General features: G+C 37.6%; 2 pseudogenes; both read left to right on the top strand.

Moving 5' to 3' along the window:
* Window positions 1-43,783: 43,783 nt before the first annotated feature.
* On the top strand, window positions 43,784-45,131 carry LOC127122477 (receptor-like protein kinase HERK 1; annotated as a pseudogene).
* Window positions 45,132-54,390: 9,259 nt separating this feature from the next.
* Window positions 54,391-65,765, top strand: LOC127122476 (probable receptor-like protein kinase At5g59700; annotated as a pseudogene).
* The last annotated feature ends 6,324 nt before the right edge of the window (window positions 65,766-72,089 follow it).

The raw sequence follows: 72,089 nt of genomic DNA, 5'->3' as shown, positions 1-72,089 counted from the left end.
TGTGGAGAATTTCATAATGTTCCACTCATAGGGACTAAGGATTGCATCAATTACAACCCGGTTCTTTCTCTTCGTCAGTTGGGATTTGTCATGAATGGAAGACCACTAGATGCTGAGATAACTGAGAGTGTGTACTTTGAGAAGCGGAGTGACCCAGTTAGATTGGAGCAAGTGGGAAAGGCTTGGGAGAATATTGGCATGAAGGATGGATCTGTTTTGGGGAAGAAGTTTGCCATTGCTATGCCTGCATACATTGAGTGGGTCAAGGAGAGAGTTGAGACTTTGTTGTTACCCTATGATAGGATGGAACCATTGCAAGAACAACCACCTTTAATCCTCTCTGAGAATGTGTCTGCTGAGTATTATAAACAAGCCTTGATGGAAAATCGATGTTTAAAAGAGAAGGAACAAGAGATCCAGATGGAGCTTTACAAAGCCAAAGCTGATAAATTGAGTTTGGCCCATAAACTCAAAGGAGCGCAAGGCGAAAGTGCTAGTAGATTGGGAAGCAAAAAGAGGTCCTATGAGGAAGTAGAAGCAATGTTGGATGGAGAACACCGTGAGCGCTTGAGGTTGCAAAGAGCGGAAGCCAATTACCAGAAGAAGATACGAGACTTGGAGAGACAGCTTAAAGACAAAGATGCTCAGTTGAAGAAGGAGGTAGACCTAAGGCATGCAGCAGAGAGCCAACTTGGAGAAGAAGTTGTGGAGCTTAGAGAGCGACTGAAGGAGAAGATCACCCCTTTACCCGAGTGTTCAGAATGTGACCGTTTGATTGATCAGTGCCAGTATCTGAAGACTCTCATTCCTGGAGGACGACTTTCTTAGTTTGTTTTTGTTGGTTATTTTGAGAATCACCTCCAGGATTGTTGGATGGGATTCCTTGTTCTATTCTGATGATTTGAATTTGTGATTGAAGTATGTTTTGTATGATCTTTTTGCTCATAGTTATAGATGAGATTGTTAATGTTTTACTTGTGCTCCGTGTCCTGTGTAGGTTGCTTCTTTGATGTTTATATTGCAGGTTGCCATTTTTCCAAAGTGAATAAGGCTCTTGAATGCTTGAGGAATGATAAAACATATCATATGCATCATACGCATCATGGGCATCATACACATATCATTCTTGCATCACAGGTATTCTTGAAGAAGACTTCTCATTCTGGTTCCTATTTCAGGCAGGATTGCTGATCGTCGTCCGTACCGCTATGCGACAAGACTGAATCAACAGAGAAGTATGGATCAAGTTCAAGCTGAGTTGGCATAGATGAGGGCTAACATGGCCCAGTTTATGAATATGATGCAAGGGGTTGCGCAAGGGCAAGAGGAACTTCGAGCCCTAGTTCAGAGACAGGAAGCTGCAATTCCACCCGTCAACCATACTTTGCCAGAGGGAGGCCCAATCAACGACACTGTTACTGCTGCTATTCCCATCAACAACTATGTCGTGGGTGATGAGTTGAAGGGTATCAGAATCAACGGACAACCTATTGCTCCAGAGACTGCTAATGCCAGAGTGACCCGTGCTCCAGTTCGCCAGCCTGCTCCGTTGGTTGACAGAAAGGAGGATATGTTCACTCTCCTGAGTGATGATGACGAAGTGGGAAGGACTGAAGAGAGGGATAGGAAGGTTGATGCCCTAGCTGAGAAGATCCGTGCCATGGAGTGTCAGAACTCTTTGGGGTTTGATGTAACCAACATGGGATTGGTTGATGGGCTGAGGATTCTTTACAAATTCAAGGCGCCATCCTTTGACAAATATAATGGCACTTCTTGTCCTCGCACCCATGTGCAGGCTTACTACATAAAAATCTCCGCATATACTGACGATGAGAAGATGTGGATGTACTTTTTCCAAGACAGCTTGTCTGGAGCTTCCTTAGACTGGTACATGGAGTTGAAGAGGGAATCTGTTAGAAGCTGGAGAGATTTGGGTGAAGCCTTCTTGAGACAGTACAAGCACAATATGGATATGGCTCCGAGTCGAACTCAGTTACAGAACTTGTGTCAGAAATCTGGTGAAAGTTTCAAAGAGTACGCCCAGAGATGGCATGAGTTAGCTGCAAGGGTGCAACCTCCTATGCTGGAGAGAGAGCTGACCGATATGTTTATCGGGACCCTACAAGGAGTGTTTATGGACCGTATGGGGAGTTGCCCGTTCGGTAGCTTTTCTGACGTTGTTATTTGTGGAGAGAGGACTGAAAGTCTCATCAAAGCAGGTAAGATTCAAGATTCTGGTTCTTCATCTTCAAGTTCAAAGAATCCATTTGCTGGGGCACCCAGAAGAAGGGAGGGTGAGACTAATGTTGTGCAACATAGAAGGAATACAAACAGAGGACATTATCGCCAGATTGCTGCTGTAACTATCCCAGCACCTCAACCACGACAACAACAATAACAAAGAGGACCACCACCACCACCACAACAACAACAACAGCAACGTCCATTTCAGCCGAGACAGAGAATGTCGGATCGTCGTTTCGACCCGTTGCCGATGACATATGCTGAGTTGCTTCCCGAATTGCTCAGGTTGGGGTTTGTTGAATTACGCACTATGGCTCCGTTGACGAAGATTCCCGCTGGGTATGATGCCAATGTCCATTTTGACTTTCATTCCGGCGCACCTGGGTACCATATTGAAAACTGTAGGGCTTTTCATCATAAGGTCCAGGATCTGATCGATGCCAAGACAATCAACTTTGCTCCGGTTCCGAATGTTGTGAATAATCCTATGCCTCAGCATGGTGGGCATAGGGTGAATAATGTGGAAGGTGAGGAGGCCTTAGATTTGATAGTCAGTGTTGATGAGGTTCAGACTTCGCTGTTGGTAGTAAAAGAACGTTTGTTGAAAGGGTTGTTTATTCTCGGCCAGGTTTGAAGGTTACACTTTCCCCAGCGGGTATGAGGATTGTTAGTTCCCCAGCGAGCCGGAAGATTGTTATTTCCCCAGCAAAAGTGTCTGTGGGTAGTTTGTTCCTCAGCAGCCAGGTCTGAAGTGTTGTAATCCCCAGCAGGGTTGAGTTTGCAGTTTCCCCATCAGGGTTGAGAGTGTTTTTCCCTAGTAAATATGAAGGTGGTGGTTTTCCCCAGCTGAGTTTTGCAATGTTCGTTTCCCCGGCGGAATCCCCAAGCAGATCGGGTTCAGTAGAGGTCATCCCCAGTGAGGATTATCTATCCCCTAGCAGCAGTGCTATTCCCCAGCAGGATTGAGAGGTTGGTGTTTGTCCAATGGATGACTCTCTAGTTGAGTTGGTTTCTCTGTCGTTCCCAGAATGTCAGATCAGCAAGTATTCGCAGCAGAATTGTTATGCTGTCCGCACAGAGTTGGGAGATCAAATCAGATTTGTTCGCTCGGAAGCGATTGTGTGCTTTCCCAGCAGGAGTTTTCCTCCCTTTGCACCTTGCATATAGTAATCATTATTTGCATTTGCATCCTCAAACCGCGTAGCATTTCCATTTGATATGGAGCATTACGCCATGAAAAAACTCAAACATATGCATACATGTGTTAAACCAGATCGGATCAAATCCCCAGCAGAGGCGGATCATATTTCAACATCCGTATGGCACATTTGGGCAGTTGCTCCTGACAGCATTCGGAATTGATAATCCCCAGAGAGGTTTATTTCCTCACCCGTCCGTGAAAGGAAAGTTTGATTCTCCCCAGTGAGGTCCTCGGCAAGTGTTTGGCCTTGCCTTGACATATGTTGATGTCATCCTTGTGATACCGGTAAGTGTCATGTCAACACCCGTGTGTGTTCTTTTTCTGATGTCGGTAAACATCATCTTTCGATGTCGGTAAACATCGAGTTTTTCCCAGTCATCGGTAAATGTCTGGTCATCTTTTTCCGATGTCGGTAAACATCATCTTTCGATGTCGGTAAACATCGAGTTTTTCCCAGTCATCGGTAAATGTCTGGTCATCCTTTTTGATGTCGGTAAACATCCTCTTTTGATGTCAGTAAACATCGAGTCTCACCCCAGTCATCGGTAAATGTCTGGTCATCTTTTTCTGATGTCAGTAAACACCATCTTTCGATGTCGGTAAACATCGAGTTTTTCCCAGTCATCGGTAAATGTCTGGTTGTGTATCTTTTTCCCAGTCATCGGTAAATGTCTGTTCATGTATCTATTCATCGATAAATATCAAACCCCCAGTAGAGTCGTCGGTAAACGTCTTGTCTGGTTCCAGTTGTAAATACCCTTTTCCTCCCCAGTTGGAGCTGCCATTGGTAAATGGCCCCGCTTTCCTTGATATCAGTGTATATCAAGTCGACTGTTTTGAAGCCGCCATCGGTAAATGGCCTCGCTTTCTTCGATATCGGTAAATATCGAATGCCCAGCTTAGTCGCCATCGATAAATGGCCTCGCTTTCTGTGACATTTGTTCCCCAGCAGCCATCGGTAAATGGTCTCGCTGACGTTGATATCGGTAAATATCAAAGGTTGTTTTGAAGCCGCCATCGGTGGTCTTGCTTCCTTTTAATATCAAATTCCCAGTTGAAGCCACCATCGGTAAATGGTCCCGCTTCCTTTGGATGTTGTCTCCCAGCCGCCATCGGTAAATGGCCTCGCTGACGTTGATATCGGTAAATATCAAATTTCCAGTAAAGCCGCCATCGGTAAATGGCCTTGTGTTTCTGTGATTCATCCCCCGCATCTGTGCAAATTTCTACGGTTCTTTGGTATTCAATCCCTATTTACCTTGAATGTCTGATAGTCGTTGCTCTCATCCGTTCAGGTTCCCAGTTGATTGAATAGGGGCAGCTGTAGCACCTCAAATTTGCACCCCCCATTCATGCATACATTTTCATTTTTAGGTCATTGACATCACATTACATTCACATGGCACATTGCATTGTATTCAGTCAACTGTAACTGGCATCAAGAGGATTCATCTATGCAAGAGACCAAGCATTTCATTAAGATGGAGACCACATGAGTATTCTAGAGAGCTTATATGATCCAAGGTTCATTTTGAAGCAATCTGATCAAGTGCTAAAGGCTCAAAGTCCACAGTTCAGTTTCAGGTTATCTGGGGGCCCAAAAAAGTCAACTGCAAGTCAACTGAGGGCTAGGAGGTGGAGAATTGGTTAGAGACACTCCATTTATGTTCAAAAGAGGTTTATTCATCATGTCAAACACTTATCTTGAAGGATTTGAAGCCAGATCAAAAGTTTCCAAAAATGGAAAATGACCTATAATTTCAAGTTTCCAAAAATGGCAAGTTTTTGGACCAACTTCAACTCAACTTTCCAACATCAAAAAAGCTTCAAATGAAACTTTGTCCAACCCGAAAGTTGAAGATCTTTCTCTCCCATTTCCAAAAAGTCCAAGATCATGAATTTATGATGAATGGTTAAGGAGTTATGATCAAATCATTGCAAAGTGTGCATGAAACTTCAAAAGGCCATATCTTTTGAACCAAGACTCCAATTTGAGTGCTCCTTTTTGCATAATTCTTCTCATGACATGAATTTTTCAAATCATTCATTACATGGCCTGAAATTCATTCAAACAACCAGTTGCTCATGCATGCTATTTTTGAAGGGAAATTGCCAAAATCAAAATTGGTTGATCACATGAATATAATTCCAATTCCAATGTGTGCATGGGCTGGTTTTGAATGAATTTGGGCCCTTATTGTGCACTGTTCACATAGGGTTTCCATGCATGAGGTGAAAATGGAAATTTGTGCATACACCTTATATCTTTCTAATCTCCATTAGCCTTGGCCTAATCATGTTTTCAGATTAATTAACAGATGGTATAAAGGCTTAATGATAACTGTATTGCTCATTACACAAAGTTTCAGATCTAGAAATCCCTCTTCACTCTCCATTTTCTCTTCATTGATTTTCCAAAATTATACACATAAACCTGGAATTTTCTTGCATAATCATGAACATGGAGTGCTACTGAGTGTGATTCAACGTGTGTTTGGTGAAATTCCTCTCAAATTTGTGCATACCTGTATACATGCGTTTTCGACGCCATGAGATTTGATATGAAGAATGGTTCTTTCGACAGATGACGACATGAGATAAACGGTTTGGTTGATAAATGTTGTTCGACATTTCGACAAAATGGAGGTTTCGACATTTCGACAAGATATCTGCAGCTGGGAAGACGTCTTTGACAGACATGGAGAACATTGCAGTACATCGACAGTTCGACAAAAACAAAAAAAAGTCTGAAGGAAGGCGTCATTTAAACTTAAAGTGTAAATTCGAATTTAAAAAGTTGTGACGTTTGGCAGAAGACGCGTGGAGGCATCTGGCGAAAGGAAGCAAGCCATGTGTCACAGTTTTAAGATTTAGTCGTTAATAACAGTTATGTTATTTGTGTATATATAGGGTAGTTATTATCTAAAAAGGTGTGGAAATTTACTTGTACAAAATTCCTGAAAGCACTCAAAGTACCCGTGTGAGAGAAAAGAGTCATATTTTGAACATGTATGTGTAAACAAACACCAATTCCTTCAAAGTTTATTTTACAAAGTTTAAAGTTCTTTACAGATTCTCTTTACGTTTTCCAGTCAATTATCTTTCTGCACTTTCCCTTTTTCGACACTTTACATTTCGCCCAGTTATTTTCCGCCATTCACTTTATCTTGTTAAATTTACATCTATTTAACGCTTTAATAAACATTTCTTCGACGTAAAACATTTAGAAAATCAAAATGAAAGATACAACAGTCGTTCTAAACATCTTCAAAGTCATCTAGATCTGCACATGTCCTAGGATTTGTGTGGTTGATCCTGCAAGTAACCCAATTCTACAAGTTTTGGTAAACCAGAGGTTGTTTGCCAAAATTCACAGCGAACAAATTGGCACGCCCAGTGGGACAGTGCAGAAATCTAGAAATTTAGATAATAACTAATCAAAGTTTGTTCTTCGTTGTATGAGACTGAGAAGCGGTAAATTAGCCGTATCCGAAGTAGAAATACCTAAAAGAACAAGAGTAAGGAAAATGGCGAACCAGCCAAATAATCCAAACGAATCCATCTCAGTATCCAACCCTGTCCCTTCGACAGAAGGCAATATAGGATCGGTCCCTGTGTCAGAGGCTGTACCTTCGTCAACAGGGTCAATGCCAGCGGTTTCGATATCGCAAAACGTGCCTAGTTCGTCCTTTAGGGCACCACAAATGCCCGTTGGGACACCCCCTCCGGTTGGAAACACTTCTAGGCCTTTTGTAACAAATTTCATCATGCCTCCGCCTGGTAGGGAACAACCCTTTGGAATGCCAACTTCGGTAATGGCAAATTTACACAATTCCCTGTTAATATATTCGGATTCGATGGCCAACGTGTCTTCACCCTTACAAGGGTCAGGATATGGTGGGAACGTGAGTAGACTAAATCAACAACCACTTTACGTGCCGCCGATAACAAATAATTCGGCGCAAGTAATTAGACAACAAATGGACGAGAGTAATCATGATATGGTCCAAATGTTGACACAACAAATGGGAGCGGTGTTTAACCCCCTAATACAAAACACCACCCAAACAAACCAAGTGTTGGCAGCGCAGATGGCGCGCATTGCTGATTTCTTTGGAGTCCCTCAAACTCGACACAGAGAACAAGTGATTCATAACCCAGTGGTAGCGGTCCAGGAAGAGCCTACGATAAACCAGATACCATTGGATAATCCTCAAACAAACGTCAGAAACCAAGAAGATGTAGTCGAACAGCCTCGCGTCGAAATCCCTATTCCACAAGAGCCTAGAAGGATAGTAATCTAGAGAGGCCAGGACGCGGATGCCGTATTGCAACAACGGATACGGTATAATAATCCGTCTGTCGAAAACAATTTGGCAGCCATGGTCGAAACGATAATGGCACAAAATGGGATGAACATGGGTTTACAAAGGCCTAGTTACGCATCCCCACTATCGGAATATATTCTGCAAGAAGAACTGCCACCAAGGTGGAAAGTCCCTAAGTTCACAAAGTTCTCAGGGGACACTAGTGAGTCCACTATAGAACATGTAGCACGTTATCTGATCGAGGCAGGGGAAATAGCCCGTAATGAAAATTTGAAAATAAAATATTTCCCTAGTTCCTTAACAAAAAAACGCGTTTACTTGGTTTACATCTTTGCCTGCAAACTCAGTATACACGTGGACCCAGTTAGAAAGGTTGTTCCATGAACAATTCTACATGGGACAAACGAAAATAAGTCTGAAAGAATTAGCCAGCGTTAAGAGGAAACAATCTGAACCAATAGATGATTATTTAAATAGGTTCAGATTGCTAAAGGCTAGATGTTTCACCCCAGTGCCAGAACATGAGTTGGTCGAAATGGCCGCAGGGGGACTAGATTATTCTATAAGAAAGAAACTAGATACCCAGTATTTGAGGGATATGGCACAATTAGCAGATAGGGTGAGACAGGTCGAAAGGTTAAGAGCCGAAAAATTCAGGGCAAATAAGAATAAAAAAGAGAGGGTAGCCTACGTAGGGGTTCGCCAAGATGATGAGTACGACGAAAACGAACCAAGTAACTTCGACGAACAAGAGATTGACCTAGCAGAACTCAAGCAAGGCCCACCTTATTCGTGCAAAGTACTAACTCCGTCGAACGGAAACCCAGTCGAAACCAACGACAAGTTCCCCAAAAGGACTTATACGTTCGACATCACCAAGTGTGACGAAATCTTCGATCTGTTGGTTAAAGATGGTCAATTAATAAAACCGCCAGGCGCTAAAGAACCGCCTATGGAACAACAGAAAAAGAGAGGTTTTTGTAAATACCATAATTTTCTGGGCCATAAGACGTCTCGTTGTTTCCTTTTCAGGGATCTCGTTCAAAATGCTATCCGTGACGGAAGGCTGAAGTTTGGTGACAAACCAAAACAACAGATGAAGATCGATTCGAATCCTATGCAGGCAATCGAAGCCCACTACGCTGAACCATCCGTCGTGAACATGGTGGAGGTCGAAGTTGCTCCTGATGGCAATTTGAAAGTGGTGGAAGCCCCTAGAAGTTTAGACGCAAATGTCAACATGGTCGAGATTGCTGATGATCTCGCAAGCCAGAAAAGTACAGAAACTACTGACGGTTTCGACAAGAAGGACGGTGACAATGCTGTCGAGAATGTGGAGTTTCGACAAGAGGAGAATTGGGACCGCTTGGGACAGCCAAGTGGGAAATATGATTATCTTGTGAAGTACAATGCGCCGGCAAGCTCTCAGATTGACATCAACACAATCCAACCAAGCGGTTGGGGAGATGTTTCTTCAGACAACAATGAAGAAACAGTCGACGAAATTGAGCATTCCCCAAATACGAAATAGAGGGTTACTGAAGACCTCGTGATTGAAAACAAGGCTGCTGAAGGCCTTGACTCTAACAAAACGAATAAGGGTGATATCGCCAACTGCATCAACACTATGGGGCCTTTCGGTAAAGAAGTCGCAAAAATCAAAGCGGAAGCCGCTAACGGTCCTTCGAAGCCCGTGATCAGGGGGATTCTGCGTAGGATAATAGAAGACCCCAGAAGAAATTGGAGCAAATGTTGTTGCGAACATGGTCCCAGGACCATATCTTGGTGCTGCTGCCCAGAGAAAGAGATCGACCAAACTCCAAAAGGCGTCGAAGGAGAGGAAGAGAGGCTCATTAGAAAGATGAACGAATTAAGCATCGCCGACGAACGAAATGTTGGGGTAAATATGGTGGAAATATCTCAGAAAGACCAGGTCGATAAGGGCGAAGATCGTCGTCGGAAAGAGTACCAAAGGCTGGCGTATCCTAGAGAGGAGGAAAACTTAATGGAATTCATCAAGAGGTGCCAAAGGATGAAAACCGAAGTGATGTTGTGCCCACGCTGCAGTGCAGTCTTCGACAGGAAGGCAGCAACCAACCTGGAAGCGGTGGATAAGACCAAGAGGAAAGAGAATTGGGGAACAGTGAGATATGACCCAAGGAGAAGTGATCACCACCAGTGGAGGCATGGAGAGAGACGGCCAAACACCTATAAACCATCTGACAAAGCAACGGATGACAAATGGGTTCAACCCATTAGAGACGCCCAGGGGAAGAAGAAATGGGGGAAGTTTGAGGTCCAGAGAGGCGCGTCGATGGAGGGCAAGAAGGAAATGGAAAAACACAAGCCAAGACCATACCCTTCAGAGAATTACAAAGGCAAGAACCCCATGTCCAGATCTCAATGGAGGAGGTTCCAAAGGCAGAAGAGGGCAGAAATAGAGATGGCAAAGAAGAACGTGAATGGAAAAGACGAAGCCAAATCTAGCAACAATCGTCAGATAAGGAGCAGAAAAGAGACTCCCCTCCAGATCAATCCTAGCAGAGCTGTCGAATTAGTGGCGTCGAAGGCGAAGATGCAGGAAGATGACGAAGTAACTGACAATTTCAACTCGGACTCAGAATCATCCTTCAACGTGATCTGCAACGTGGTCTCTGTTCTCCCTGGAGACTATGATAGAGTCATGGAGGTCGAGGATGAAGAAGACGAGATGGAAGAGGAAACAATGGCACATAAGCCCGTCTGTTACTACGTGATGAATAACGGGTGCGTCGAAGAGCAGAACGCTTTCTTCGAAAGACCAGACGACTCCATGAAAGCACATTTGAAACCTTTGTTTATAAAAGGGAAGGTGGAAAATGTCGGTGTGAATAAGATACTGGTGGATGGGGGAGCGGCAGTGAATTTGATGCCCCATTACATGCTGAAGAAGATTGGAAAAGACGATTCAGACGCGAAACCTCACAACATGGTGCTGTCGAATTATGAAGGGAAGATAGGAACAACCAAGTAAACTTAACTGTGGGAACCATAACAAGGCCTACAATGTTCATAGTCATCGCTTCAAAGGCCAACTACAACCTACTGCTTGGTAGGGAGTGGATTCACGGCGTAGAAGTTGTACCCTCTTCAATGCATCAGCGAATAGCCATATGGAGGCCAGATGGGATCGTCGAAAACATCGAGGCTGACCAAAGCTACTTCATGACGGAGGTGAACAATGTCAACAGCCAAAGCTTCGACAAAAACCTGGCTCACATACCTCCTTGCAGCCCAGCAGAATTCGATTTGAAGACGACAGACAATGCCTATTGCTCCATGTACCTGCATCCTACACATGGTTTCCAGTGGGATAAAGAAGTGATTGGCGAAACCTATATGTGGGGAACTACTCACATAGCGCCAACAGGATGGGGAAGCGAATTCGACGATGATAAGTGAACAATCAGCGCTCGAGAAGATTACGGCTTACATAGCCGAAAACAAACTCAAAGAGGCCCTCGAGGCTGAAGTGAAATATATGGCTGTCGAAGCCAACCAAGAAAACTCCAACAAACAATGTCCCCAAGAAGACGTTGCGAAAGATCACGATAACAACCAAATGGGCGGATGGCAACACCAAAAGCTTGACGCCATTTATGACGACGAACCTCTAGGATTCGAAAAAGATCCGGTGTCAACTAACGAGAAGATGGTGGCGCAGGATCCATTAGAAGAAATAAACTTAGGAGTGGGGGCAGAACATAGACCAACATACATAAGCGCAAAAATGGACCCCCAGTTCAAGGTCGAAATAGTCCAGTTGCTGAAAGAGTTCAAAGACTGCTTCGCATGGGATTATGACGAAATGCCTGGTCTTGACAGAGGTCTGGTCGAAATGCAGTTGCCAATAATGGAGGGAAAGAAGCCAGTAAAGCAGACTCCGAGACGCTTCGCACCAGAAATCCTGTCGAAAATAAAAGAAGAGGTCGAAAGACTTCTAAGGTGCAAGTTCATCCGCACAACCAGGTATGTCGAATGGATTGCAAATATTGTTCTAGTAATTAAGAAAAATGGCAAACTTAGGGTATGCATTGATTTTCGAGACTTAAACTCGGCTACCCCAAAGGATGAATATCCTATGCCAGTGGCAGAAATGCTCATAGATGCTGCAGCCGGCCATGAGTACTTGAGTATGTTAGACGGATACTCTGGCTATAACCAAATTTTTATCGCTGAAGAAGACGTTCCTAAAACGGCTTTCCGTTGTCCTGGAGCAATAGGAACGTACGAATGGGTAGTAATGCCTTTTGGTTTAAAGAACGCTGGAGCGACTTACCAGCGTGCCATGAACTCTATCTTTCATGACTTTATCGAAACTTTCATGCAAGTGTATATTGACGACATTGTGATTAAGTCTGTTTCAGGGAAGAGTCATATAGATCATCTTCGACAATCTTTTGAAAGGATGAGGAAGTTTGGTTTGAAAATGAACCCACTTAAATGTGCTTTTGGTGTGCAGGCGGGTGATTTCTTAGGCTTTGTGGTCCATAAGAAGGGGATCGAAATAAACGAAAATAAAGCCAAGGCCATAATGGAAGCGAAAGCGCCATCAACCAAGAAGGGGTTGCAGTCTCTGCTAGGGAAAATCAACTTTCTCAGAAGATTCATCTCCAACCTCAGTGGGAAGACACAAGCTTTCTCTCCTCTACTTCGACTCAAGAAGGAAGACTTCGCATGGGGGCAAGAACAGCAAGCGGCTTTCGACAAAATCAAGGAGTACCTGGCTAATCCCCCAATCCTGATGTCTCCTAGCAGAAAAAGAAATATGAGATTGTACATTTCGGTGTCAGACAAAACATTAGGAAGTATGTTGTGTCAAGAAGACGAGAATGGCGTCGAAAGAGCCGTTTATTATCTCAGTAGAGTCCTAAACGACGCCGAAACTAGATATAGCATTATAGAAAAGCTATGCCTGTGTGTATATTTCTCTTGTATCAAATTAAAGCATTATATAAAACCTGTTGATGTATATATTTCCTCCCATTTCGACGTAATAAAGTATATGTTATCTAAATCTATTTTACATAGTCGAATTGGAAAATGGGCTTTAGCTTTAACGGAATACTCTTTGAAATATCTGCCTTTAAAAGCTGTGAAAGGACAAGTGGTCGCAGATTTCATAGCCGGCCATTCTATAAACGAAGATGTAGAATACGTCGAACTAGAACCTTGGAAATTGTATTTCGACGGCTCCAGTCATAAAAAAGGTACGGGCGTGGGGGTGTTGATTATTTCTCCTGAAAAAATTCCAACAAAATTCAAGTACAAAGTTGAAAGTCTGTGTTCAAACAATGAAGCAGAATATGAAGCTTTGATCGCCGGACTTGAAATCTTGTTGAAATTGGGGGCAACAAGAGTCGAAATAATGGGTGATTCTGAACTAGTGATAAAGCAGTTGACGAAAGAGTATAAGTGCGTGAAGGAAAATTTAATCATGTACTTTGTAATAGCCAATAGACTTCTCAAGGAGTTCGACAATGTCGTCTTCAGACACATTCCCAGGTTGGAGAATCAAGAAGCGAACGAGCTTGCTCAGCTAGCATCCGGATACAAAGTGTCGAAGGAAAAGTTAGAAGAAGCCATCGAAGTCAGAGGGAGAGTCGTATCCACCAAGTTGTCCCCATCAGATCTGGAGTCAATAAGATTAGGATACGGTGACGAAGAAAACTTTGAGATATTCAACATAGATGATTCAGGAATTACAGATTGGAGAAAGCCTATCAAGAATTATCTACAAGACCCAAATCAGGAAGCAGAAAGAAGGATAAAATACAGAGCTTTGAGTTATGTACTTTTAGGAAATGAATTATTCAAAAAGACTGCAGAAGGAGTTTTGTTGAAATGCCTGAGTGAAGACGAAGCCTACATAGCCTTGTCGAATGTACACAGTGGAGCGTGTGGCGCACACCAAGCAGGTCACAAAATGAAGTGGCTATTATTCCGACAAGGAATGTATTGGCCAACAATGCTAAAGGACTGTGTCGAATTTGCAAAAGGATGTCAAGAGTGTCAAATACATGCAGGCATACCTCATGTTCCTGCAAGTGAGCTGCATTCAATTATAAAGCCTTGGCCATTTAGAGGATGGGCTTTAGACTTAATTGGGGAAATTCGACCAGCCTCCTCAAAAGGACAAAGGTACATTTTGGTCGGGATAGACTATTTCACAAAATGGACTGAAGCTATACCATTGGCGAATGTGGATCAAGAAGCAGTCATAGACTTTATCCAAAAATACATAATTTACAGATTTGGGATACCTGAGACAATAACAACAGATCAAGGATATGTGTTCACTGGTAAAAACATGCAGAAATTTGCACAAGAAACAGGTTTCAAGCTCCTTACTTCGACACCTTACTACGCTCAAGCCAATGGGCAAGTTGAAGCAGCCAACAAGGTAGTGATAAACTTGATTAAGAAGCATGTGGGGAAAAAACCTAGAAATTGGCATAAGACTTTGGATCAAGCCTTGTGGGCTTGTCGAACGTCCCCCAAAGAGGCAACGAATTCGACTCCATTCAAGTTGACCTACGGACATGATGCAGTTTTGCCAGTCGAAATATATTTGCAGTCGGTTAGAGTGCAAAGGCATCATGAAATCCCATCGGATACATATTGGAGTATGATGATGGACGAACTAGTTGATTTAGACGAGGAAAGGCTGCGCGCACTAGACCTAATAAGAAGACAAAAGGAGAGAGTCGAAAGATTCTACAATAAGAAAGTAAGATTCAAGTCCTTCTTAATAGGTGACCTTGTGTGGAAAGTAATCCTTCCTATGGATCGAAGGGATAAACTAATGGGAAAGTGGTCTCCTAAATGGGAAGGACCTTTCCAGGTTTTGAAAACGTTTTCAAACGGCGCGTACGAAATAGAAGAAACAGAGAAGGATAAGAGAATCCTAAGAATAAATGGCAAGTATTTGAAAAAGTATAAGCCTATATTGCAGGAAGTAAAAGTAGTAACAGAATAAGTGCAAACATAATTGTGATAAGATGGGCCAAATAAAAATGGCATTCAAAAGTTATTACAAAGAAAGCCTCAAAGGGCTGAGAGTTGCTAAATAAATTCGACTACAAATTAAAATTGGCAAAAGTATCCTTCAAAGTGGCGAATTTCTGCTTCTGAAACTGGAGTCGATGATCACAAAGACTCTTGTGAGTAGAGAGAGTCTCAATCTCCTGATTAAGTTGCTGGGCTTTTTCTGCATGTCGAATACCCACCCTCAATTCTTCGTCAATCTCGCTCTGTTTAGGTTGTTGAATGGATGCCTTACGTTTTTTCTCTTGAGAGATCTTTTCTTGAAGTGCTGCTATCTGTTTCTCCTATTTTTGGATGTTGTCGTCGCAAGCAGCAACTTCATTGACATAAGTTTTAGAAAGCTTTTGCAACCTTGAGACTTTGTCAGTCGAAGTCGAAACAGCATTCCATTCAGCGGTTTGTGCTTCAGACTTTGAGGAGATTTGATTGGTAAGGTCTGTCTGACGAAGAAGATCTGCAGTGGCCAGGTCAATAAGGGTCATCATCTCCATCACAAAACTTCCAACCTCAGCAGAAGCTTCCAAGACATTTACTTGTTTCAAAAGTTTTTTAAGGTCAAGGTGAGCAAGGGAGTTCTCTTCCAAAATCTTGAACAAATCAACATCAAGGATTTTTGTTTTAATTTTGTTCAAGATGTGGCCAAGTGATGGTGCTTCAGAAGTGGCCCCAGAAGTGGTCGAACTACTCTGAGAAGAATCTTGGAAGTTAAAACGGGCGCTAAGCATAGCCTTCAGATACTCTAAGGGCCTTTGCACTTTGAGATTTTCAAGCTCCTCGCGAGAGAAGCTAGTCGAACCAGTTGATTTGCCACTTCCTTGGGTCTGGCCAGGAGCAGGTGGAATGTTTCGCTCTAAGGTTTGCTCAACCTCGGTACGTTTCGACTGGTCGTCCCCATCTTTGGCAGCTTCGTCTTCAAGATCATCTTCGACCTTAGCCCCCATGTCAGCATCATTATCATGAGTGGCAGCATCTAATCCTGGATGAGGAGGAGAATCATCCTCAGAAGTTTCACCCACTGTAGCGTCGAAGTCTGCTACAGTTTGCCTAATTGGATCACTTGCGGGGTTATCTTCTTCGGGGATTGTGTCTTCCAGAGTTCTTTCAGGTGTTTTTTCGACATCCACTTGTTCCTGAAAATAATTCTAAGATTTAGAAGAAAAGATGCAGGGAAGGTGAATATATACTGTCAAAAACAGGAAACTAACCTCAGGAATCTCAGTATTAAAGCTGGATGTCCCACTTTCCGGGTCTTTCGACTGAAGTTTAGTAGGGGGAGTACTTGCGGAATCTTTCCTGGTTGATTTAACTATAGATCTTTGGGAAGAAACCTTGGTAAGTTTCTTTTTCTTCTGAGGAGGGGGGTTTAGTTCTGGAGATTCGTCACCCGATTCTTCATTAGGAACATTACCTTTCTCTTTCTCCTTTTCATTCTTCCTCTTTTGGACTATTGCGGGTTTTCGACTTACCTAGTCATGCAGACCAAAGCCAGTTAGTATTAGAAAGGAGAAAATAAATAAGAAGTATTAAAGTGTGTACCTTTGTCGAATGTTTCTTGGCAACACTGGGTGATGCTTCGACAGAAGCTTTCTTAGCAGGGATCTTCACGGCTAAGGAAAGAAAGAAAATTCAGAAACAAATATAAGAGATACATGATAAGACAGTTAGAATAACAGAAGGAAAAATCATGTTTTTCTGTGAACACCTTCAAGAATGGGATCTTCCACGCGAACGTGTTCTATTCCAATATGAAGGTGTCCTGGATATTCGCCCAGATGATACTTAGTCGGAACCACACGCTCAGCAGGCTTTTGATACTTTTGACGAAGAATTTTCATAAAATCCCCACAAAGGAACCAGTCTGGAAGTGGAAAACCAAACGCCACCCCAAAGTCAGCAGTTGGCAAAGGAGGAAACTTCGGTGGATGACAACTGAAAGCCAGGTCATAGCGCGCCTCTGGCGAAAGATTGGAAGGCAATGACAGTTTTTCAAACTTCTCCGTCAATTTACGTTTTAATTCGGCCGCTGCTTCGCATATGGTTCGACTAAGATCATCAGGTCTATACGCAGTTTCAAAATATTTTTGAAATTTCTGTATTTCCTTAATGTGTCGTTGAATACCTTTTTTGGTCCGATCCTGCACAAAAGCGAAAGCATTTGTCAAATGTGTAGCAAAAGCAGCTACGTTGAAAAATTTGTTGGAATAATAAGCCTTCCACCATTCATCAAACTCAGGAGTGCATAGGAATGATGGTCGAAAAGTAACTGGTCGAATGTCGAGAGAATCATCAATCAGTTTCTTCGACAGTTCTTTGCCCTCATCTTCAGTATGGAGTAAATGATAAAAGATGATGGACCCTTTCTTGGGGAATATAGGTCGAGGTTTGATTTGGATTAGACCAAACCGTCTAGAAACAAGGTTGGGTTGATAAACTATCAAAGCAACTTGAGTTTTAGTGGTGTTACGGTAAGAAAAAAGGAGCCTAGGGGTTAAGAATGATTCCCAAACATTCAGAAATGTATTTTCATCTTTCTGCATTTCCAAAGGCAGTTGTTGGGTAAACCACTTAGGTCCAATTTTCCTATCAGCAAAAGGCGCCATGGTCGAAGTGAACTGATATCTCTTGGCGAACATCATGACATAGCTTTTGAAAGCTTGTCGAAGGCTGATTCCTTCATCAGTTGGTGTTAGTTGCACCAACCTTGGCCATTCGACAGTCCTGCTATTTACTTCCTCTTCGTCTATCTCTGGCTCTATAGGGAGGGAAGCCTCAAAAGTGGCATTAAGCCATAGTTGCAAGAGCCAGAAAGGTCCTGACAAGTTAATTTTACCCTGGGTTTTGGCGTTTTTCAAAAAATGTACACTCTCACTCAGAGATTCGTAAAGGTTCGCCAGGATCATTTCGCTCAAACATAGTTTCGTGCCTGCATGAAGCTGATTGGCTATGGTGATAAATCTCTTGGCAACTTGAAGAGAGCGAGAGCAGAACACATATTTGGATAACCATAAGGTCAGAAAAGTTATGTGTTCGACGTCTGAAACTTCGTTGGTGCTCTTGTCATGAAAATGAGACGTAAATAAGGAGTAGGGAGCAAGGCTAGTTTCGAAAGCAATGGTATCCCCACTGAGGACAGTAGGGTCGAAATCTACACCATTGGGATGAAGGCCGACAATGGCTGCTGCGTCGAAAAGGGTCGGCGTAACCATCCCACAAGGGAGGTGAAAAGTGTTGTAGGTACTATCCCAAAAGTAGAGAGAAGCCAAGAGCATATTTGGGCAGATATTGGGTCCTACTCTCGACAATTGAATAAGGTCGAAAATGCCTACTTCTTTCCAAAAAAACCCCTTTAACCTTTTCGACTTTATCTAACCAAGATACGTAGTCAGAGGGGTCTTTTGACCATGGACAGGTTCTGAATGTCCTATTGTAATTTAAATAAGCTAAGTCCAACTCTCCAGTGTCCGATGGGTCATTTTGTTCTGTAACATCCTCTCTAGGTTGAGTTTTTCTTCCAGCGCCTATAGGTTTTGTGTGGAAGTAAGATGGAAAAAATTCTCTTAAACGCTCTGGTTTAGTCTCTGGATTTGGAAGGGGACCTAACATAGCATGACAATTTCCAGAAATAAGAACAGGGATTAGTACCTGAGATTTATAGATGCATTCTTTTTCTTTCTCATTTGGAGGTTCCGGAACATACTGTTGATTTCCAATGGTCATTGGCCCTTTTAAATCATGCACAGGAGGAAAAGCTGAGTCTTGTTTCTTCTTGGAATGTTTACTGCTTGAGGGTTTTTGAGGTGCCATTATTGGAAAGAACTTAGGAAGATTTCTCAGAAAAAATGTGAAAAGCTTGAGAAATGGGTATGAAGAAAGAAAATCTGAAGCGGAAAAGGGTTTAAAGAAAAGGTTTATGGGTATTTATAGGAAGAAAATGATGAAACGTTTTAAGATGGTAATGATGTTAGTGGGACACGTGGCCGATCCTGATAGGAATGATAAAGAGGTGGAAGTTGAAAAAGGATCATGACGTGAGGAAATGATGGAAGGAGGCTGTGAACGTGGGCTAGACGTGACATTGTGAAGAAAGTGTAATGATGAATCTGCATTGGAAATTGAGATTATCAGACTTGGATTTAATAAAGATTAAATGACATGGCATCAAAACACTGGTTGGCAACAAATGACTGTTTCTCCAGAAAACACAGTCGAAACGTCTTTGCTGGGGGGCAATTTGTATACATGCGTTTTCGACGCCATGAGATTTGATATGAAGAATGGTTCTTTCGACAGATGACGACATGAGATAAACGGTTTGGTTGATAAATGTTGTTCGACACTTCGACAAAATGGAGGTTTCGACATTTCGACAAGATATCTGCAGTTGGGAAGACGTCTTTGACAGACATGGAGAACATTGCAGTACATCGACAGTTCGACAAAAACAAAAAAAAGTCTGAAGGAAGGCGTCATTTCAACTTAAAGTGTAAATTCGAATTTAAAAAGTTGTGACGTTTGGCAGAAGACGCGTGGAGGCATCTGGCGAAAGGAAGCAAGCCATGTGTCACAGTTTTAAGATTTAGTCGTTAATAACAGTTATGTTATTTGTGTATATATAGGGTAGTTATTATCTAAAAAGGTGTGGAAATTTACTTGTACAAAATTCCTGAAAGCACTCAAAGTACCCGTGTGAGAGAAAAGAGTCATATTTGGAACATGTATGTGTAAACAAACACCAATTCCTTCAAAGTTTATTTTACAAAGTTTAAAGTTCTTTACAGATTCTCTTTACGTTTTCCAGTCAATTATCTTTCTGCACTTTCCCTTTTTCGACACTTTACATTTCGCCTAGTTATTTTCCGCCATTCACTTTATCTTGTTAAATATACATCTATTTAACGCTTTAATAAACATTTCTTCGACGTAAAACATTTAGAAAATCAAAATGAAAGATACAACAGTCGTTCTAAACATCTTCAAAGTCATCTAGATCTGCACATGTCCTAGGATTTGTGTGGTTGATCCTGCAAGTAACCCAATTCTACAAGTTTTGGTAAACCAGAGGTTGTTCGCCAAAATTCACAGCGAACAATACCACAAGCTTGAGTGCATTAATGGAAACTCTAAACTGAGCTGGATTCAAGTCTTCTCACGAGCCATTCCTTGCATCAAACTTCATTGGAGTTCAAAGGAGGTGGAACTGGACATTGCCAAGCCTTGAGCATACTGTTTCCTCGCATTGTTCTTCAAGAAGGTGAAATTTCGAATCTCACTATTCTCCTTTTTATTATCATAGTTGTGTAGGTCTTCTCACGCTGAGCATGTTGGTATAAGTTTCATAAAATTTGGTGAGGTATTGAGAGAGTTACGAGAGATTGAAGTTTTGTGCATCAAGATGTTTTGTTTCGATTTGCAATGTATGTGATGAATTAGACTGAATGGATGATGGATTTGTGTTGTGCTTCGTGTAAGCTTTCGATTAGTATGATTATTTGTGTTTTCTGGAAAAATTTCGTGGTGAGTTCACTGTTCACCCACCGTCTCAACGAAGGAGACGGTGGTTTCCGCCCATGGCCGCCGTATGCATTTATTTGAATTACTAGGGTTTTTTTGTCCCTGTCAGCAGGCCACGCATGTGCTCGTTGTCACATTGGTTGGCCAGGGTTCATTGACCGGTTCCACGCAACCTTAGACCTTGCTAACCAGGCGCCAGCTCATTTAATGAGGGCGACGTCGTTTCATCCTTCCCACCCTTCGATTCCCAGCGAACACAAATTCGCTTCCTATTTTTTTCCTTAGTCCAAAGCACAGTCGTTTTGGAGCATACTCACTTCGAATCCTGCTGGAGGCATTTCCCATTCCATAATTCATTTTCCTTATTTCCATTGTTCATTTTATTTCATTATTTTATGCCAACTTCAAAAAATGATAACTAATTGAATATTAGTCCAAATAATTCGATTCTTTTTGCTAAATGATCCTTGGAATGTCCTTTATTTTTTGGTGCAATTTCATGATTTTATCCTTTCTGGTTTTTGAATGGTGACTGTTTGATTGTTCATATGTACTTTTGTGACCTTGCTCCATTTTTTCTATCATGAAATGCTAAAAAATAATCCAATGGCCATGAAATTTTGTGTGTTGACTCTTAACATGTTGATTGACATTTGAGGCTTGGTTTGATATTTTTATCATGTTCCATCCCTGTTTTATGTACATGTTAATATGGTGTGACAATGCATGTTACACAATTGGATGTCCTATTTGATCATTTTCATTGATAGACCAATTGATCTCTTCTGTTTACAATTTTTGGTATGATGATTGTATTGGACATGTTGTATGCTCATGAAAATTTCCAAAATTGTTTGATGCATTTCTGATTTAATGTGCATTTTCTCACTTGTATGCCAAATTGATGATCATGTTGTGTGTCTTTGCCATATTTTGTTCACCACATGACTTTGCTTGATGCTTTTGGTTTGGTCCTTTTTAGGGCATGTTCTTGATTAAATATATATGCTACATGTTGAGAATTAGTTGTTGTTTGACTTTTTTGCCTTACATTTGACCCTAGCCTTGGTGCTAGTGGTTTGTACTCACTATTTTGGGCTTTGTGTTTCAGGTTTCAAGCAAATTAGCCACATTGGTTGATATGATCTCATCATTTGAGATACAAGTTATTTTGGTTGACTAACATTGCTTTTTTGTAGGTCTTGTGGATGATGAATCAATTTAGTTTGCTTGCATCTTATACTTTGCATTGATGTTGTCTGATGATTGGTTGTCTCACTGTTGGACTTTCTGTTGATTTGTCTGAATACCCTATTGACTTGTTTGATTTTCTCACAGGTACTTTAGTAGCTTTAACTCATTGCTTGAGTTTCTTTGCTTGTGGTTGGCATACCACTTAGGTAAATTCCTACTCTTCATGTAGTCTGGAAGACCTATCATGTTATGTTGGCAGGCACCTGTCTGAAGCCCTCCTTAAGAGGCAATGTTTGTGCTTGTTTATCTTTGTGCCTTGTACATTCAAAGACCTCCTAAGTGAAGAGGCATTGGCAGATAGAAGGGATGTGCAATCCATCCCCTGTTATTCAGTTGAGTCATTCATCTTGCTCGCACTACGTGCTGATGCATTTGAATAAACACCCAAGATCCTTGTACATAGAGTCAGTCATGTGGAGTAGAGTTCCTCATTCTGGACTCCCACACCTTCATTGTTCCAAGCTCTCCCAGGCCAGTGATAAGAGCTATGAGGTCTTACCCTCATTTCCTATTTCATCTGTTTCACCCTAACTCTCAATGTTAGGGTTAAGAGCTCAAAACACCCCTTTCCAGTTGGCTTGTTTGTCGAGGTTGACATGACCCCTTGACTAAAGCCCAGCCTTGTGTGAGCCAATTGTTTGCATATAGTGTGTGATTCTTGTGCTTGTGATTGCTTATGTGCTGTTTAGGATAGCTTGCTCCCTATGCAAGTTAGGATTAGAGACCTCAACATAGGGATCGTATGCATGACAACTTCTATGCTCGAGTCGTAGTCTCCCTAGTAGCTTGTTATCTCCCTAGTCTCTGGTTAGGATAGAATTCTTTCCCTGTTAAGGGGAGCTATGTCGCCCTGATCCTCATACCAGATGAGGTACGTAGGCAGCAGATGAGCTGATCTCTCCGGGCGCCTTTTTTCTTTTTCAACCCTCTTGTTTGCTTGTTGGAGTCTGACATAAGTCCAGCGATTGGCAGTCGGTTTCCTGTGTGTGTTTGTTTGTTTGGAGTCTGACGTAAGTCCAGCGATTGGCAGTCGGTTTCCTGTTTGTGTTTTGTTTGGCGTGCGTTAGCCGAGCTACGAGTGCTCTGATTCTTACTCTGGTTAGAGAAGATACGTATGCATAGGATGCGACATCCTAGCGAGCACGTTTCCCCTACCCCCGAACTACGTCGACTCTGATATTTGTGTCTGACAAACTACGTAGGCCCAGGATGCGATATCCTGCCGAGTCCGCTTTCTTCCGTCTTTCCTGTGTTTCACTCCAGTTGTGTGCAGTTTTGAGCAGTCTTTTAGCAACCTTTCTTCTACTCTTTTTGAGCGTGGATCCCGTCGAGTATGACGGATGCGTAGGGGTGCTAATCCCTTCCCTTCGCATAACCGACTCCCGATCCCATCAATCTCTGGTCGCGAGACCATTCCTTTCCAGGTTTACTTTGAGCGTTTCCTTTCCCGCCTTTGGGATAAATAACGCATTGTGGCGGCTCTGTTTTCTTTTCCCGCCGGTATGAAGTTTATCAAGAATCAACTCATATTCCGTTATGGTGTGCCAGACAAGACCATTACTGATAATGGATCTAATTTGAACAACAAGATGATGAAAGAGCTGTGTAGCAAGTTCAAGATTGCACATCATAATTCTTCTCCTTATAGACCCAAGATGAATGGGGTTGTTGAAGCTGCTAATAAGAACATCAAGAAGATTATCCAGAAGATGGTTGTTACATACAAAGATTGGCATGAGATGCTGCCATTTGCTTTGCTTGGCTATCGTACATCTGTCCGCACTTCAACATGGGCAACCCCTTCCTCTCTTGTGTATGGCATGGAGGTTGTGCTCCCCGTGGAGGTTGAGATCCCATCAATGAGAGTCTTGATGGAAGCCATGTTAACAGAGGCTGAATGGGTTCAGAGTCATTATGACCAGCTGAATTTGATTGAAGAGAAGAGATTGACTGCCATGTGCCATTGCCAGTTATATCAGCAAAGGATGAAGAAAGCCTTTGATAAGAAGGTCAAGCCTCGTGTGTTCCGAGAAGGTGACCTTGTGCTCAAGAAAGTTTTGTCTTTCGCGCCCGATTCCAGGGGTAAGTGGACTCCAAACTATGAAGGTCCATATGTTGTTAAGAGAGCCATTTCAGGCAGTGCTTTGATACTTATAACTATGGATGGGGAGGATTTCACTCTTCCTGTGAATTCAGATGCAGTCAAGAAATACTTCGCCTAAAATAAAAATAGAATAGCTCGCTAAGTTGAAAACCCGAAAGGGCGACTTAGGCAAAAATGAGCGTCTCGGTGGATTGAAAACCCGAAAGGGCGGTCCAGGCAAAAGTTAAAGACATGGAAAAAGTGAATATATATATCCCGCTAGATTGAGTACCTCACCCTGGGGAAATCTAGGCAAAAATTAGGGATGTGGCAAGTAACTGCATCCTGACAAGACTTTGTTCTACAAACTGTCATCTGTCAAAGATTCTCGCTCAGTCATCGTCAACTGAAGCTTCAAATACATTGGATTCAGAGTTGGTGGAGAAATGGTCATTATGTTCAATGTAGCCGTTTTCCAATATATATCACCAATTTCAAATTTGTAAAGATCCATGGAGTCTTGCCATTTGTAGACTACCATTCCATCAAATAAATTTGAGCCTTTATCCAATTCTTTGCACACTTATTTGTTTCTGTTCAACAAATGTTTGCATGTTTTAATTGATAAATATCATTATTTTAAATAAATTTTTTATAAATTTGTTTTTAAACAAAGTGAACATTCACAAAAGACTGAAAAGGATAATTGGGACATCTTCAGTGCTCTCCAAAGGATAGTATGATCTCCGAAAGGGTAAGACATTTGTTCATATTCCTAGCATATATGTTATCCTCTTCATCATCTTTCAGGTTGTTTCCTCAGTGAGCACGAAGAAAGTGATACACCACACAGATCCCTTGAGAGTCTAGAGTTTGGTCTTAATCTTCTAGTTCCCCAGTGAGGCTGGATTTAGCATTTGTGTTATCAATTATATGGTTGTCATCCCTTGTGTGGATTTACCTAAAATCCCTTATAGTTTGATAAATCGACATGCTACCTTTTCAGATTGGAAATCCTCCACAGAGTGAGCAGAAACTCCCCTCGTGAGCAGTTGGTTTGTAGCTTATACCCTGTGGATTCGCCTACACTAATCTCCAGTAGGCTTACCTCTTGTTCATCCTCAGTAGGGTTGTTCATCTTAGACTTCCCTCAATCTGGTCACCAACAGGTTATTCCCAGCTGAGCGCCTACAGTTGCCCCTTAGTAGAGCGGGCGGTGGAAATGTTTATTTTCCTATCCCTAGTGGAGCAATGTTTCCCTTTTCCTCGGCAGAGATTTGTTTCTTCAGCAGTTTGAGGAAGTGTGATGGTTATTGGAACTTTTGTTTCGTGGTTATTCCCCACAGAGTTTCATCTCTCTCCTTGATAATTTCCCTAGTAGAGTTGCTTCTACGACGGATCTTATCCGTGCTTAGCTTCCCCAGCTAAAGCTTTGTCTGACTTTAGTTTGGAACTTCGAGGAAGATGTGTTGATTCCTTCCCCAGCGGAATGACTGGTTCTCCTTCTCCGCAGTAGAGATACTTCCTTCCGTGATTAGATTGAATGTTGTTTGATGTGCTGTTGTCTGGTCTTTGTTCCTCAAAAGTCCATATTATTCCCCGATAAGATTCCCAGCAGTTTTCTGTTCTTAATGATCTTATCCTTGTCTCTGCATACTATTGGAAGATCCCCAGCTTTGGTGATTATGATCCCTTGCTTATTCCCAACAGCAGTCTCTGATTCCCGGTGATCCTGCTTGTTTCCATAGCAGTAGCTTTTGTTCCCGGCAGCGACTCTGCTCAATCCTCGGCATTGGTCCTTATCCCCTGCAGAGATTGGTGTTTCCTGGTATCTGTTTCCCCCATCAAATTGGATTTCTCCTGTGGGCCTGGCTTTCTCTTTCGAGATGTAGTACTGGATGTCTGTCCATTTGAGTCTTGGACCTGTTTATGTTAGATATGTCTGTTTGTCAGCATTAATCATACATAAACCACACATACACGTGCATAATTATAATAATCAGATATTCATGTTGCATTCTTTGCCATATATCTTTGTTTGTTATCTCCTTCTATTTGGTGATATATATTTCCCCAAGCAGATGTTTGTGTCTGATCTCTCCATATAGAGTCAGCCCCATAGGCTGAAAGTGTCTATCCTTTCTTCCATATTCCTCACTGAGTTATGTCCTTGTGGATGATTATTATTTTAGTTTCCTCCCAAAACATGTATTGGGATGGAATTACTCCCCTGAGTTATATCCTCATCGGGTTGAGTCTTGTTTCATTGTGTCTCTCTAGTTTGTTCCTAGATTGGCTACTGTTGTTATTTCCCCTGCATTTCCCCGTAGTTTAGATGAATGATTGCTCAGTAACCAGTAATTGTCCATCTTTTCCCCGACGGAGTTTCTGTGGCCTTTTACCCAGTAACCGGTAGTTGTAAGTCCTACTTCTGTGGTTTTCTACCCAGTAACCAGTAGTTGTAAACCCCATTTTGTCCTTTTGTAGAGTTAACCCTTGATTTTGTTCATCCTAACCGATGACGATTACTCTCTTCTGTGGTTTTCTACCCAGTAACCGGTAGATGTGATCCCCTATTTGTTGGTTATCTTTATCCAATATTCGGTATTGATATCCCTCCACCTTTTGAGTATATCTCCCAGTAACCGGTGATATATCTCTTGGATAATTTCTCTAATTAAGCAATGTATCCCCGACGAGTCATCTTTCATTTACCCTTGTTTGGTAATCATTGTCTCTCCCCTTGATTGGTCATCATTTTATACCCAGTAGTCGGTATCCCGATGTCCCTTTCTTTTCGGTCGATTTATCCTTTATTAACCCAATGACCGGTTGTGGATAATCTTCCATGCGAGTATGTTATCTACATTCTGACGGTAATAGATAATATATCTCATACACTCTTCAGTCGAAGTCTTTTTCTTCCCTAGTTGAGTAAGATTCGTATTTCTTTATGGAATCGAATGTCCATCCTATAATCGAGTTTGCTTTTTCATCCCTCCTTTCGGATGATGAGTGTATTGGAAATATTCCCTAATTCACGCCTGGTTGGTCACCTATTATATGCCCAGTAGCCGGTATCCCTGGTGTTCCTTCCTTCTGCTCCCTATTATGACTTTTTTCCCCTGTGGAGTCAGATTTTCCTGAGTTGAAATATACCTTTTAGGTCTTCCTCAGATGTTTTGGACGATTGATATCTCTCACCCTTATACCGGTCTTAGATATTCTTTCTCCCCGAGCGTGTTGATTCTCTCACCCTTATACCGGTGTTTCGATCACATGTATCTTTGAGCTTATTACCCAGTAACAAGTAATACCTCATTCGTTTCTTCCTCAGCTGAGTCCTTTGTGGATGTTCCTAGCCTGAGTCCCCTAGTTGGTTTCCCCCATCTGAGTCCGGATTTTTATCCGAAGTATCCTTTGTGGATAGTTTTTTTGTATTGGCATATTCCCCAGTACATGCATCTTTGCGTCAGCTCGAGTCTTTCCATTGATTTATTTTCATGGAATCCTTCGTGTCTCTCAGCATGTTTTAAGTCGTGACCTGCTTACGCATTTTATCCCCTTTAATGCCGGTAAAGTCCCCAGAGTTTCTGTCCCATTTATGAGTGTATTACTCATATGGATTTTCAGTCTCTTGATTTATTTTTCCTTTGTGGACATATATCCCCACAGAGTATTACCTTTTGGCATACATACATTTGCATCATGAGGTCTCTTAGGGACCAAAATTCGTCTCTTTGTTATTATTTAAGCCCATTCTACATCGTCGAGACAAAGATTTTAACCTTCACTTCTCCGGCTAGAATGACCTTAAATAGGGGCATCTGTAAGACCCTAATTTTGGCCCTAAGATCCCTCATGGCATCAGTGCACATTGCATTTGCCTCAAGGATCATAGCATCTTGGCTCCTTAACCCTAGGGTTGGGACTTGTGAGTTGGTTTGAGACCACCAAGCATGCTTGAATTGTATATTATTGCTTTTATTATTTTGTTTACTAACCAATAGCACAAAAATATGTTACTAACATCTTTTGTTTTGTAGCTTGAGCAATCATGTGATCCAAGGCTCCTATGAGGCCCCTATGCTCATTGATGTGGCCAGATGAAGTTGAAAGCAAGCATGAAAATGGTTCACAAAGCTCTCATTCATCATATATGCCTCCCAAGTATCTCAATTTGTCAATTTGATCAAAGCAAATCAAGGGGCTTGAGGATTATTTCCCAAGGAAACCCTAATTCATCTGTGCATTGACTGTGCCTTGCTCATGAAGCAACCTCAACCCATGCTCAAATATAATCAAGGGAAGTTCTTTAATTTATCATTTCATGCATATTTGAGTTCATTTGAGTGTCATCAATCATCAATTCATCAATATTTGAAGTTTGGACTTGAAAAGTTGATCAGTCAATTCATCTGACTATTTCGAAATCCACTGAGACCTAACTTTTTATGTGTTTGTCAAATGGAGATGACCCCAAGATAAAAAATGTTATTAAGAACCATATGAACAACTTGAATTTTCATAAAAAAATTATTTGAAGCTTTGAAGGTCATCATCCATTTCAAAACATTATAGGTCATTTTGACTGAAACCCTAATTTTGGGTCAACTTCCCAAGGACCTAACTCCCTCATTTTTCATGATATTGAGGTGGGATCAAATGCATTGGAAAGTTTAAGACGTCTAATTCATTTGTTTTGTTTAAAAAAATTTCATAATCCTAAACAAAACACATGTGATAATATAAAACATTATAGGTCACTTTGGACCAAAACCATTGAATCTTGAAAAAGTCCAACTTTAAGTGCCCATAATTTTCTCATCAAAAATCCAAATGATGCACAATTTAAGTTAAAAACGATTGCCTCGAAAATATCTACAACTTTGATGTTGAAGGTTTTGTCAGTTAAAGCTTGCATCATTAAAACAGAAGGGCTTGAAGATGGTCCATTTTGGCAAAATTCACATACACATGTTTTGTACATTGAACTTCATGGCCTGTTTTCATAAATTTCCCAACTCCAAATGGATTTTTGTTCAACATAACAATTGTTCCTCATGTCAAGACCTTTCCAACCATTACCCATATGACCATGTTTCAATTTGGCAAAGTGCATTTTCGAAGAGGTAAAGATATATGTGCATTTGTGGAAACCATGTCAAATTTTTGTGCACAAGCTAATGTAATCAAAACTGCACATCCAAACCTAATCCATCACACTTCAGCTTGCATTTGCAATAGATTTTGGGCCTCCCATGCGCCTGTACAGGCCCGCGCATGGAGGCCCTCATTTCATGCACACATGAATTTTGCCTTGCTTGCATCAGCTTTCACTATAAATACAAGTGCTCAGCTTCATCCATTTCCAACCTGAAGGCGCCTAATACTCTGCAGAATTGGAATCCCACCCTTCACCTACAAAATTTTTGCATTTTCTCTGCAATTTTTCAGTTTCAATTTTCAACTTCCTTGGTTGATTATTGAACTCTAATTCCTTAGCCTAGCTTCATTTCCATCTCAAGACCAAGCTGCAACAAAGAATTGGGAAGGATCGTGCCTCATAGAGCTGCACTTCAAAGGTTGTTGTTCAAACTTTTTCAATTCGAAACTCACTGGATCTTGCTCATTTCTTGTGTTTGTTGGCTCCTCTGAAGTGCTCATGCGAGAGGCAATTGAACTGTGTATTTAATTTCATGAATCCATCAAGTTCAGACTGAACACCATAAACTTCCATCTCATATTTCTCTTAATGTAGGGATCTTGAGTGGAAGCCCATGGTACAGGGGTGATGTACATCACCCCAGCTTTCCAATGATATGAGGATCGTGCAGTTTCATTAACTTTTTAAAACCTGCAATTCCACCGGAGCTGGCTTTCTTGCCGGAGAAGACGGTGGTGTACACCACCGTGCCCCATGCCAGATTGCATCTGGACCGTTGGTTGCTATTTCCAATTTGAATCATGGCCTTTAGATGTTATGACTTTTAATAATGTTGCGTGTGTCTCCCTTGACCAATGCCTACCATGAGCGCGCGCCTGTGAGCCATCTGATGTGCCATATCATTTAATGAAACTTGATCCAACGTGCCAGGCTTTTTCTATTTTCTCATTTTTCTATTCTATTTTCTTTTATTTCATTTTATTTCAAAAATTCATATCTTCTTCATTTTAAATCCAAAAAATATGAGACCAATTGCATTATTTCTCTTCTTAATTCTAGTTTTTGAAAATGATTTTTAATATTTTTTATGATGTAATTTAATATTTTTTGTGAATTTTCTTTTTTCTGGTTATTTTTAATTCATTATAAATAGTTTCCAATATTCAAAAATGCCAAAAATATTTTCTTAACATCTTTGAATGATGATGAATTTATGAAAAATATTCTCATCAATTTCTTAATTGATTTGAGATTTATTTGAGATTTTAGTTCAATTATATTATTTTTTATTCATTTTTAATTGTTTAAAATTAGTTTCTGGTTTCTAAAAATGCTGAAAAAAATTGTCAAACTTTGTTTGACCTTGTTGAACTTAGGATGATCCATTTGGACTTTTCCAAGTTGATTTGAAATGGATTTGAAGTCTGACCTTTAATTGTTTATTTTAATTCAAGTATTATTTTAATTATCAAAAATACCAAAAGTATTTTATTTGTTTCTTGACTTCTAAACTTCGTCTTGCTTCTGTTTACCATTGATTGACTTTCATTCTATTCATGTTTGATCAATGTTTGTTGAATATTTCATTTGAATTTCCATTTATGTACATTTTCATTCTTCTTCTTCTTTTTCTTTTTGATAAATGAGTTAGAGATTGTTGGTTAGCCTTGACATATGAGTGGCTTAACCTTCCTTGGTTGAAATTTAATTCATCTTGATCAAAGATCAAGTGAATGGTTTTGCATTAAGGATAGGTTGCTTCTTGGTCAAGCAAAATACCTAAATCAATACAAGATCATTCTTCTTTTCTTTTGGCATGGCAAGTTGTAGGAGCTTGGCTTACTAGTCATGGTCTCTAACTTGTGTTTGTTGCCTATAGTTTTATTGACCGGCCTCAGATAGGTGTGACTACTACATTAGTCCACTTACGATTGCTTAACATAGTGCTAAATTGCCTTATGGCACACTAACACTAACTACTAATGACTAACTTTAATTCAAGTATTTAGTTCTTGCAATTTAGTTTAATGAAATTTAATATTCTTGCACATTAATTCATTTGCTTTTGCCCTTTGCTCACTTGAGCTCATGTTTATGTTAATGGAATTTGCCTTTTGCTCACTTGAGCACATTATTGTGTATATACCATTGTGTTTGTTTTGTTTTGATTGTGTGAACCCAATGCAAATGGACAAAGGACTTAGATTTTAGGACCTTACCTAAGCTAATGGAGTTTGAAGAGCAACTAGGCCTCATGCCTTTAGAGTGCTAAAAATGTCAAAGAGCAACTAGGCCTCATGCCTTTAAAATGCTTAATGTTGAAGATGAATTGAAAGGACCAAATTCTAAACTCACTCTTGTCCATGCTTTCTATTGCATTGTGGAACTTTTTGATTCGTGTGTTCTTGTGTGCTAGGGATCCCAAACTTGCCAAGTAGAAGAACCATTGTCATGAGCATCCAAAGTGAGAGATACAAAAGCCAATTGGAAGATTCCTAGGAGCTTGATTGATTGTATGCTTGATTGTTTGAGTTATTTGCTTATTGCTTGCTAATTCCAAAGGAAAGGGAACAACTTGGATCATCACTATGATCTCAAGAAGGGAACTCCAATGTGGTTTTATTTCTCTTCCTTCATCTTTGCATGTTTAGGACCTTAGCCATTCTTCTTCTTCCCTCCACTCTAACCCAAGCCAAACTTTTGTGCAAACATTAACATTGCTTTTCAAAATTGAAACCTAAGCACTATGCTTTTGATTTTTCAAACTTCTTTTCATAATACTTATTTTGAATTGAATCCTAAGTCAACCTTGACCTCACTTTGTAAATACTTTTCATTGGTAAATACAACTCACTCAATTGTTTTTGTGGTTTCAATGGCCACTTTTTGCCTAAGCTTTTCATAAACATTAGGTATTGGGTTTGAGTTATCTTTGAGGATGATATAATGCTCACCTATATCCTTAGTGATGGACTATAAGTCTTCCATGCTTATTATAAGGTTAACCTCTCACTAGCATGTTGAAGCTCTCCTCACATGGTGGATTTGTGGTTTTAGGTTGAGTTTTCTCCCTTTGATAACAAAAGACCTTAAGGCTTTTGACCAATCAATTCACCAACTTCTTTTGAGATTTTTACCCCGAACTACGAGATTTTGATCCTAATCTTTTTTAAGATGGTACGTAGGCAATGGGTTTATCCATTCAAACACAAAATTGTAAATAACTTGCATATTCTTCTCTCATATCCCCAATCATGTTTGCACAAATATTTTCACAAATACCAACCTACCTTAAAACATTTGTAAAAAGGGCTCCCTTAGAGTACTAAGGATGTTTTGGGTGCTTAAAACCTTTCCATTGCATAACCAACCCCCTTACTCAGATCTCTGACATTTTTATTAGTTTTTGATTTTATAAAAACTTATCGGTTTTTGTTCGCTTTCTAACCTTTCCTTTGGATAAATAGAAGTGCGGTGGCGGCTCGAATTGTATGATTTGCTTTTGATTTAGTCAATAAGTCTAAAGTGTCACATCCGCGAAAAACAACCGGCGGGAAAAAAAACAAACAGAGCCGCCACCGTGCGTTATTTATCCCAAAGGAGGGAAAGGAAACGCTCGAAGTAAACCTGGAAAGGAATGGTCTTACACCGGAGATTACAAGGTACGGGAGTCGGTTACGCAAGGGGAAGGTATTAGCACCCCTCACGTCCGTCGTACTCGACGGGATCCACACTCAAAAGAATAGAAAAAGGTTGCTAATAAACTGCTAAAAAAGAATGCACACACACTGGAATAAACAGGCGGAGGAGGATGGAGGAAGGGGACTCGGCAGGATGTCGCATCCTGGGCCTACGTAGTTTGTCAGAAACAAACATCAGAGTCGACGTAGTTCGGGGAAATGGGGAACAGGCTCACTAGGATATCGCATCCCATGCCTACGTATCTCATCTGAAATGAGAATCAGAGCTACCGTAGTTCGGCTAACGCACGCCGAAACAAAACACACGCACAGACGCTGAGACGTCAAAGCAAACACGCAAATGGAAACAGACTGCCAATGGCTGGTCTTACGTCCGACTCCGAACAACAAACACAAATAAGAAACCAAATGCCAATTAACCGAAGATGACTTGTAGCCTAGGATGAGTAACTGATGATGTATTTGTGCTTTCTTTGTTTTGTTTTTCGTTTTGCTCGGAGTGCAAAAGTTCAAGTGTGGGAGAATTTGATCAGTGCATTTTGATGCACGTTCTTCCATGTTTATACTTAAGCATTTCTTCGGTTTGCTTTGCTTATTTTTATGTTTTAATGTGTTTTTACAATTTATTTTATTTTTGCACTTATTTGTTTTTCGCATTATATTTTCAGCATTAGCGGCTTTCACGAGAAAAATTATATCTTGAGCTACGAGTATCAGATTGAGGCTTGTGAGTATGAGTTGGAAAGCTAAGGAAAAGATCTACAACTTTAGTTCAGAAGTCGAGAGCTGAATCGGACTGTAGCAGGGCCAGAAAGTCTGTTGAAGTTGCAGAATTTTATTTGTATTTTTGTTGGGTCATTTGTAGTGGGCTGGGTCGACCCAATTGAGTTGTAAAACGGGTCTTTGTTTTCCCTAGGTCTAGCAGCCGTACACCATTGGAAAAGGGACGAAAAAATCACTGTTCATGGACGAATTTGAGAGCTTGCAAAGAATGACTATGGAGAACTAATTTCCCAAGAATCAATTCACTGTAATCGGATGCCATTTTAAGGTTCTTTTATAATTTTCAATTAATCTGTTCCTTTGAATTATATCTATAATCACAATTACTTGCTTAATTTAATTGTTTTTACATGATAGAATTCTTTAATTTGATTGTTGTCTGCTTTTGAATCAATTTCGTGATTAGTGTAGCTTTTGCATTATCGCGTTCGATCATATTGCGTTTGCTTAATTCGCAATAGTTTTAATCCGTTTGCTTTACTCGGAATTCAGGGACAGACTTCATATAATTGTTATTGAGCTTGTCAGTAGCTTTTGTAATCGAATAGGATTAGACTCGTTTAGGGAATTGGAACTTTATAGGGATCAATGATAAGTCGGAAGATGATATAGTGGGTTGATTAGTTTCAGCTTATTCAAATAATCACTTTTCATAATCACTTATTTTCTGCATTTTTGTAATTGAACACCAAATCAACCCCCCCCCCCCTCATTCGATTACGTTTAATTATTACAAACAAGAATCCTTGAGACGATATCCGAGTTTAATTGTCGTTGTATTACGTTTTTACAAAATTACTCGTTTTGATTTGCGCGCGACAGCGGATCAAATTGGCGCCGTTGCCGGGGATTCTTGTCGAATTAGGGAATGCTACCTATGTTATCATACAATGAATAAGAGAATACTACCTATGTTATCATACAAAGGGTTTTACCTAATGGGTGCTACCTAAATGGAACAAGAATCGACGGATAGAGCAAGGAGAGGAACTAGGGATAAGGGTGGATGGCGATGCCAGAAGCAATCGACCTACAAGAGAAATGGCGATGCATGAAGCAATCGACTTACAAAAGGATGGATGAATACGTGCTGGTTTTGTTAAGTTTTGAAAATGATTACTCGACGTTGGATCGAGCTTTTGATCTTCTTTTGAAATGGTTATCGGATGTTCATTCTAATTCTTGTATTAACAGATGAATAAAGAATGAAAGAATAAACATTATACACTTCATGGGAGAGGGGTACATTTGTTATGAATAGGGATTGTTCATGGATATCAAACAATAAAAATATATGCCTCATATATCATACAAGTAGGCAACAGTTATCAATCAATAAGATAAATAAACAAGTATATGATCAAATCAAATAATCAAATAATGAAATGAATGAGCATTAGACAATGCATGAGAGGTATAAACATGTTGAACAATCAAACAATAGAAGCATGGATGAAAGAAACAAGTATAAAAAATAACAGATGAATCAGACAGATGAAACTATGCACACAAAGGATCACTGAATAATTTAATCGGGAAATGATGCAAGGATCAAATAAAATTAAGATGAAAGGCCTATAATACATGGCATATAAGATGAACAAGGGAGGATCAAAAGATCTCTTCAATTGCCATAAGCAATCCCTAAGTCAAACATCGATCATGGAAAAGTCAACTGAAAAGTCAAGTCAACTTAAAAATTATCAAATAAATAGTAAATTAATCAAGAAAATTATGAAAAATTAAACTAAATGAGGTGGGGTCAAGACATCATCATCCCCCAAAAAGATTTTTAAAAAATAATGTGAATTAGTGTATAAATTAATTGAAATCAAACAAAAGTCAAATGAAAAGTCAACCAAGAAAACTAGGTCAAAAATAAATCCAAAATAAATTAAAAATGGGAAATAAAACTCTAAGAAAAGGTCAGGTTGACTATGAGACATTGGTCAACCCTCATCCCAAAAATCAGAACCTAAAAGTAATTCTATGTCATGAAAATAAAATTAATAAAAAAATGTGTGTCAAAATGAACCATTTAGAATAAATAATTAAAATGAAATATTAACATAAAATAAATATAAAAATAAAAACTAAAATAAATTAAATAAAACATTAAGAAATGTGAAAAGTATTTTTTGGTATTTTTATGAACAAATAAAATATTTTTATTAATTAAAAAACAAAACAGAAAAATAAAGTAAAAATAAAAATGAGAATGAAAATAAATGAATGAATGGTGATGGGCCTGAAACGCAGGGTTGTGGATAGCGCAATAGCACCAGGCCCAGTCCAACATGATTAATGAGCGTGACACATAAATAAAATGTACATTTAAAATAAGCTATGTCACTTGCCATCGATCGGCCATGTTCATTTTAAGTCATAAAAGACAAAACAAGAACGGATGGGTAGGATTACAAAACGAGTGCGCGATCCAACGGCTAACAGCATGACACCTCATCGTCTCTTTCATGCAAACTAAACCCTAGGCCCATGCATCTAAAACGCGACCAACACGGAACATTTTTTCAATCTTCCACGCAACAATGCTCTCAACTTAGTGCACCAAATGGCATGGTATAAAAAGCAAAGTTCAAGTATGCAATGAGTAGAACATCATGGTGTCTTGTTTCAATGAAAATAATGGCCTTAGCATGAAGAAATATGGACAAAAAGACAGGCATATGAACATGGATATAACAGAAAACAATAGCATAAACTCAAGCTCAAAAACAATGCCTCATGGTGAGGGTTTCATGGTTAAGCATGGCACAATAACAACATGATGATGAACATGGTATAATGGCATGAAAACAGTTATGAACAAGCATGATAATGGCATGAAAAACATGATGAACAAACATGGCAAGCATAGAAAAACAGTAATGAACAAGTTATAGAATGCTTACCTAGTGGAAGTCAGTCCACTACTTCTTGATAGTGGCGGAAAATGGAAGAAGATGTGCTGCTCTTGGTGCTGCAAACTTGAGAAATGGAGGCTGGCTTGTGAACCTACTTTGGCCTGCTTGCTCGAAAATTTCAACCATTGCCCTTCAGATTAGGGTTTAGATGTCTTAAATATGTAGGTCTAATGCCTTAATAGGCTTGCAAAATGGTCTGTTTTGGGTCATGTGCATAATGTGCAAAAAGTGAGGTGTGAAAGGAAAATCTAATTGTGGCAAAACTTAAGTTAGTGGGCATAAAAGGTGCATGGCCAAATGAGGTAAAGAAAGGGCTGGTCGATTTTGGGGTCTGGCTGCAGCACAAAAACAGTCCAACAGGGTGACTTTGAGACTTTGTATCTTGAAGAATACATGACCAAATGGCAAGGCAATGCAAATAGTAGGAAGAGGGCATGGAGCTTAACATTTTTCATGTTGAACATAAGTTTAAATGATGAGTGGAAAGAAGTGAAAAGTGGCCTTAAAGTTCAGGTTTCACAACTGCAAAATGGTTGGGCCAGTTTGGCCTAAATGCTGCCTAAAAATTCAGTTCATGATGCCAACTTTAGATGAGTGCATCTCTCAAGCCAATGATCTAAATGGAATGATTCCAAAAAGGTGTGAAAGAGGACATAGCAAGGTACAATTGTCATGAAGGAAGTATTTTCAAAAGATGCCTTGAAATGCAAGAAATCTGGCCAAGAAGTCTTGACAAATTTTGCAGATTTTGGACTTAGAAAATTTTCTAAGTGTCCTAAAAAATGTCTCACTTTGACCAAGCATAACTTTCTCAATTCTAATCCAAATGGAACAAACTTTATATCTCTAGAAAGCTTGGAGCAAGAGGGACAAATTCCATGTTGGAGAAATGTTCAAATGTAGCTTGTATATTGATGGAAAATGGGATTAAAGTGGGGGCAACAATCATGAAAACTTGCCCTAAATGGAAAGTCAACTATTTCCAAATTTAGTAACTTTTTCAACTCCTAATTAAATGAAGAATCCATGATCCAACCTTGATCAAATTTAACATGTAGGCTCCCTTAGGCATGAATTTTGTGATTCCACTTTCAAAATGTCAGGAGTTGACTTTTCTGGCCCTATAGTTGACTTTTCCCAAACTGTCTGATACTCGATTCCATTGGTCAATTGAAGCACCTCTAGCTCAAATGAAGATCTGATTTTTTGTATGTAGACCCTTGTGGACATATGGAGGGCCATGGAAAATAGTTTCACCCAAGGAATCAGAAATAAACTAATATTATACCAAACCCTAGTTTAGGGCAAAAATGATCAAGAACTGATTGCACTGATTGTCAATGGATCTTCCTGAGATAATTGTGAATCTTCCTAGGCCAATATGCCTCTCTAATCATGACATGAATGAACCCCTCTACTTCCAACCAAACATTGCTTGTTGCAGATAGCCATGAAACCCTAATTTCTGATTAAATCCATATGCGCATTCTGAGAGCTCTGAATCCTCCACTGATGAACTGAGGACCATAACAAGACACTTGGACCTCCTTGAGACCCTTGAGACTTGTATACTTCAAAAATGAAGTTCAATTCTCAATTTTGCTTTGTGTGGGCTCCTTCTGTTAAGGAGTGGTCAATCAAACCCTGATTTCCAAGTCACTAATGCAATATGCAATGAGTATGACCTAGTATGATGCTAATGCAATGTGAAACATAATCCCATGCTTCCAAGAAAAATAAAGGGTAAATTTTGGGGTATTACAATGTGGCAACATTTTAGTCTAGGTCTGGTTTAAAGTAAAGTGGGTGGGTGGATATGGTACTGGTGTCTGTTTTTCTGCTATAGTAGTTTGTTATTGTGGTCAATGCATAATTCTAGTTAATATATATATCATTGTTTTGCTGCTAAAAAAAGGTGAATACGCTAAAGACTTTAAATACTCAAATTCAAATTGAAAAATTGCCATTACCACAATCCAATCATCATCACACTAAAATTTTCAATGAGCACAAATCAAAATATTTTTCAATTAAAAGTAAAATTCTAGAAAAAGAAAACATAACATAAGAATTATTTGTTAACAATTTTAATTATAAAATTTATATTATAACTATTAAAAATATTTAATAATTACAACACATACAATATAACTAAAACATTAAAATTAAGAGAAAAATTAAATAAAATTAAGTGTAAAGAGATAAACATTAAAAATTGAGGAGTAAAATTATAAATAAATTTAAGTATAATATATTTTTAAAAAAAAGAGATGATCATTTATAATTAAAATAATAATTAAATTAATAAAAAAAGAATAGAAAAATATGTTACCGTTGTTATTGTAGCAGGGTATTCGTTACCTTTAGATTTATTGACTAAATCAAAAGTAAATCATACAATTCGAGTCGCCACCGCACTTCTATTTATCCAAAGGAAAGGTTAGAAAGCTAACAAAAACCGAGAAGTTTTATCAAATCAAAAACTAATAAAAATGCCAGAGATTTGGGTAAGGGGGTTGGTTATGCAATGAGAAGGTTTTAAGCACCCAAAACATCCTTAGTACTCTAAGGGAGCCCTTTTTACAAATGTTGTAGGGTAGGTTGGTATTTGTGAAAATATTTGTGCAAACATGATTTGGGAGATGAGAAGAGAATATACAAGTTATTTACAATTTTGTGTTTGAATGGATAAACCCATTGTCTACGTACCATCTTAAAAAAGGTAGGATCAAAACCTCGTAGTTCGGGGTAAAAATCTCAAAAATAGTTGGTGAATTGATTGGTCAAAGCCTTAAGATCTTTTGTTATCAAAGGGAGAAAACTCAACCTAAAACCACAAATCCACCAGGTGAGGAAAGATTCAACATGCTAGTGAGGGGTTAACCCTATAATATGCATGGAAGACTTATAATCCAACACTAAGGATACAGGTGAGTATTATATCAACCTCTAAGATAATTCAAACCTAATAGGTAATGTTTATGGAAAGCTTTGGCAAAAGTGGCCATTGGAACCACAAAAACATTTGAGTGAGTTGTATTTACAAATGAAAAGTATTCACAAAATAAAGTCAAAGTTGACTTAAGGTTCAATTCAAAATAAGTGTTATGAAAAAAAGAGTTTGAAAAAATCAAAGGCATAGTGCCTAGGTTTCTAATTTTTGAAAAGCAATGTTAATGTTTGCACAAAATTTTTGGCTTGGGTTAGAGTGGAGAGAAGAAGAGAAGGGCTAGGTCATAAATATGAAAAGATGAGGGAAGAGAAATAAAATCACTTGGAGTTCCCTTCTTGAGATCATAAAGATGATCCAAGTTGCTCCTTTCCTTGGACTTAACAAGCAATAAACAATTAACTCAAGCAATCAAACAAATAATCAATCAAGCTCCTAGGAATCTTCCAATTGGACTTGTCTCTCTCATTTTTGGATGCTCATGACAATGGTCCTTCTAAGTAGCTTAAGTTTGGTATCCCTATCACAAGAACACACAAATAAAAAAAGTTCCACAATACAATAGAAAGAATGGACAAGAGTGAGTTTAGATTTAGGGGTCCTTTCAATGTCATCTTCAAGATTAAGCATTCTAAAGGCATGAGGTCCAGTTGCTCTTCAACATTTTTAGCATTCTAAAGACATGAGGCCTAGTTGCTCTTCAAACTCCATTTAGCATAGGTAAGGTCCTAAATCTAAGTCCTTTCTCCATTTGCATAAGATTTAGACAAACAAAAACAAAATAAGCACAAGGCAATAGTATATACACAATAATGTGCTTAAGTGAGCAAAAGGCAAATTGCATTAACATAAACATGAGCTCAACTGAGCAAAGGGCAAAGACAAATGAATTAATGAGAAAGAAATTAAATTGCATTAAAGTAAATTGCAAGAATTAAATGCTTGAATTAAAATTTAGTGATTAGTAGTTAGTGTTAGTTTTCCATAAGGAAATTTAGCGCTATGTTAAGCAATCGTAAGTGGACTAATATAGTAGTCACACCTATCTGAGGTCGGTCAATAAAACTATAGGCGAATAAACACAAGTTAGAGATCATGACTAGTAAGCCAAGCTCCTACAACTTGCCATGCCAAAAGAAAAGAAGAATGACCTTATATGGATTTAGGTTTTTTGCTTAACCAAGAAGCAACCTATCTCTAATGCAAAGCAATTCACTTGATCTTTTATCAAGATGAATTTGATTTGGATCAAAGAAGGTTAAGCCTCTCATATGTCAAGGCTAACCACCAATCATTAACTCATTAGTCAAAAAAGAAAAAGAAGAAGAAGAAGATGGAAATGGAATGTACATAATTGAAATTCAAATGACATAAGCAAAATCCATTGACCAAACATGAATGGAATCAACATCAATCAATGGTAAACAGAAGTGAGATGAAGCTTAGAAGTCAAGAAATAATAAAAATATTTTTGGTATTTTTTGGAATTAAAATAATACTTGAAATAAAATAAACAAATAAAGGTAAAACTTCAAATCCAATTCAAATCAACTTGGAAAAGTCCAATTGGATCATCATAAGTCTAACATGGTCAAACAAGGTTTGACAAAAACTTTCATCATTTTTTGAAAACAGAAACTAATTTTAAACAATTAAAAAATGAATAAAAATAACATAATTGGACTAAAATCTCAAATAAATCTCAAATCAATTAAGAAATTGATGAGAATATTTTTCACAGATCCATCATCATCCAAAGATGTGAAGAAAATATTTTCGGAATTTTTGAATATTGAAAAGTATTTTAAATGAATTAAAAATGACTAGAAAAGAAAGAATTCACCAAAAATATTAAATGGAATCACAAAAATAATTAAAAATCATTTTTAGAAACTAGAATTTAAGAGAAAATTTTTGCAATTGGTCCCATATTTTTGTGATTCCAAATAAAGAAGTTATGAATTTTTAAAATAAAATGGAATAAAAGAAAATAAAATGGAAATTCATAAAATAGCAAAAATCTACAGCGCTTGGATCTTGGTTCATTAATTGACGTGGCGCATCAAACAGCCAGGAAGCGCACGCGCATGGAACACTTGAGTCAACAGCGGAGCACAAAGCATTTAAAATAGTCAATCAAACCAAGAGCCAAGATTAGATATGAAGCAATAGATCCAAGGGCCAGGAACACATCCACGTGGGGACGGTGGTGGAAAGCACCGTCTTCTCCGGCGAACCTCACTGTTCCGGCCAGAGTTGTAGGTTTCTCAAACTCAACCAAAACTCACGATCCATATACCATTCGAAAGCTGGGGTGATGTACATCACCGTTGTACCCTTAATTTCCACTCAAGATCCCTATAGAGAAAGAAATCTGAGATGGAAAAATGAGGTGTTCAAGCTGAACTTGCTCAATTCACAAAATTAAAAGCACAAATCAATTGCCTCTCACATGAGGACTTCAGAGGTACAAACCAAACCAAGCAATGCATTATATTAAGAGAGATTCGAATCAAAACAGTTTGAATATAAACCTTTGAAGTGCAGCTTTCAATGGCACGATCTGATCCAATTCTTCAGTGCAGCTTGTTCTTGAAGTAACAAGGAAGCAAGGCTACGGAATTATAAGTCAGAGATCACCTAATGAAGTTGAAATCTAAGCTTGAAAAATTGAGAGAGAAATCAGAATTCCTTTTAAAGGAGGTTTGGGATTCAATTGTGTAGAGCTTCAGGCGCCTTTAGGTTGAAGTTTGAAGTGTGCAAGGCATTCTATTTATAGCCAAGGGTGATGCAATTCCATGAAGAATTCGTGTGTGCATGAGCTTGGGTCCTCCATGTATGGGCCTGTACTGGCGCATGTGAGACCCAAACTCAATTGGTTTTACATGATGATGATCAAACAAATGAATTTGGACGTGCAGATGGCAATGTGTAAGCTTGTGCATGGAATTTTAACATAGTATGCATAATTGAAACCAAAACTTCACCTCTTCGAAAATGCCATTTGCAAAATTGAAACATAGGCATGTGGATAATGGTTGTAAAGGTCTTTACATAAGGAACAAATGTTATGTTGAACAAAAATCCATTTGGAGTTTGGAAATTATTGAAAACAGACCATGAAGTTCAATGGGCAAAACATGTATATGGAAATTTTGCCAAAATGGACCAACTTCAAGCCCTTCTGTTTCAATGATGCAAGCCTGAAATAACAAAACCTTCAACATTAAAGTTGTATATCTTTTCAAGAAAATCAATTTCGACTTAAATTTTGCATCATTTGGAATTTTCATGAGAAAGTTATGGGCACTTGAAGTTGGACTTTTTCACATTTCAATGACTTTGGTCCAAAGTGACCTATAATGTTTTGTATTATCACATGTATTTCGTTTAGGAGTATAAAATTTTGTCCAACATAACAATTGAATTAGACATCTTAATCTTTCCACTGCACTTGGTCCCACTTTAATATCATGAAAAATGAGTGAGTTAGGTCCTTGGGAAGTTGACCCAAAATTAGGGTTTTAGTCAAAATGACCTATAATGTTTTGAAATGGATGATGACCTTCCATGTTTTAAATAATTTTTTTACGACAAACACATAAAAAGTTAGGTCTAAGTGGATTTCAAAATAGTCAGATGATTTGACTGATCAACTTCTCAAGTCCAAACTTCAAATCTTGATGAATGAATGATTGATGACACACACATAAGCTCATATATGTATAAAATTATGAATGAAATAACTTCCCTTGATTGTATTTGATCATAGGTTGAGATTGCTTCATGATCAAGGCACAGTCAATGCATAGCTGAATTAGGGTTTCCTTGGGAGACAATCCTCAAGCCCTTTGGTTTATCTTGATCAAATTGACAAATTGAGACATTTGGGAGGCATATATGATGATTGAGAGCTTAGTGAACCATTGTCATGCTTGCTTTCACTTTCATCTGGCCACTTCAATGGGCATAGGGGCCTCCTAGGAGCCTTGGATCATATGATTGCTCAAGCTTCAAAACAAACAAAGTTAGTGACATATTTTTGTGATTTTGGTTAGTAAACAAAATAAGAAAAGCAATAATATACAACTCAAGCATGCTTGGTGGTCTCAAACCAACTCACCCAAGTCCCAACCCAAGGGTTAAGGAGCCAAGATGCTATGATCCTTGAGGCAAATGCAATGTGCAATGATATAATGCCATGTGGGATCTTAGGGTCAAAATTAGGGTCTTACAGTTATGCAATTGAAGTGAGTAGTAAAAGAAGTGTACCAACTTGTTTCATTTAAAGGAGATTTGCATATCAACACAAGTTAGAACATTACTCTAACTGGGAAATTCTGCTTTACAGCTCTTGCCATTTTTTGCTATCAACAATGACATCCCTTCATTATCATATTCTTCTTCTTATTCTTCCATTATTCGCATGTTATCACTTCTGTTTACAACCCTTCATTATCATATTCTTCTTCTTCTTCTCCCTTTCTTCGCATTTTATCACTTTTGTTTGCAACCCTTCATTTCCTCTACATTTCCTCTACGTTTTCTCTCATGGATTCCAAGAAACAATTCTCACGCTCTCCATATTACATCTTTGTTATTACCCATTACCCACCAACACCACCACCACCTCATCCAACTTCCCCTCATATTTCTCCACCTTCTCCTCGGGCGACTAACACTCCTCCTGCCATTTACATTGGACTCATCTCATGTATCATTTTTGTTGGTGTAGTTGTTCTTATCATCTTGTTAATTGTTTGGATACTAATTTACAGGTGAAGAAGATTTATAACTAAACAGAAGGAGCTCAGTGAAAACACAGCAACTACTACAAACGAAGTCGCAACGACATCAAACATAATATCAAGAAGAGAGTATCAGTACCTTCTCACACTCTCTGAAGTGGAAGAATGCACCAATTATTTAGATGAATCTCTCGTCATTGGAGTAGGAGGACTTGTCAAAGTGTATAGGGGAGAATTGAGGGATGGAAGAAAGGTGGCTGTAAAGAGAGGGAGTAGAACTTCTCGTTAGGGCATAGAAGAGTTTATGGATGAAGTAGAAACCCTATTTAAATTCCTCCATGGGAAATTAGTGTCATTGATCGGTTACTATGTGACCACAATCACGAGTTAATATTGGTTTATGAGTTCCTTGAAAAAGGAACTTTGAAAAGTCATTTGTATGGTTCTAGTCTTCAAAGTTTATCATGGAATGAAAGATTGAATGTGTGCGTTGGAGCGGAAAAATGACTCAATTATCTACACACGGCTTATCCTACCGTTGTCATTCATCGGGACGTGAAATCAGTGAACATATTATTGGACGGAAATCTCAATGCCAAAGTAGGATACTTTGGCATATCAAGAACGGGTACCAGAGTCCATGAGACGCACGTCAGCACCGATGTTAAGGGAACTTTTGGATACCTCGAACCCGAGTATTTTATGCGAGAGAAACTTACGGGAAAATCTTATGTTTATTCATTTGGAGTAGTCCTCATTGAAATACTGTGTGCAAGGCCGGTCATTGATCCATCACTTATTAGTGATACGTTCAATTTGAAAGATTGGGCGATCAATTATATTTAGAAAGGGCAGTCAGATCAAATCAGCGTACGCATTTGATTATAAGGGATATTAATCCTGATTCCCTAAAGAGGTTTATGGAAATAGCAGAAAGATACATTGCAGATCGCGGTGTTGACAGCCCCTCCATGAAGGATGTTTTGTGGAATTTGGAGTGTTGCCTTCAATTTCAAGAAGCTTCTCTTCATGGTTCAACTACGGAAGATAATTCCAAAAGTATAGTGGAACTTGCTACACAGTATGCAACAATTGAGTTTTCTTTGACAAGAGTGTTCTCAGGGTTGGTAATATTGGACGAGGGTATGTGATGTTTTTTATCTTATTGATTTGTTCTAATATTATCTTTCTCTTTAGGTTAGCACAACTTTGTTTTGATATTACAAATACATACATGTTTTCTCTTTAGGTTAGCACAACTTTGTTCTGATATTACATATACATACATGTTTTCTCTTTAGGTTAACACAACTTTGTTCTGATATTAAAGATACATTACATGTTTTCTTTCTGATATTATTCGTCCTCGTTTACTTTGTAATAATATAAAAGAGAGAGTAGTCTTGTAGGGAGGTTTATTGATTTCCTATCTTTTTGGAGTCAGCGAGGAATTTCTCTTGCGTGGCTCTCACGTCTATGGACCCTTGCGTGTGATTCCCATAAATTCCATCTAGGCGGCCCATATGCTGGGCAAGAGTGTCCTAGCCTAGGGCTTACCAAATATAAGACTATAGTTCTCATTGTAGAAGCAAATGAAGTTTCAACTTCATAACCACTCTCCAGATCAGTCATTTTATTGCTCATCCTGACTAGAAAATAGGAAATGTTAAAGATAAAGTTTGATTTAAAGTGGTACCTAATTTTAGGAGATTAGTGAAGCTGGAGTTACGGAAGAATGAGAAAGCTTTAAGTGAATCATTGAATCGCTTCCGGTGATACTCTCAAGGAAGAAGGAATGGAGATGTTTTTTGAAAAATAACGGTCAGTTTAAATGCTAAATGTTGTGAAAGCTTCCAAATACCCGACTCACCCTATTTATAAGCAACACAAACTAAAGGATAAATACCAACTATAGAAAGAAATCACAAGATTAACGACTAGATTCCCACTCATAGATACACGTAAACTAGAGTGTACTCAAATAATTTGTAAATTGTGTCATACCTTAGATGGTCATGTCACTACACGTGTCAGGAAAGGGCGGTGAAGCATTTCAATAATGGAACCACATTAAATTCGAATGTTCCTTGTTAAGTTTTCAAAAATGATCTCAAGTGTTTCAGTTTCATTCCATATCGAATCACGTCATGGAGGACGGTCACAGGTACTTAAGACTTCCCTCATCTTCTTCAGTGCTCGGTAAAGCCTTGGAGGAAACTGTTATGGACCAGTCAAAGGCCCAAATGACCATGACCCAATCTATCTCAAATCCAGTATACTTATAAGTCACATGCTAAGAGCAAGAGAAAATTTATGATTTCCACCTTAATTATACTCAACTTGAATCTTAAACTGACTTTGGAGTTGGAGTGTTAACCGTGCAGATTCACTTCGTGCTACCAAAAAGGAGAACAAAGTCAACGTTCAAGTTCGCCAGTTCTTCAATTGTATCAATTTCTGGTTCCCGAATGGAACACATTGTATTATGTATGTAAGTATAATTCATCATTAAAATTTCATATAGAACTAGATCTTGTTTATAGTGTTCTATCATATAAGAGTAGGTATGTGATGCATTTAAATTTGATAAATATTCATCTCTTGAATTGAGTTTGTATTGAACTTAAGTTTCTGGATTTAAATTACTTGTTAAAGCAACTTCAAATGTACTTGAGTTAATGATTTTGTTTGAACATTTGTCTTTATGATAATCATGAAAAATATGATATCAAATCCATTTATCACGTTTTGCTTCCGCTCATAATCTTTTCATTCCACGCTCTAACTCTAATTTTGTAAAAAAAACTTTTTTAAAAAAACTTGGTTATTTTAAGGGGAACGATCTATTCAGCCTCCCTTTGTAGACCTTATCATATCTGCATTCTCTCTTAACAACATGCCTTATCAGTTAAATTAGGTGGGAAACATAGTTTGGTTCAGGCGGGTAAGCCCAAGCTCAGTAAGACGATTTGTCATGCATTTCAGGCAACCTATACCAACTTTGGGCGCCCTAAGGACCTGTTTGGGCGCTAGCTCAACATCAATGTTTTGGACTCTTATTACTTACTAATAAATCATCCTCCTTTGATGTTGGCAAAGTTATTTCAATGTAATTTTCAAAAGGGAAATTCTCTTAAGTTCAAAATCAAAAAGTATTTTTTTTTATTGTTAATCTATTTTTTTTTAACTCTAATTATATTTTGTTGGTTTCTATTTTTAAGCATGAATCCTCTTGCAAGTACTTCATAATGCTTTGATTTATTTTATTATTTTACTTTCGAAATGGTTTTATCCTAATGCTACTTGATGATGGTAATTCTAGATGATTTATTATTGTTTATCTCAGTATCTTTGCCTCAAAGAATATTTTGAATTAATATAATTTTTTAAAAAAGAATTATAATTATTTTATATAAATTTTATTATTGAAAAAACATTTAATTTTATTTTGTTAAAGGCATTACAATCAACAGATAATTAATTTAACATTTGCAAAAGAAAAAAAATTACTCCTCTTCCGTTTCAAATTATAAAATATTTTGGATATTTACAAAAATTAAGAAATTAATTAAATTTGTATGAGGAGAAAAAAATTTATATATATATATATATATATATATATATATATATATATATATATATATATATATATATATATATATATATATATATATATATATATATATGTATGTGTGTGTGTGTGTGCGCGCGCGCGCGCCATGATATTAAAGTTGTATTGAAATGGTAAAGTGATACAATTTAGGACAATTTTTTTTCAAAAGTAATTTATAATTTGAGACGTACACCAAATTCAAACTTTGAATTCCATATACATTTTATTTTTGCCACATTTAGAGAGTAATAAGAATAATTAAGAGAAAAAAATTGTTAACACATATAGTAATAATTTTCATTAATGTTGGGGTATTAAATTAAAACTCCATGACTCATATAAAACTAGTACTACGATTTATATTTTTTGTAATTCCAAACTTAAAACTTAAAATTATGTACTTTTGGTAGTCAGAATTTTTTATCTTCCTATGTTGCTATTTTAATATGCTTCTTGCACATGCTAAGTTAGACTTCAATTTATTGATTGTAGTATTATTGATATTTTAATATGCTTCTTGCACAAGATTATAAGAAGAGAAAAACAAGTGGTAGAAGAAAGATATATTTTTGCTTTCCATTTATCTTTACCTCTTAATGGCTTTTCAAAATGTATCTCTCTTCCATGCATTTCTCATTTCACTCCCTTTTAGTTTTGTTCTTGCATTTCCAATCATGAGAATAATAGTTGGAGCAGACAAGAGTGCACCTTTCCCTCCGCCTCCAAATGCTCACAAGGATCCTCCTTCCCCTCCAAATCCATTAGTTATAATGGAATACAACCATCCGCCCCCACCTCTTCCCCCACTACCACCACAAGCTTCTCTGCCATTTACCCCACTTCCAACGGCATCTCGATTCTCAACCATAATGATCATTCTTATATTTATTGGATTTGTGGTTGGAGCATGTATTCTGATCGTCCTTATTTTGCTCTTCATTGAAATCTATCATTTGTACAAAGAAGATCAGCTTCCGCCCATAAACAGCGGCCACCGTGAACCTCCTACAATTAGAGGCGATCAGCCGTGAGCAGTTTCAATATATGGTAAAAAAATATACATTTCTAAATCCCTTAACAGAAATATTTTGAAAGAACCTTAATGGTTACTTATTAAATTTTATTAGGCTAATTAGTACTTTATTAAGTTAGTTAGTCAGTTAAGATCAAATATAATATATGGATACATTTTTATTTTCAAGCAATACATATTATATTATAGATACATTACATGTTTTCTTACTAATACCAACTATGGTTTCCTTATTATTTCGTTAGTATTTTTGTTATACATTGCTTTTATTTCATGCCGCAACTGAGAAACTGACTCACCTAACCCGTGTTTTTGTTATACATTCCTTATTAAGGTAATTTTCACTATAACCCATTTTCGACTTCTCGTTAAAATTCACCATAACCCAGTTTTTTATGTTTTCACATCAGTGTAAAAAATGTAGCCTTCTGCAATATAAATTATATTGTTGCTAGCAAATGCAATCCCGTTGATATTTTTGACATCGTTGCTAGCAAATGTAAATCCCATTCAAATCCAATTCAAATCAACTTGGAAAAGTCCAATTGGATCATCATAAATCTAACATGGTCAAACAAGGTTTGACAAAAAATTTCATCATTTTTTGAAAACAGAAACTAATTTTAAACAATTAAAAAATGAAGAAAAATAACAAAATTGGACTAAAATCTCAAATAAATCTCAAATCAATTAAGAAATTGATGAGAATATTTTTCACAGATCCATCATCATCCAAAGATGTTAAGAAAATATTTTGGGAATTTTTGAATATTGAAAAGTATTTTAAATGAATTAAAAATGACCAGAAAAGAAATAATTCACCAAAAATATTAAATTGAATCACAAAAATAATTAAAAATCATTTTTAGAAACTAGAATTTAAGAGAATTTTTTTGCAATTGGTCCCATATTTTTGTGATTCCAAATAAAGAAGTTACGAATTTTTCAAATAAAATGGAATAAAAGAAAATAAAATGGAAATTCAGAAAATAGCAAAAATCCACAGCGCTTGGATCTTGGTTCATTAATTGACGTGGCGCATCAAACAACAAGGAAGCGCGCGCATGGAACACTTGAGTCAACAGCGAAGCACAAAGCATTTAAAATAGTCAATCAAACCAAGAGCCAAGATTAGATCTGAAGCAATAGATCCAAGGGCTAGGAACTCATCCACATGGGGACGGTGGTGGAAAGCATCGTCTTCTCCGGTGAACCTCACTGTTCCGGCCAGAGTTGTAGGTTTCTCAAACTCAACCAAACTTCACGATCCATACACCATTCGAAAGCTGGGGTGATGTACATTACCCCTGTACCCTTAATTTCCACTCAAGATCCCTATAGAGAAAGAAATCTGAGATGGAAAAATGAGATGTTCAAGCTGAACTTGCTCAATTCACAAAATTAAAAGCACAAATCAATTGCCTCTCACATGAGGACTTCAGAGGTACAAACCAAAACAAGCAATGCATTATATTAAGAGAGATTCGAATCAAAACAGTTTGAATATAAACCTTTGAAGTGCAGCTTTCAATGACACGATCTGATCCAATTCTCCAGTGCAGCTTGTTCTTGAAGTAACAAGGAAGCAAGGCTAAGGAATATTAAGTCAGAGATCAACCAATGAAGTTGAAATCTGAGCTTGAAAAATTGAGAGAAAAATCAGAATTCCTTTTAATGGAGGTTTGGGATTCAATTGTGCAGAGCTTCAGGCGCCTTTAGGTTGAAGTTTGAAGTGTGCAAGGCATTCTATTTATAGCCAAGGGTGATGCAATGCCATGAAGATTTCGTGTGTTAATGAGCTTGGGTCCTCCATGCATGGGCCTGTACAGGCGCATGTGAGACCGAAACTCAATTGGTTTTACATGCTGATGATCAAACAAATGAATTTGGACTTGCAGATGGCAATGTGTAAGCTTGTGCATGGAATTTTAACATGGTATGCATAATTGAAACCAAAACTTCACCTCTTTGAAAATGCCATTTTCAAAATTGAAACATAGGCATGTGGGTAACGGTTGGAAAGGTCTTGACATAAGGAACAAATGTTATGTTGAACAAAAATCCATTTAGAGTTTGGAAATTATTGACAACCGGCCATGAAGTTCAATGTGCAAAACATGTATATGGAAATTTTGCCAAAATGGACCAACTTCAAGCCCTTCTATTTTAATGATGCAAGCCTCAAATTACAAATACTTAAACATCAAAGTTGTATTTATTTTCAATACAATCAATTGGGACTTAAATTTTACATCATTGGGATTTTTAATGAGAAAGTTATGGGCACTTGAAGTTAGACTTTTTCACATTTCAATGACTTTGGTCCAAAGTGACCTGTAATGTTTTGTATTATCACATGTATTTCTTTTAGGATTATGAAATTTTGTCCAACATAACAATTGAATTATACATCTGAAACATTCCAACGCACTTGGTCCCACCTCAAAATAATGAAAAATGACTGAGTTAGGTCCTTGGGAAGTTGACCCAAAATTAGGGTTTTAGTCAAAATGACCTATAATGTTTTGAAATCGATGATGACCTTCCAAGTTTCAAATGATTCTTGGATGAACATGAAAGTTGTTCATATGGATCTTAAGAACTTGTTTTCTCTTGGGGTCATCTTCATATGACCAACACATAAAAAGTAAGGTCTTAGTGGATTTCAAAATAGTCAGATGATTTGACTGATCAACTTCTCAAGTCCAAACTTCAAATCTTGATGAATGAATGATTGATGACACTCACCTAAGCTCATATATGCATAAAAATGATGAATTAAATAAATTCCTTTGATTGTATTTGATCATAGGTTGAGATTGCTTCATGAGCAAGGCACAGTCAATGCACATCTGAATTAGGGTTTCCTTGGGAGACAATCCTCAAACCCTTTGGTTTATCTTGATAAAATTTACAAATTGAGACATTTGATAGGCATATATGATGATTTAGAGATTAGTGAACCATTGTCATTCTTGCTTTCACTTTCATCTGGACACTTCAATGGGCATAGGGGCCTCCTAGGAGCCTTGGATCACATGATTGCTCAAGCTTCAAAACAAACAAAGTTAGTGACATATTTTTGTGCTTTTGGCTAGTAAAAAAAATAAGAAAAGCAATAATATACAATTCAAGCATGCTTGGTGGTCTCAAACCAACTCACACAAGTCCCAACCCAAGGGTTAAGGAGCCAAGATGCTATGATCCTTGAGGCAAATGCAATGTGCAATGATATGATGCCATGAGGGATCTTAGGGTCAAAATTAGGGTCTTATAATTATGCAATTGAAGTGATTAGTAAAAGAAGTGTACCAACTTGTTTCATTTAAAGGAGATTTGTAGATCAACACAAGTCAGAATATTACTCTAACTGGGAAATTCTGCTTTGCAGCTCTTGCCCTTTTTTGCTATCAACAATGAAATCCCTTCATTATCATATTCTTCTTCTTATTCTTCCATTATTCGCATGTTATCACTTCTATTTGCAACCCTTCATTATCATATTTTCTTCTTCTTCCTTTTTTCGCATTTTATCACTTATGTTTGCAACCCTTCATTTCCTCTACATTTCCTCTACGTTTTCTCTCATGGATTCCAAGAAACAATTCTCACGCTCTCCATCTTACCCCTTTATTATTACCCATTACCCACCACCACCACCACCTCATCCAACTTCCCCTCATATTTCTCCACCTTCTCCTCAGGCGACTTCAACTCCTCCTGCCATTAATATTGGACTCATCTCATGTGTCATTTTTGTTGGTGTAGTCGTTCTGATCATCTTGTTAATTGTTTGGATACTAATTTACAGGAGAAGAAGATTTATAACTAAACAGAAGGAGCTCAGTGAAAACACAGCAACTACTACAAACGAAGCCGCAACAACATCAAACATAATATCGAGAAGAGAGTATCAGTACCTTCTCACACTCTCTGAAGTGGAAGAAAGCACCAATTATTTTGATGAATCTCTCGTTATAAGAGTAGGAGGATTTATCAAAGTGTATAGGGGAGAATTGAGGGATGGAAGAAAGGTGGTTGTAAAGAGATGGAGTAGAACTTCTCGTTAGGGCATAGAAGAGTTTATGGATGAAGTAGAAACCCTATTTAAATTCCTCCATGGGAACTTTGTGTCATTGATCGGTTTCTGGATTTAAATTACTTGTTAAAGCAACTTCAAATGTACTTGAGTTAATGATTTTGTTTGAACATTTGTCTTTAAGATAATCATGAAACATATGATATCAAATCCATTTATCACATTTTGCTTCCGCTCATAATCTTTTCCTTCCACGCTCTAACTCTAATTTTGTAAAAATAACTTTTTTTTAAAAACTTGGTTATTTTAAGGGGAACGGTCTATTCAGCCTCCCTTTGTAGACCTTATCATATCTGCATTCTCTCCTAACAACATGCCTCATCAGTTAAATTAGGTGGGAAACATAGTTTGGTTCAGGCGGGTAAGCCCAAGCTCATTAAGACGATTTGTCATGCATTTCAGGCAACCTATACCAAATTTGGGCGCCCTAAGGACCTGTTTGGGCGCTAGACCAACATCAATGATTTGGACTCTTATTACTTACTAATAGGTCATCCTCCTTTGATGTTGGCAAAGTTATTTCAATCTAATTTTCAAAAAAGAAATTCTCTTAAGTTCAAAATCAAAAAGTAATTTTTTTTATTGTTAATCTATTTTTTTAACTCTAATTATATTTTGTTGGTTTCTATTTTTAAGCATGAATCCTCTTGCAAGCACTTGATAATGCTTTGATTTATTTTATTATTTTACTTTCGAAATGGTTTTATCCTAATGCTACTTGATGATGGTAATTCTAGATGATTTATTATTGTTTATCTCAGTATCTTTGCCTCAAAGAATATTTTGAATTAATATAATTTTTTAAAAAAGAATTATAATTATTTTATATAAATTTTATTATTGAAAAAACGTTTAATTTTATTTTATTAAAGGCATAACAATCAACAGATAATTAATTTAACATTTGCAAAAGAAAAAAAATTACTCCTCTTCCGTTTCAAATTATAAAATATTTTGGACATTTACAAAAATTAAGAAATTAATTAAATTTGTATGAGGAGAAAAAATTTATAAATATATAATATATATAATATAATATAATATATTATATTATATATATATTATATATATATATATTATATATATATATATATAATTATATATATATATATATATATATATAATATATATATATATATGTGTGTGTGTGTGTGTGCACGCGCGCGCGCGCGCCAAGATATTAAAGTTGTATTGAAATGGTAAAGTGATACAATTTAGGACAAGTTTTTTTTCAAAAGTAATTTATAATTTGAGACGTACACCAAATTCAAACTTTGAATTCCATATACATTTTATTTTTGCCACATTTAGAGAGTAATAAGAATAATTAAGAGAAAAAAATTGTTAACACATATAGTAATAATTTTCATTAATGTTGGGGTATTAAATTAAAATTCCATGACTCATATAAAACTAGTACTACGATTTATATTTTTTGTAATTCCAAACTTAAAACTTAAAATTATGTACTTTTGGTAGTCAGAATTTTTTATCTTCCTAGGTTGCTATTTTAATATGCTTCTTGCACATGCTAAGTTAGACTACAATTTATTGATTGTAGTATTATTGATATTTTAATATGCTTCTTGCACAAGATTATAAGAAGAGAAACACAAGTGGTAGAAGAAAGATATATTTTTGCTTTCCATTTATCTTTACCTCTTAATGGCTTTTAAAAATGTATCTCTCTTCCATGCATTTCTCATTTCACTCCCTTTTAGTTTTGTTCTTGCATTTCCAATCATGGGAATAATAGTTGGAGCAGACAAGAGTGCACCTTTCCCTCCGCCTCCAAATGCTCACAAGGATCCTCCTTCCACTCCAAATCCATTAGTTATAATGGAATACAACCATCCGCCCCCACCTCTTCCCCCACTACCACCACAAGCTTCTCCGCCATTTACCCCACTTCCAACGGCATCTCGGTTCTCAACCATAATGATCATTCTTATATTTATTGGATTTGTGGTTGGAGCATGTATTCTGATCGTCCTTATTTTGCTCTTCATTAAAATCTATCATTTGTACAAAGAAGATCAGCTTCCGCCCATAAACAGCGGCCACCGTGAACCTCCTACAATTAGAGGCGATCAGCCGTGAGCAGTTTCAATATATGGTAAAAAAATATACATTTCTAAATCCCTTAACAGAAATATTTTGAAAGAACCTTAATGGTTACTTATTAAATTTTATTAGGCTAATTAGTACTTTATTAAGTTAGTTAGTCAGTTAAGATCAAATATAATATATGGATACATTTTTATTTTCAAGCAATACATATTATATTATAGATACATTACATGTTTTCTTACTAATACCAACTATGGTTTCCTTATTATTTCGTTAGTATTTTTGTTATACATTGCTTTTATTTCATGCCGCAACTGAGAAACTGACTCACCTAACCCGTGTTTTTGTTATACATTCCTTATTAAGGTAATTTTCACTATAACCCATTTTCGACTTCTCGTTAAAATTCACCATAACCCAGTTTTTTATGTTTTCACATCAGTGTAAAAAATGTAGCCTTCTGCAATATAAATTATATTGTTGCTAGCAAATGCAATCCCGTTGATATTTTGACATTGTTGCTAGCAAATGTAAATCCCATTCAAATCCAATTCAAATCAACTTGGAAAAGTCCAATTGGATCATCATAAATCTAACATGGTCAAACAAGGTTTGACAAAAATTTCATCATTTTTTGAAAACAGAAACTAATTTTAAACAATTAAAAAATGAAGAAAAATAACAAAATTGGACTAAAATCTCAAATAAATCTCAAATCAATTAAGAAATTGATGAGAATATTTTTCACAGATCCATCATCATCCAAAGATGTTAAGAAAATATTTTGGGAATTTTTGAATATTGAAAAGTATTTTAAATGAATTAAAAATGACCAGAAAAGAAATAATTCACCAAAAATATTAAATTGAATCACAAAAATAATTAAAAATCATTTTTAGAAACTAGAATTTAAGAGAATTTTTTTGCAATTGGTCCCATATTTTTGTGATTCCAAATAAAGAAGTTATGAATTTTTCAAATAAAATGGAATAAAAGAAAATAAAATGGAAATTCAGAAAATAGCAAAAATCCACAGCGCTTGGATCTTGGTTCATTAATTGACGTGGCACATCAAACAACAAGGAAGCGCGCGCATGGAACACTTGAGTCAACAGCGAAGCACAAAGCATTTAAAATAGTCAATCAAACCAAGAGCCAAGATTAGATCTGAAGCAATAGATCCAAGGGCTAGGAACTCATCTACGTGGGGACGGTGGTGGAAAGCATCGTCTTCTCCGGTGAACCTCACTGTTCCGGCCAGAGTTGTAGGTTTCTCAAACTCAACCAAACTTCACGATCCATACACCATTCGAAAGCTGGGGTGATGTACATTACCCCTGTACCCTTAATTTCCACTCAAGATCCCTATAGAGAAAGAAATCTGAGATGGAAAAATGAGATGTTCAAGCTGAACTTGCTCAATTCACAAAATTAAAAGCACAAATCAATTGCCTCTCACATGAGGACTTCAGAGGTACAAACCAAAACAAGCAATGCATTATATTAAGAGAGATTCGAATCAAAACAGTTTGAATATAAACCTTTGAAGTGCAGCTTTCAATGGCACGATCTGATCCAATTCTCCAGTGCAGCTTGTTCTTGAAGTAACAAGGATGCAAAGCTAAGGAATATTAAGTCAGAGATCAACCAATGAAGTTGAAATCTGAGCTTGAAAAATTGAGAGAAAAATCAGAATTCCTTTTAATGGAGGTTTGGGATTCAATTGTGCAGAGCTTCAGGCGCCTTTAGGTTGAAAATTGAAGTGTGCAAGGCATTCTATTTATAGCCAAGGGTGATGCAATGCCATGAAGATTTCGTGTGTTAATGAGCTTGGGTCCTCCATGCATGGGCCTGTACAGGCGCATGTGAGACCGAAACTCAATTGGTTTTACATGCTGATGATCAAACAAATGAATTTGGACTTGCAGATGGCAATGTGTAAGCTTGTGCATGGAATTTTAACATGGTATGCATAATTGAAACCAAAACTTCACCTCTTTGAAAATGCCATTTTCAAAATTGAAACATAGGCATGTGGGTAACGGTTGGAAAGGTCTTGACATAAGGAACAAATGTTATGTTGAACAAAAATCCATTTAGAGTTTGGAAATTATTGACAACCGGCCATGAAGTTCAATGTGCAAAACATGTATATGGAAATTTTGCCAAAATGGACCAACTTCAAGCCCTTCTATTTTAATGATGCAAGCCTCAAATTACAAAACCTTAAACATCAAAGTTGTATTTATTTTCAATACAGTCAATTGGGACTTAAATTTTACATCATTGGGATTTTTAATGAGAAAGTTATGGGCACTTGAAGTTGGACTTTTTCACATTTCAATGACTTTGGTCCAAAGTGACCTGTAATGTTTTGTATTATCACATGTATTTCTTTTAGGATTATGAAATTTTGTCCAACATAACAATTGAATTATACATCTGAAACATTCCAATGCACTTGGTCCCACCTCAAAATAATGAAAAATGAGTGAGTTAGGTCCTTGGGAAGTTGACCCAAAATTAGGGTTTTAGTCAAAATGACCTATAATGTTTTGAAATCGATGATGACCTTCCAAGTTTCAAATGATTCTTGGATGAACATGAAAGTTGTTCATATGGATCTTAAGAACTTGTTTTCTCTTGGGGTCATCTTCATATGACCAACACATAAAAAGTTAGGTCTCAGTGGATTTCAAAAGAGTCAGATGATTTGACTGATCAACTTCTCAAGTCCAAACTTCAAATCTTGATGAATGAATGATTGATGACACTCACCTAAGCTCATATATGCATAAAAATGATGAATTAAATAACTTCCTTTGATTGTATTTGATCATAGGTTGAGATTGCTTCATGAGCAAGGCACAGTCAATGCACATCTGAATTAGGGTTTCCTTGGGAGACAATCCTCAAACCCTTTGGTTTATCTTGATCAAATTTACAAATTGAGACATTTGATAGGCATATATGATGATTTAGAGCTTAGTGAACCATTGTCATTCTTGCTTTCACTTTCATCTGGACACTTCAATGGGCATAAGGGCCTCTTAGGAGCCTTGGATCACATGATTGCTCAAGCTTCAAAACAAACAAAGTTAGTGACATATTTTTGTGCTTTTGGCTAGTAAAAAAAATAAGAAAAGCAATAATATACAATTCAAGCATGCTTGGTGGTCTCAAACCAACTCACACAAGTCCCAACCCAAGGGTTAAGGAGCCAAGATGCTATGATCCTTGAGGCAAATGCAATGTGCAATGATATGATGCCATGAGGGATCTTAGGGTCAAAATTAGGGTCTTACAATTATGCAATTGAAGTGAGTAGTAAAAGAAGTGTACCAACTTGTTTCATTTAAAGGAGATTTGCAGATCAACACAAGTCAAAATATTACTCTAACTGGGAAATTCTCCTTTGCAGCTCTTGCCCTTTTTTGCTATCAATAATGAAATCCCTTCATTATCATATTCTTCTTCTTATTCTTCCATTATTCGCATGTTATCACTTCTATTTGCAACCCTTCATTATCATATTTTCTTCTTCTTCCTTTCTTCGCATTTTATCACTTCTGTTTGCAACCCTTCATTTCCTCTACATTTCCTCTACGTTTTCTCTCATGGATTCCAAGAAACAATTCTCACGCTCTCCATCTTACCCCTTTATTATTACCCATTACCCACCACCACCACCACCTCATCCAACTTCCCCTCATATTTCTCCACCTTCTCCTCAGGCGACTTTCACTCCTCCTGCCATTAATATTAGACTCATCTCATGTGTCATTTTTGTTGGTGTAGTCGTTCTGATCATCCTGTTAATTGTTTGGATACTAATTTACAGGAGAAGAAGATTTATAACTAAACAGAAGGAGCTCAGTGAAAACACAGCAACTACTACAAACGAAGCCGCAACAACATCAAACATAATATCAAGAAGAGAGTATCAGTACATTCTCACACACTCTGAAGTGGAAGAAAGCACCAATTATTTTGATGAATCTCTCGTTATTAGAGTAGGAGGATTTATCAAAGTGTATAGGGGAGAATTGAGGGATGGAAGAAAGGTGGTTGTAAAGAGATGGAGTAGAACTTCTCGTTAGGGCATAAAAGAGTTTATGGATGAAGTAGAAACCCTATTTAAATTCCTCCATGGGAACTTTGTGTCATTGATCGGTTTCTGGATTTAAATTACTTGTTAAAGCAACTTCAAATGTACTTGAGTTAATGATTTTGTTTGAACATTTGTCTTTAAGATAATCATGAAACATATGATATCAAATCCATTTATCACATTTTGCTTCCGCTCATAATCTTTTCCTTCCACGCTCTAACTCTAATTTTGTAAAAATAACTTTTTTTTAAAAACTTGGTTATTTTAAGGGGAACGGTCTATTCAGCCTCCCTTTGTAGACCTTATCATATCTGCATTCTCTCCTAACAACATGCCTCATCAGTTAAATTAGGTGGGAAACATAGTTTGGTTCAGGCGGGTAAGCCCAAGCTCATTAAGACGATTTGTCATGCATTTCAGGCAACCTATACCAAATTTGGGCGCCCTAAGGACCTGTTTGGGCGCTAGTTCAACATCAATGATTTGGACTCTTATTACTTACTAATAGGTCATCCTCCTTTGATGTTGGCAAAGTTATTTCAATCTAATTTTCAAAAAAGAAATTCTCTTAAGTTCAAAATCAAAAAGTAATTTTTTTTATTGTTAATCTATTTTTTTAACTCTAATTATATTTTGTTGGTTTCTATTTTTAAGCATGAATCCTCTTGCAAGCACTTGATAATGCTTTGATTTATTTTATTATTTTACTTTCGAAATGGTTTTATCCTAATGCTACTTGATGATGGTAATTCTAGATGATTTATTATTGTTTATCTCAGTATCTTTGCCTCAAAGAATATTTTGAAGTAATATAATTTTTTTAAAAAGAATTATAATTATTTTATAAAAAAATTATTATTGAAAAAACGTTTAATTTTATTTTGTTAAAGGCATAACAATCAACACATAATTAATTTAACATTTGCAAAAGAAAAAAAATTACTCCTCTTCCGTTTCAAATTATAAAATATTTTGGACATTTAAAAAAATTAAGAAATTAATTAATTTTGTATGAGGAGAAAAAATTATGTTTGATTTACAATATATATATTATATATAATATATATATATATATATATATATATATATATGTGTGTGTGTGTGTGTGTGTGTGTGTGTGTGTGTGTGTACGCGCACGCGCGCGATGATATTAAAGTTGTATAGAAATGGTAAAGTGATACAATTTAGGACAATTTTTTTACAAAAGTAATTTATAATTTGAGACATACACCAAATTCAAACTTGGAATTCCATATACATTTTATTTTTGCCACATTCAGAGAGTAATAAGAATAATTAAGAGAAAAAAATTGTTAACACATATAGTAATAATTTTCATTAATGGTGGTGTATTAAATTAAAACTCCATGACTCATATCAAACTAGTACTATGATTTATATTTTTTGTAATTCCAAACTTAAAACTTAAAATTATGTACTTTTGGTAGTCAGAATTTTTTATCTTCCTAGGTTGCTATTTTAATATGCTTCTTGCACATGCTAAGTTAGACTTCAATTTATTGATAGTAGTATTATTGATATTTTAATATGCTTCTTGCACAAGACTATAAGAAGAGAAACACAAGTGGTAGAAGAAAGATATATTTTTGCTTTCCATTTATCTTTACCTCTTAATGGCTTTTAAAAATGTATCTCTCTTCCATGCATTTCTCATTTCACTTCCTTTTAGTTTTGTTCTTGCATTTCCAATCATGGGAATAATAGTTGGAGCAGACAAGGGTGCACCTTTCCCTCCGCCTCGAAATGCTCAAGGATCCTCCTTCCCTTCCAAATCCGTTAGTTATAATAGAATACAACCCTCCGCCCCCACCTCTTCCCCCATTACCACCACAAGCTTTTCCGCCATTTACCCCACTTCCAATGTCATCTCGGTTCTCAACCAAAATGATCATTCTTATATCTATTGGAGCTGTGGTTGGAGCATGTATTCTGATCGTCCTTATTTTGCTCTTCATTGAAATCTATCGTTTGTACAAAGAAGATCAGCTTCCGCCCATAAACAGCGGCCACCGTGAACCTCCTACAATTAGAGGCGATCAGCCGTGAGCAGTTTCAATATATGGTAAAAAATATACATTTCTAAATCTCTTAAAAGAAATATTTTATAAGAACCTTAATGGTTACTTATTAAATTTTATTAGGCTAATTAGTACTTTGTTAAGTTAGTTAGTCAGTTAAGATCAAATATAATATATGGATACATTTTTATTTTCAAGCAATACATATTATATTATAGATACATTACATGTTTTCTTACTAATACCAACTATGGTTTCCTTATTATTTCGTTAGTATTTTTGTTATACATTGCTTTTATTTCATGCCGCAACTGAGAAACTGACTCACCTAACCCGTGTTTTTGTTATACATTCTTTATTAAGGTAATTTTCACTATAACCCATTTTCGACTTCTCGTTAAAATTCACCACAAACCGGTTTTTTATATTTTCACATCAGTGTAAAAAATGTAGCCTTCTGCAATATAAATTATATTGTTGCTAGCAAATGCAATCCCGTTGATATTTTTGACATTGTTGCTAGCAAATGTAAATCTCATTCAAATCCAATTTAAATCAACTTGGAAAAGTCCAATTGGATCATCATAAGTCTAACATGGTCAAACAAGGTTTGACAAAATTTTTTATCATTTTTTGAAAACAGAAACTAATTTTAAATAATTAAAAAATGAAGAAAAATAACATAATTGGACTAAAATCTCAAATAAATCTCAAATTAATTAAGAAATTGATGAGAATATTTTTCACAGATCCACCATCATCCAAAGATGTTAAGAAAATATTTTGGGAATTTTTGAATATTGAAAAGTATTTTAAATGAAATAAAAATGACCAGAAAAGAAATAATTCACCAAAAATATTAAATGGAATCATAAAAATAATTAAAAATCATTTTTACAAACTAGAATTTAAGAGAAATTTTTTGCAATTGGTCCCATATTTTTGTGATTCCAAATAAAGAAGTTAAGCATTTTTCAAATAAAATGGAATAAAAGAAAATAAAATGGAAATTCAGAAAATAGCAAAAATCCATAGTGCTTGGATCTTGGTTCATTAATTGACGTGGCGCATCAAACAGCAAGGAAGCGCGCGCATGGAACACTTGAGTCAACAGCGAAGCACAAAGCATTTAAAATAGTCAATCAAACCAAGAGCCAAGATTAGATCTAAAGCAATAGATCCAAGGGCCAGGAACTCATCCACGTAGGGACGATGGTGGAAAGCACCGTCTTCTCCGGTGAACCTCACTATTCCGGCCAGAGTTGAAGGTTTCTCAAACTCAACCAAAACTCACGATCCATATACCATTCGAAAGCTAGGGTGATGTACATCACCCATGTACCCTTAATTTCCACTCAAGATCCCTATAGAGAAAGAAATCTGAGATGGAAAAATGAGGTGTTCAAACTGAACTTGCTCAATTCACAAAATTAAAAGCACAAATCAATTGCCTCTCACATGAGGACTTCAGAGGTACAAACCAAAACAAGCAATGTATTATATTAAGAGAGATTCGAATCAAAACAGCTCGAATATAAACCTTTGAAGTGCAACTTTCAATGGCACGATCTGATCTAATTCTTCAGTGCAACTTGTTCTTGAAGTAACAAGGAAGCAAGGAAAAGGAATATTAAGTCAGAGATCAACCAATGAAGTTGAAATCTGAGCTTGAAAAATTGAGAGAAAAATCTGAATTCCTTTTAATGGAGGTTTGTATTCAATTGTGCAGAGCTTCAGGTGCCTTTAGGTTGAAGTTTGAAGTGTGCAAGGCATTCTATTTATAGCCAAGGGTGATGCAGTGCCATGAAGATTTCGTGTGTGCATGAGCTTGGGTCCTCCATGCATGGGCCTGTACAGGCGCATGTGAGGCCCAAAATCAATTGGTTTTACATGTTGATGATCAAACAAATGAATTTGGACTTGCAGATGGCAATGTGTAAGCTTGTGCATGGAATTTTAACATGGTATGCATAATTGAAACCAAAACTTCACCTCTTCGAAAATGCCATTTTTAAAAATTGAAACATAGGCATGTTGGTAATGGTTGGAAAGGTCTTGATCTAAGGAACAAATGTTATGTTGAACAAAAATTCATTTGGAGTTTGGAAATTATTGAAAACAGGCCATGAAGTTCAATGTGCAAAACATGTATATGGAAATTTCGCCAAAATGGACTAACTTTAAGCCCTTCTATCTCAATGATGCAAGCCTCAAATGACAAAACCTTAAACATCAAAGTTGTATATATTTTCAATAAAATCAATTGGGACTTAAATTTTACATCATTGGGATTTTTAATGAGAAAGTTATGGGCACTTGAAGTTGGACTTTTTCACATTTCAATGACTTTGGTCCATAGTGACCTGTAATGTTTTGTATTATCACATGTATTTATTTTAGGATTATGAAATTTTGTCCAACATAACAATTGAATTATACATATTAAAAGTTCCAATTCACTTGGTCCCATCTCAAAATAATGAAAAATGAGTGAGTTAGGTCCTTGGGAAGTTGACCCAAAATTAGGGTTTTAGTCAAAATGACCTATAATGTTTTGAAATCGATGATGACCTTTCAAGTTTCAAATGAATTTTGGATGAACATGAAAGTTGTTCATATGGCTCTTAAGAACTTGTTTTCTGTTGGGGTCATCTTCATATGACCAACACATAAAAAGTTAGGTCTCAGTGGATTTCAAAATAGTCAGATGATTTGACTGATCAACTTCTCAAGTCCAAACTTCAAATCTTGATGAATGAATGATTGATGACACTCACATAAGCTCATATATTCATAAAAGTGATGAATTAAATAACTTCCCTTGATTTTATTTGATCATAGGTTGAGATTGCTTCATGAGCAAGGCACAATCAATGCACAGCTGAATTAGGGTTTCCTTGGGAGACAATCCTCAAACCCTTTGGTTTATCTTGATCAAATTGACAAATTGAGACATTTGGTAGGAATATGTGATGATTTAGAGCTTAGTGAACCATTGTCATTCTTGCTTTCACTTTCATCTGGCCACTTCAATGGGCATAGGGGCCTCCTAGGAGCCTTGGATCAAATGATTGCTCAAGCTTCAAAACAAACAGAGTTAGTGACATATTTTTGTGCTTTTAGCTAGTAAAAAAGTAAGAAAAGGAATAATATACAATTCAAGCATGCTTGGTGGTCTTAAACCAACTCACACAAGTCCCAACCCAAGGGTTAAGGATCCAAGATGCTATGATCCTTGAGGCAAATGCAATGTGCAATGATATGATGCCATGAGGGATCTTAGGGTCAAAATTAGGGTCTTACAGTTATGCAATTGAAGTGAGTAGTAAAAGAAGTGTACCAACTTGTTTCATTTAAAGGAGATTTGCAGATCAACACAAGTCATAACATTACTCTAACTGGGAAATTTTGCTTTGCAGCTCTTGCCATTTTTTGCTATCAACAATGACATCCCTTCATTATCATATTATTCTTCTTATTCTTCCATTATTCGCATGTTATCACTTCTGTTTGCAACCCTTCATTATCATATTCTTCTTCTTCTTCTTCTTCTTCCTTTCTTCGCATTTTATCATTTCTGTTTGCAACCCTTCATTTCATCTACATTTCCTCTACGTTTTCTCTCATGGATTCCAAGAAACAATTCTCACGCTCTCCATCTTAACCCTTTGTTATTACCCATTACCCACCACCACCACCACCATCTCATCCAACTTCCCCTCATATTTCTTCACCTTCTCCTCGGGCGACTTCCACTCCTCCTGCCATTAATATTGGACTCATCTCATGTGTCATTTTTGTTGGTGTAGTCGTTCTTATCATCTTGTTAATTGTTTGGATACTAATTTACAGGAGAAGAAGATTTATAACTAAATAGAAGGAGCTCAGTGAAAACACAGCAACTATTACAAACGAAGTTGCAACAACATCAAACATAATATCAAGAAGAGAGTATCAGTACCTTCTCACACTCTCTAAAGTGGAAGAAAGCACCAATTATTTAGATGAATCTCTCGTTATTGGAGTAGGAGGATTTTTCAAAGTGTATAGGGGAGAATTGAGGGATGGAAGAAAGGTGGCTGTAAAGAGAGGGAGTAGAATTTCTCGTTAGGGCATAGAAGAGTTTATGGATGAAGTAGAAACCCTATTTAAATTCCTCCATGGGAAATTAGTGTCATTGATCAGTTAGTGTGTGACCAGAATCACGAGTTAATCTTGGTTTATGAGTTCCGTGAAAAAGGATCTTTGAGAAGTCATTTGTATGGTTCTTGTCTTCAAAGTTTATCATGGAATGAAAGATTGAATGTGTGCATTGGAGCGGAAAAATGACTCAATTATCTACACACGGTTTATCCTACCGGTGTTATTCATCGGGACGTGAAATCAGTGAACATATTATTGGACAGAAATCTCAATGCCAAAGTAGGATACTTTGGCATATCAAGAACGGGTACCAGAGTCCATGAGACGCACGTCAGCACCGATGTCAAGGGAACTTTTGGATACCTCGATCCCGAGTGTTTTATGCGAGAGAAACTTACGGGAAAATCTTATGTTTATTCATTTGGAGTAGTCCTCATTGAAATACTGTGTGCAAGGCCGGTCATTGATCCATCACTTCCTAGTGATACGTTCAATTTGAAAGATTGGGCGATCAATTATATTCAGAAAGGGAAGTCAGATCAAATCACCGTACCTATTTGATTATAAGGGATATTAATCCTGATTCCCTAAAGAGGTTTATGGGAATAGCAGAAAGATACGTTGTAGATCGCGGTGCTGACAGCCCCTCCATGAAGGATGTTTTGTGGAATTTGTAGTGCTGTCTTCAATTTCAAGAAGCTGCTCTTCATGGTTCAACTCTTGAAGATAATTCCGAAAGTATAGTGGAACTTGCTACACAGTATGCAACAACTGATTTTTCTTTGACAAGAGTGTTCTCAGGGTTGGTAATATCGGACGAGGGTATGTGATGTTTTTTATCTTCTTGATTTGTTCTAATATTACCTTTCTCTTTAGGTTAGCACAACTTTGTTTTGATATTACAAATACATACATGTTTTCTCTTTAGGTTAGCCCAACTTTATTCTGATATTACATATACATACATGTTTTCTCTTTAGGTTAGCACAACTTTGTTCTGATATTAAAGATACATTACATGTTTTCTTTCTGATATTATTCGTCCTCGTTTACTTTGTAATAATATCAAAGAGAGAGTAGTCTTGTAGGGAGGTTTATTGATTTCCTATCTTTTTGGAGTCAGCGAGGAATTTCTCTTGCGTGGCTCTCACGTCTATGGACCCTCCCGTGTGATTCCCATAAATTCCATCTAGGCGGCCCATATGCTGGGCAAGAGCGTCCTAGCCTAGAGCTTACCAAATATAAGACTATAGTTCTCATTGTAGAAGCAAATGAAGTTTCAACTTCATAACCACTCTCCAGGTCAGTCATTTTATCACTCATCCTGACTAGAAAATAGGAAATGTTAAAGATAAAGTTTGAGTTAAAGTGGTGTAGCACCTCAAATTTGCACCCATCATTGTACATACATTTTCATATTAGGTCATAGCATATCATGGTCCATTGCATAGCATTGCATTGTCCCAGTTGCCTCAAGTGCAAGCCAATCAAGAAATTAGGTCAAACTGATCAGGAGATCAGTCAATCAAGCAAGCAAGCACAAATTCCATTGAGCCAAGGCCCTAGGGTTGGTCCAACATGTTCACATGACTTGGGGATCCATTTGAAGTGTTTTGGTCAAGGATTGGATGTTCAGAAGTCATCAGTCAATGCACAATCAGTCAGAAACCCTAAAAGTCAACTGTTGGTCAACTGTCCATTTAATCAGTGATTTGATGAATGGAATTGGTTTGAGAGGTCTCATTCATGTCCATATAGTCCTCATATATCATGTCAAACACCATCATGGAAGAATTTGAAGCCAAACCAGAAATTTCCAAAAATGGAAACTGGACCTGTAATTGAAACTTACCAAAAATGGAAAGTCTTGATCCTCAAACTTCCATCATGATACAAGCTTCAAATGAATTTTTGCCCAACATGAAAGTTGAAGATCTTGTTCTCCCATTTCCAAAAAGTCCAAGAACTCTCAATTCCCATGAGTGGTTGGCAAGTTATGATCGAATCGATTTCAGAAATTTTTGAACTTCAAAAGGCCATATCTCTCAAACCATTTGGCCAATTTGGGTGGGGTTTTTTTCCTACAAACCACATTTGATCCCCTCTTTCCAAAAATGTAACTTTCATGTGCCAAAACTTCACCAATCAAAATGGCATTTTTGAACCTACTTGAATTAATTTTAAGTAAGGGTGAAAAGTGACTTTTTGAAATAATCATTTCCAACCATTTCTACCATTCAAATATGGTCTGAAAATGCATTTGAGACATGTTGCCAAGTCCTTTTTATGCAGTACATGTAGCCCATGCTAAGTTGCTTGAAAATGGGAAGAAAAGTACATTTTTTACCAACTCTATCCCATATTTCCATGGATTGTGATTTGTACTCAAAAACAGAATTTTTGGACATCATTTCTGTCATTGAGAACCCTTGTAGCAGCAGCAGCCAGGACTTTGCACAAAAAAGATCTCATTCTCTCAAAATCACATCTTGGCATTTTTACAAAAACTGTCCAAAACTTCCAAAGAGCTTGACATTGCCTTTGCCAAAAACCACATCAACACAATATCTTGGGCTCATTTTAACATTGTTTCTCCACCTGTAGAAGCCCCTTGCCCGACTGTTTTTCCAAGGTGACAGCCATGGCAGAGTTTGTTTGAAGCCAAGCCAAGCCATCTCAAGCCAAACTTTCTTAAGCATCCATCATTTGAAGGGCCATAGAACATCTGTTTCACCATTAAACACACAAACAACAACTGTTTCGTGGATTTCTTCAAAAACAAGTAAGGATTCGAGTCACTCTTTTATCCAAATCATGCAATGCTTCGTGTAGAACTTTTTATGCTGGTCATTTTGGAACTTGAACCACTAAAAATGGTTGGATATTTTGAAAGTTATGCCATGATAAAGTTTGATGTTCGAATATGCTTTTGCTTGTTTTTCTCTTAGTAGCTCGAATCAATATTAATGGTTGTGGGAGTATTAATGTACGTGCTTAGATGAACATGTTGATATGTTGTTTGTTGATTTTGGTCATGAAATGCCCTTGCTGTTTTTTTTAAAATGATGAAGAAGATGATGCTGCTACAGTAGAAACCCTAGCCATTTCTGCCCAGAATTTTCTGTTTCACTCGTACGCTACATGGCCCATTCCAGCAACAACCAATAGAAACATTTTATTTTCATGGCCAAAACGACTGCGCCTCACTAAGTGGGTTCTGGAATTACAAAAATGCCACCCCCGGGCCCCATGTCACATTGAATCATGTCATTTTTTCCATTTTTATTTCATTTGTGATCTTCATCTTACAAAAATCATAACTTGTTCAATTTTGATCCAAAATTCATGGGACTTGTTGCATTGCGTTCACATGATTCTCTAGTTTTTTGTCATATATTTTCCAGAATTTTTGCATGGTCGAATTTTAAATGGTGCTAGGGTTTGTGACATGTGACCAATTTTTGTACACTTTGCCAAAACATTTGTGAAATGATGATACTTTATCCAATGGCTCCCAAATTGTTTGTGCTTAAACTAGACACACTCATGGTGATTTTGGTGTAGAATTTGTGAATTTATCATTTCTGGTTTGGGAGATATGATTTTTTGAATTAGGGTGTGACAATTTGTGTCACACCATTGATGTCCAACTTGATGATTTTTGATACCATGCTTCTTGACCTCCAAATGAATTGATTTTTTGCATGAACCTACTCTTGTATGTCTAGTTTACATGAGAAGTTTCTTGGAATTATTTGTGGCATTTTCCTAATTGTTTGAGATTTTCTCCCCTGTTTAGTCATATGTTGACTTTGTGTGATACTTGTTCCCATTTCATTTGTGAAATTCTCATACTTTATTAGATGGACATGAAATTTTACATGAGATAACTAGACATCCTCATCTTTGCCATGGTTTTAGTCCCATTCATTTATCATACACCATCTCTGATTTATGATTTTTCTAAGTTGATGCATGTTTGGTTGACTTCATTGAGCATGTTCAAAATTGCTTTGACTTTCTGATTTTCATTGACTGCCTTCCACTTGTCCAAATGAGGTGAAATTTGACATGCTTACCATGCTGTGGGTTGTGATTGATCATGATTTATTTGGTGATTTTTGGAAATGTATAAGATTGCTTTTGATTCAAGTCTTGCTGTTGACTCCTATGAGCTTCTGTTTGCTATACCTTGACCTAATTGGTTCATGAAATGATGATAGTGATTGATATGAATGTGAACCCAATTGGTTGTGTTTCTTAATTGTTTGAACATGATTTTGGATGCTTGCCTTTTGCTGTTTTGACTTTTTCATTCATTTTTGACCCTAGGCTTGTCCTAGTGGTCCTGTCACTCACTTTTGAGCTTATGTTTTCAGGTTGACCAACAAATGCTCCAATGAGATCATTTCTTTTGATTGAGCTTGTTTGATTATTCTTGACTAACTTGTTTGTTTTGTAGGTGGCTTGGCTCACATGCCTTAAGCCTTGTGCCTTGCACATCCATTTGCCTCTAATTAACTGTTGATGTCTGTTTCATTTTGCTTTGTTTTGAAGTTGCATACTAACATCTGCTTGACTGTTTCAGGTGCTTTTAGTTGCTTAGTTCCTTGTGAACTTTTGCTTTGCTTGTATAAGCAATTTGCATTGAGGTATACTTCTAATCTTCATGTAGTCTGGAAGACCTGGCCTGTTACTTGGCCAGGCAACTGTCTGAAGTCCTCCTTAAGAGGCAATGTTTGTGGATGTTTAATTTTGTCCTTGCATAGAGTCAAAGTCCTCCTAAGTGAAGAGGCAATTGGCAGAACCCAAGGGATATGCAACCTATCCCCTGCTATTCAGTGTGTCATCTGCTTTGCTCACACCACTGTGTTGATGCATTGTAGATACAAACCCAAGATCTTGTACAATTGTACAGTTGAGTCAGTTTCAAATGTGTAGAAGGGTTCCCACTTTCTGAACCCACACATTCTTGTCTTAAGCTCACCCAGGCCAGGGATAAGAGCTGTGAAGTCTCATCTTCACTCACCTTTCATCTGCTTCACCTTAGCCCCTCAATGGCAAGGTTAAGAGCAACATTCACCCAGTTCCAGAGGTTTGTTTGTTGAGGTTGATATGACCCCTCGACTAAAACCTAACCCTTGTTTGAGCCACTTGCTTGTGTATAGTGTGTGCTATCTGTGCTTGTAGGATTGTTTGACTTGCTTCCTGTGCAAGTTAGGATTGTTTGACTTGCTTCCTGTGCAAGTTAGGTTTAGTTTAGACTTGCTTCCTGTGCAAGTTAGGTTTTGCTTGGCTTGCTTCCTGTGCAAGTTAAGTGTGTGTGTGGCTTGCTTCCTGTGCAAGTCATGACTAGGATAGGCTGGCTCCCTGTGCCAGTTAGCTAGAAACCTTAACTTAGGGTTGATTTTGCATGACAACATCTAGGCTCGAGTCGTAGTCTCCCTAGAGTTGTGTCTCCCTCTGTTATCTGGTTAGGCTAGTCCTGTATCCCTCCGTAGGGGAACTACATCGCCCTGATCTTCATACCAGATGAAGTATGTAGGCAGGAGATTGAGCTGATCTCTCCGGGCGCCCTTTTTCTTTCTTGTGTGTGTTGTTTGACAGTTCCTAGGCTCGAGTGCCTGACTCCTTAGCAATTTGTTGCCTGTTTGTTTGAGTGTGTGCTTGACAGTTATAGGCTCGAGTCCCCGACTCCCTATTAACTTGTTGTGTCGTTGTGTGCTTGGAAGCTGATGTAAGTCCATCGAGTGGCAGTTAGGTTCCAGTGTGCGTGTATTTGGTTCGAATGCTGATATAAGTCCAGCAATTGGCATTCAGGCTCCATGTTTGCCTTCTTGAGTGTGTTTTGGTTCGGATGCTGATGTAAGTCCAGTGATTGGCATTCAGGCTCCATGTTTGCCTTTGCCTGTGTTTGTTTGAGTGCGTGTCAGCCGAGCTACGAATGCTCTGATTCTTCTCTCGTCCGAGAAGATACGTATGCATAGGATGCGATATCCTAGCGAGCATGTGTTGTCTCCCCAGTCCGAACTACTTCGACTCTGATGTCTATGCCTGATAGACTAAGTAGGCCCAGGATGCGATATCCTGCCGAGTCAGTTTCAGTCAGTTTCTTGTGTCTCTTTCAGCCAGTGTATGTGTGAGTGTGAGCAGTGTTTAGCAACCATTTTCCTTCCTATTGTGCGTGGATCCCGTCGAGTACGACGGATGCGTAGGGGTGCTAATACCTTCCCTTCGCATAACCGACTCCCGATCCCATTCTCTTTGGTCGCGAGACCATGCTTTTTCCAGGTTTACTCTGAGCGTTTCCTTTCCCTCTTCTGGGATAAATAACGCACGGTGGCGGCTCTGTTGTTCTTGTTTTCCCGCCGGTTTTTCGCGTAATGCGACAGCTGGTACCTAATTTTAGGAGATTAGTGAAGCTGGAGTAATGGAAGAATGAGAAAGCTTTAAGTGAATCATTGAATCGCTTTCGGTGATACTCTCAAGGAAGAAGGAATGGAGATGTTTTTTGAAAAATAACGGTCAGTTTAAATGCTAAATGTTGTGAAAGCTTCCAAATACCCGACTCACCCTATTTATAAGCAACAAAAACTAAAGGATAAATACCAACTATAGAAAGAAATCACAAGATTAACGACTAGATTTCCAATCATAGATACACGCAAACTAGAGTTTACTCAAATAATTTGTAAATTGTGTCATACCTTAGATGGTCACGTCACTACACGTGTCAGGAAAGGGCGGCGAAACATTTCTATAATGGAACCACATTAAATTCGAATGTTCCTTGTTAAGTTTTCAAAAATGATCTCAAGTGTTTCAGTTTCATTCCATATCGAATCACGTCATGGAGGACGGTCACAGGTACTTAAGACTTCCCTCATCTTCTTCAGTGCTCGGTAAAGCCTTGGAGGCAACTGTTATGGACCAGTCAAAGGCCCAAATGACCATGACCCAATCTATCTCAAATCCAGTATACTTATAAGTCACATGCTAAG

Source organism: Lathyrus oleraceus, chromosome 2, assembly GCF_024323335.1.
Source record: "Lathyrus oleraceus cultivar Zhongwan6 chromosome 2, CAAS_Psat_ZW6_1.0, whole genome shotgun sequence".
NCBI classification, from domain to species: domain Eukaryota; kingdom Viridiplantae; phylum Streptophyta; class Magnoliopsida; order Fabales; family Fabaceae; genus Lathyrus; species Lathyrus oleraceus.
The sequence above is the reverse complement of the archived record's forward strand: the minus strand, read 5'-3'. Positions and strand labels throughout refer to the sequence as shown.